Source organism: Pantherophis guttatus, chromosome 3 (assembly GCF_059756535.1).
Source record: "Pantherophis guttatus breed Tessera chromosome 3, ASM5975653v1, whole genome shotgun sequence".
Classification (NCBI taxonomy): domain Eukaryota; kingdom Metazoa; phylum Chordata; class Lepidosauria; order Squamata; family Colubridae; genus Pantherophis; species Pantherophis guttatus.
In genome coordinates this window covers 60,096,698-60,168,786 of record NC_142065.1, presented here as the reverse complement: position 1 = coordinate 60,168,786, position 72,089 = coordinate 60,096,698, and the positions used below count along the sequence as shown (strand labels likewise).

Genomic DNA, 72,089 nt, shown 5'->3' with positions numbered 1-72,089 from the left:
TTGGTGCAAATTTAGGACTGTACTTTGCACTGTAAATGTCTATTCAATTAACCTAAGGCTTTGGAACAATGGTATGGCCACAGGACCAATCAACTAAAGCAATATTGAGCTATTCCCACAACACTATCAAACAATTTAGTAAGGTTGTATTACTACTGGTATTATTCTTTTCTGTTTCCTATTATCTCCTTTACTACTATCCTATTATCTCCTATTATCTCCTTTACTGCTTATGACTATAACTTTGTTGCTTATATCTTTACAATTTATATTGTTTTATTTAGTTTCCTAGTGTGATGTATGCTGATTGCTTATTTAGTATCCTATGACTATCACTAAATGTTGTATCTTATGATTTATGATGAATGCATTTTTATGATGACTATGATCATGATTTATCACTTATAGCTTTATGTACATTGAGAGCTTATACACCAAAGACAAATTCCTTGGCCACATGGCCAATAAAGAATTCTATTCTATTCTAAAAAAAGACATACATACTATGAAATGTTAGTTCAGGAGAAGAGAAAAGGTAAAAGTAAAGGTTTCCCCTGTCCAGTCATGTCTAACTCTAGGGGGCGGTGCTGCTCTATGTTTCATAGCTGAGGGAGCAAGTATTGACGGAAGATGCTTCTGTGGTCATGTGGCCAGCATGGCTATACGCTGCGGTGCATGGAATGTTGTTATTTCTCACTGAAATGGTACCTATTTATCTACTCACATTTGCATGCTTTCAAACTGCTAGGATTTCAGGAGCTGGGAAAGTAATGGAAGCTCACTATCGCACAGTGCTCAGGTTTTGAACCCGGGGCTGACAGTTTTCTAGCTGACAAGCTCAGCATCTTTAAAGTAGAAGCTTTCTTCTGATTCTCCCATATCCTTCCTCAAAATAAGCCTGTGCATTCAGGAGCCATCAAATGCTCAAATGAAGGTTTGCAGCACAGATTCTTCTGTCCCTGCCAAGCAATACAGAATACACAGGAGTGCTGGAACATAAAAAGGGAAGAAGATGCAAAACATAGTTATAGGAAAGGATGTAGAACAATGAGAAATCTAAACCTGAACTGGCTGTCCATGGCAATAGTGGTGGTGGTTAGAAGGTCCCCCTCAGAAATGAAGCCAATGAGAAATGGAAGAAGCAAAGGCAACTAATAGCAATATAATATAAAATTATAATTTTAATATGAAAAGAATAATGCTGATGCTTTACGGGAAACATAATCTTTAAAATCCATTTATTTTATAATGCAAGAATCTCTTCTGCTTAGACCTCATATCTTAGAAGGGATGATGTGTGATGTTGTTCTTTTAGAATAAATACTGTGAAAAAGTTAACCATGAAATCCTTACAAAACCAGAGGGATTAGAGAAAACCTATTGTAGAGTAGATAGAATAATCACATAAGAAACTGACGAGCAAATGGAATAAAAATTGATTTTCTCAGTTCATTAAAAACCTATAGACTACATCCATGTCAGCTCAAGACTATGATGATAACACATTTCATCTTAAATACCAGATTAACGAAGAAAATATTATAGAACATTGAAGTACTGAATGCAACACAGAATAGCATCTCAGATAATTATACTTTCAATATTGGATTTGATTTCTTTTCCAGAAATTTCATTTCTTTTCAAAACTAAAAAAAAACACCAATGATAACATATGAGGATATATTTGAAATGGCAATCAATCATATAAAAAAGCAACCCTAAATTATATTTGATTTTATCATATCTGCAAAAATCTGTTTTCTTATATGGGCAGTTATACACAAGAGAGTCTAGGCTTGGATCATTTAAAAACTTTAAAATGCTATAGTTATGTGAAAAATATTTATTAGAAAAAAATACATGTTAAACTTCTGAAGAAATAGAGACCATCTCAATATTTTCTAAAAGCGTCTGTAACTCTATTCAATTGCCGTTCCAATGCTTCAAAGAATCACTATTGGTCTGTATTTATTTTTGGATCAATCCCTTACAGAACACTCTATATCATACTTTCATGCTGTCCATTCATGTCATTTCTTTTATATTTCAGTTATCATATAGTCAAGATAAGTGGTCAACATTTCTAAGATGTGCACAAATGATTCCAGAACGTAGCTACACTTTTCAGAACAGATTTTTATTCTAGTTATCTTAGACAGATGGAACTTCTATTAAATAACTAACAGTGATGGATCCTTGATTTGGTATGTTCTCCGGTGTACAATAATATCAAACTCACATAGTCCTAAAATGAAGCTAAATTTTTGCATAATTTTCCAGCGCTAATGTCAATTCAAGATACTAGTGTAATTTTGCTTCTGTTAATTATCTGTATTCTGATAAAAATGGAATTTATAATATGGAAGTCATAGGAACAGGTTGTTTCTTCATAAACATCACCCAAACATACTGGTTATTTGTTTTCCTACCAAAAGAATATATACCCAGCCTTTCTAACGGCAGTGTGCTACTGCACAGAATGTGTCTCGCAACCATTTAAAGCCACAAAGGAATACAATTAGTACTATAAAGACATCAAGGCAATAAATATACAGAGGGGAGCTAATAGATAAACAGCTTTTAAACTTGTTAGGCCAAAGCCTGCCAGAATAGAAATATCCTTACCAGTTTGTGAAAAATATTTGGAGGGGGACTATTCATTCTCCAGAGGACAGAGAATTCCACAGTGTTGGTGGAATCACCAAGGAAGGTCTTATTGGTTATCATCAACCATGTTTGCATCTCAAAGAAACCTTCCTAATAATAGAAAACAAGCAACTGGTATGGAAGAAAGCCATTTTTCTTGTAGATGGACCCCAAATTACTCTGGTCTTAAAAGGCAGACAAATTATGAAACTTGCAGGAGAGGTCTACCTTGATCCCACATGCTTGCTTAATCATTCTTGACCAATTCTGGTGAGTGATTCTAAACCAACCTGAACTTTGAAAAGTTATTCAGATAATCAACAAGAAACCACCTCTTGCCTTGACCAGTTAAGAAGAATCTGTGAGCGTATGAGGATAGTTTTACTTAAATGTTTATATATTTCTGTCCAAGCCCAGGCCATCTTTTGGCCTCGTTGAGGAGCTACTGGTACTGCTCGGTTTCCACTGGCACTAATATCTAGAGCTGCCATTTTAAATTTTTACCACTGTCCCCCATTTCATTAAGGAATATTTAGGGATGAAAATTTACTGCTTTTTCTTTTCTTTCAGAATCCAGTCAGGGTGATAAATGTTAAATTTAATTGACCATTTTTTCCTCTTTTTTGCACACTATTTTGTTTTCTTTTTTGTTGTTGTGAGGGTTGAATGTACGCTTTTGTTTTATTTTATTTTGCTTGTTTGTTTTACTGTTTGGTATTTTATTTTTTTATAATAAAATAATGAATAATAATTTTTTAAAATGGTCATTTAGGCTCATTTTTAACTGTTTTGAAGGGCTCAGAACAGTGCATTTTGGGGGCCCTTGAGAAAAAATTAAAAATGGTGGGTTATTATTACTGCCATGAGATATGCTTGCAGCTGAAGGCTCACTGATGTAGGAGGATACTTTGAGAAAGATATCAATTTCTGCAAGACAAAAATAAAATGTCTTTTTCATGGCTGACAAAACTCTCCTAACATCCAAATATCTTGTTTAACATGTAAGGTTTTAACATTTAAATTATTCTTACAGAGCAAAATAACAATGAAGCCCCTTTGTTTTCATATTTGTTTTCCATATGTATCAGATGATCTGATCCCAACTTATGGAACAAAATTTATTTAACCTTAACCCCAATTTTGTTACTAATAGATGCATGTGTGCTAGCTAGCTGGCATTCTGGCTGTTTTTCTGTAACTAACCTTGCGTTTCTGATTTTCTTTAGGCCCTCACACAAAAGTGGTCCGTCGAATATTCACAAACAGCCGTGAGAGATGGAGGCAGCAGAACGTCAATGGAGCTTTTGCTGAGCTTCGGAAGCTCATCCCAACTCACCCACCTGACAAAAAGCTCAGCAAGAATGAAATATTACGCCTAGCTATGAAATACATCAACTTCTTGGCCAAACTGCTCAATGACCAAGAAGAGGAAGGGAACCAGCGGGGTAAAGTACACAAAGAGACTGGCATAGTGCAAGAAGACCTTCTTCAGGACATGTTGTCCCCAAATTCAAGCTGTGAAAGTTCATTAGATGGAGCAGGAAGCCCAGACAGTTTCACGGAGGAGCATGAAACGTTAGATCCTAAGCATACAAGAGGCCTCCATCATTCCCTTCTTCCCATTGAGAACAATGCCCAGCGATGATGAACCAGCACAGAGCATCCCAGAATACCTGATGTCTGGATTGTATGCATGTCCTCCCTTTCTTCTTCCTTCTTCTTTATCTAAGACAGAGCGAATAAGGGGTACTTCTAAGTTTCTTTTCAACTTGAACAAATTGACGGAAATAAAGAATGAGTATCCAGGTGTACAGAACAATTTCCTGCTTATGTCACCAGTGAAACATAGGCCTTGCTAGTTGCGTTTTTGAAAAGTTTAACACAGAAGGGCTGAAATATGCAGGCAGCTCATTTTGTGTTTGTTTGAGGTTTACAAAAGGATTGAACTGAGACTTCATCCTTCTGCTGATTACCTATGCTCTTGTTTTGCCTTGTCTCTCAGCTGTTTGGACCCAAGCTTCTTCAGTTCTGTGTGGCTGTTGACATTGAAATTTTTTCATGTTGTATGGTGTTCTTTTCCAGGTATCTTTGAGGAAATGTACGCAACTCATTTACCTTCAGACCAGAGCTTTGGTGAAGTACTATTTGTGAGAACACATAATTTTCATTCTGGCCTTTTGTTTCCTTTCTTTCAAAAAACACCTCCATTCATTTCTCACAGGTTTGAATTGTTTGAGGTCTTGTATTTCTGATGTGGATTTAAAAGGAATGCTAATGTGCAGTATTTGCTGAAAAATAAAGGTACACCATTTAAGATTTATTTCTCAACTTTTGACACTTCATCAGAGGGATGTTTCCTTCAAGCATGGCTAAGCAACAGGGTCCTTGAAACCTTCAGTTTCCCTGGTTTTATCTTCTCTGACAAAAGTGTAATGAGAAATGTTGTTTGTGTGTATTTATATGTAAGGCTGGTACAAACAATGTTTCAGTAATGCACTTTGACTTGCTTAGATTTACATATATTAAGGTGATAAGGCACAATCCAATTGGAGCTTCTTCTTCACAAGATCCATGGAACTAAATGGGAAATCTCCATGGAAAATCCATAGAAAGTTGTGTGTTACATGGCTGTTTAGTAAATGTGGTACATGCTGATTGCTCCCAACTGTACTATGGTCCATATATAGGAGTTTTTGCAGAAGAAGCTCCTAGAGGACAATGCTCAAGTGGTACTTTTCTTTCCAAAATTTGCTTGGTTCCAGAATGAATTTGCATTCTGTTGGGTATTGTAATTCTGTGAACAGTGGTATATGCAGCAAACCACGATGATGCCAAAACAACAATATGAACATGAGTTTGCATTATGCAAATGTGTCATTATGTTCTATTGTCCCAATGTCTGATACAAGTATGTTAGCCACATTTGTGTGACAACAGTGTCACACAGTTTTGTCATTTCCCTTCCTTGCTTCTCTGCAGTTGCCTAAGTGACTGTTTTCTGTGCCATCTACTCTGTCTCTCCAGCCATTCCCTCACACTGGTGCAGCTAATCATCTGAAGTACCTGTTCCACCTTGTTTTCCCCTCTTTACCATTAAAACAATGGCAGTCTACATTATCAAGGGAGGACTGCTGAAGATTGTGAAATTAGTTTGAGATTGGTTTTGGTATAATATTTGTTAGTTACAGTCAACCTTTGTTTCTGTGGAGTTTGTGAAATCATGGTTATTCATTCTTGGATAGTTTTATGGAAACATTATATTTTCCAGATATGCACCTGAGATCTTAAATATATAAGCAAACAAGTGGAATGTGAATTTGTTAAACAAAGTGTCTGAAAATGCAAGTATGATTGAAGTACCTATGCTGGGAAATTACATTTGGTTGACCTTTCTAGATTTGACTTTGTGTTATAAAAAACAACAGCAATTTTAGTGATTCAAGGCACAATTCAGAACTTTATATGTTCATCCATTGTTGACTATGAAGGATGCAGTGTAGAAAATGTAAGGAATACTTGTTTTTCCTTCTCGGTTGTAGTGTTTGCCTTGTTAATAAAAAAATTATGGTTGCTTGGGCATTCAGACAGATGTATACAAGGTTTTTTCCCCTATCACAGATTGTTCATGAATTCTCTGATATGTGTATATGTGTGTTTGTTAAAGTATTTTTCTATTGAGCAAACAGTTTTGAAAAAAGAAATATTGTCTTTTGTTGTTCGTATGGGTGGGAGTGAAAGACACATTGCTTCATGAGCTGCATGTTGTTCCAAAAAGATTCAAAGGTATTGTGAATAATGTAAAAGTTATTACTGAGGAATAAATGGCTTATTAATCATTGCTTATTATTAAAGCCTCTCCCTTCAAAAATCTAGAAACAACAACAATAACAGGAAGGGATCTGTAGACCGGAAACAGAACTTGGAAGTCAAATTAAAGCAATTGGAAAGTATCTGATTGTGATTTTTAGGTTACAGACCAAATTTATTTACACTTTCTGAGAAGGGCATGTTTAACCAGTGGTGCTCACTGGGGTGTGTTATGCGTTAAAGAAGGTGGTAACTACAGCAGTATGACCAAACTGCGCTTTTCTATGTGACAAAAATACAAAGGGATGGGGCTTTGATTGTACTGCCATGGCTGCCATCTTATTTTTCTTTTTTTTTCATTGCTCCCATGAACACCATGTCAAGGACTACTCTGCTAACATGTTTCGTTCATGGTCTTTTATAGCCTAGCCATCATAGTTAGGGTGAGCCTAAGGTGGATGTTTTCACCTTATTTGTGCTTTCTTTATTTTTTATATAATTTTTCCATCTCTCAGAAGTGGAATCACCTACAGGTTCCAGACCCACCATATCCCTGATACCTACTACAATCTTGGCCAGCAATAGATTGTTTTTGGGCTCATTTTAGATGCTAATCAACGTTAAAAAGTAAATACATCTTCTTCTGGTCTTTTGGCTAAAGGAAATTGAACAATAAGTTGCTCATCCTAAACAAATAACAGGATTGGGTTTTTTTAAAACATGGTTAACGCTGTGAGAACAATTCCAGGAAAAAATATTTTTTTAATATAATTTTTGTATAACACTAAAGATTTGTTGTTCTTTACGTCCACCTTTTCTTCTTAATCTAGAAATCTAGAAAACACCTTAACCCTAGCCCTAGCTCTAGCCCTAGCCCTAGCCCTAGCCCTAGCCCTAACCCTAACCCTAACCCTAACCCTAACCCTAACCCTAACCCTAACCCTAACCCTAACCTAACACAACTGTATGCTTCACCAATTTGTAGAATATTTCTAGGGAACTTCAGATATATGGGTTACAATGCCAGTAGGCCAAGCAAAAAAATTAGAATGAAGATTATGGAGAACATGGTACTCGGGTCAGAAGTGGGGCAACTTAAGGCCCACACCTGCATAGAGGCAGGCCCCAAACCCTCAGAAATTAGGCCCTTGAAAATTGAAACGAACTACTAAGAATAGATGCACAATTTCCTGCTGATTTGTATGCTTCTTGAAAGAATAAGCAATTTTAATGCATCTAAACAATACTCCCAATCCCCGTCCCCTCAGTACCCCTCAGTATCCCCTCAAAAATGGAAATGCCTGGCTCTTCCACAAGTGTAACACTATTACGTTGTGGTTTTCAGTCAATCCCTCTTCCAAAATACATTAAATTAGAAGGGCAACAACTGCTCTACCAAAAGGTGCCTGCCTCTGTTTTAGATGCTATTGTCTGTGAAGTGAATGATGTTTTAACTTGTCAACCATGAGAATAAGGGTGGATACACTATGGACAGCTGGGATGGGAAAACTAATTTTGGCCTTCTAGGGTTCAGTAGATGCAAATCTTAGTCCTGAATGCACCTCTCCCTCCTCCCACCCAGTTCAGCTACTGAAATCTCTAGTTTTAAAATCCATATTGCAGATATAGGCTATAGTTTCATATGAAGATCCCTCACTGAATTTTTGTGTAGTCTGTGCAGTGCTGACTTGTCCTGAACTATCATTTTGCTTTTGCCACACTTAGGACAAACAAAATACATCTCCTAATTCTGAAGTCTGCCTGTGCCTAAAAACTAGATTATTGACTCAGATGGCCACTGTCACTGTAATGGTAATTAAAGGGCTATTTCCACATTCATTCATGAGAGGTTGTAATGTTCACATGTCACTTGTGGCTAGTGGAGAATTCTCTGTTCTTTTGCTATGATCTCAGTTTTCTTTTGTCAATTCAGTTATGAAGTGGCAGGACTTGAATCCTGAAACTATTTTTTAAGAAGCAGGGGCAGGAGCTTGCCTCCTACAAATTAGCCTAAAATAATTATTCTTACAAGAAAAAATTACATAATATCTCAGATCCATTCCTTCTTCCGAATGCACTTTTTAAAACGAATACAGTACAGTAACTGAAATGGCACTTGTGTCAAACAGATGCTTCATGTTAGGAAAATGATATGCATATTTAGATGACAGTAAAAATTGAATTGGCTCATATCTGTATAAATTATGCAAAGCTGATTATGATTGATTGATGGATAATGTTACATTTCTCCCAATTAATTATCAACCAACTGACAATAAAATATACTTATTTCAGGTTTTGTTTACTTATGTATTAATTTACTATCCCAGATGGATCAGCCTGCAATAAATCCCATATTCTATTTTTATTCCCATACTCACGGCAGTTAATGTCAACATTCCTCAGTTTGGTAGATTTCTCAAAATACAATAATTATATTATATTATAATATATAAAATATAATATAAAATAATTTAGCAAATGCGTGCATCTCACCCAAAGTGCTTTGCACAGTTTCAAAGCACTTTGGATGAGATGCACACATTTGCTTAATTATTTTTAAAATTTAATCTGGGAAACAAGCATTGTATTTTTAACTGACTGCTCTACCTGTGAGCTGATTAAGTTCTTGGGTTTTAACAGGGCAAATCCTATGCCTGTTTTCTCATAAGAAAGTTGTAATAAGCTCAGAGGAGGTTGGTCTGAACTACTTCTAAGCCTGCAACTTTAGTAGGCTTGACTGCATCTCACCATAGTTTCTGAACAGAAAAAAACATTCCAGAACTGAAATGTTTAGAAGTGAAAACCAAGGCATCCTTCTTTTTACTGTTAATATCTTTAAATCCTTGTGGAGCAGGATCTTGTATAAACAAGTATTTTTGCTAAAAAGTATTTTAGCTTTCAAAAGTTTTACTTAGTTTGGTTTCCCTTTTAGAAATGATTTCTCCTTATGCATGTTCTTGTATCTTGGGAAAAATTAGTCTAGATTTTATGAAGTGCATAAGACTCGTCCATCTCCTGTTTAGAGTAAAATGCACCAAGTGATAATTTTCCAGTCTTTCAAATGCCTTTCAGATGTTTTGAAACTCTAACCTCCCAAATTCATTAGCTGAAATTCTGTTTTAGTTTCCTAGGTAGGAAACACTGTATTATTTATTGACCAAATCCAGTGGCAATATTCTGACTTTGCAAAATAGGTTAATGATTTTGGGGGACTAAAGGGGGCTACTTTGGATGTGTCAGGAATTCTCTCAGAATCTCAAGCCGTTTCAAAACATTTTCAAATCAGCCTGTATTCCTATCTAACAGTGCTCTGCTCCAGGCTATTTATCTGTTTAGCAAGACAAAAAAGAAAAAAGAAAGAAAAGAAAAGCAAAATAGCATGGCAGACATGATACAAAGCAATCTTCTAGAAAAACGTGAAACTATTCTCCAGAACTATTTAAATAGTCTTCTGTTAAAAAGTTGTAGAGTGGAAGTCTATACTTGTACAGATTGTTTCTGTATTATTATAATACATCTTAATTGATTCAGCAAAGCTCTCTCTGGAACATGTTATAGAACTGCAACTGACGTGTTATAACAATTGAAATTTGTTCAAGAGGCTTATTGTAGAGGAAGTTTTTCAATAATTCGTATCATGTCTATGGGACATGTCATACATCCTCTTGATTCCAGTGGGAAGTAAAGGTAGCCAATGTAGCCTAGAATCAAACCCTATGTCTAATTTAAGCATTGATTTTTTTGAATTGCCTAGCATTAATGAAATTTGAAGAAAATATCAACATAGTCTGCAAGGAATTTAAAATTGAAGGGAGGGAAATAACAGTAAATATAAGTCCAACTTATACAGCTAATGAATACAAATGCATAGCAGGTACAAGAAGAACCATAATTACATCTCATTTGCAATATGAGAAATTCAAAATGTTCCAGAATTCCAACCTGGAATTATGCAACATAACTCTTATCCCCTTTGGCTTCTTTCCTTCCTCCTGTCCCCTCTTTACATTTCAGGAGATTTATGCATCCCAGTTCAGTATGAAGGATTTCTATGGATCAATTTAAGCTTCCCATATCTTTATGTGTTCTAGATATATTAGGACTATTGGCTGGTAGGTCTATGAGCTATCATTCCATCCTATTTGGAGGCCATCAAGTTGGTGAAGGCTAATGTTTTTAATATTTTGTTTCTAGGTGGAAGGCAAGAAGAATTAACTTTAAAAATGATTGCATACCATATATGTAGGTATTTTTCCATGGAATATTACATCCGTCTCTTGGTCACCCCCTTCACAGGAATGCTGGGGATCTGATGGTGTGTTTTAAATTGTGCTTTAATGGTACAGCTCTAGTACTTCATGTCTCTCCTCCCTTTCCTGCCCTGCCCTGTGTGTCTTGTGTTTATAATACTCTTTAACATTTTAGGTTCTGATTCTAAAGAAACAGCACTTTTGGTCAGTGATGTACTGTGTAATGGATTCCTTTTAGACCCATTTAGTTTTCTGGATTTTGCAGCAGAAATTAAATAACCAGAATTGGTACCTTTTATTCTTATTAACTTTGTACAGTCCACAAGGTGATGAGGTATTAAAAAACACATTGGTTGTAATGTGTATGTATATATATATAAATAAATACATGAATATATATATATATCAAATGACTATATTGAGGATATTTCTAAATAAAGGTTTGCAAATCAATGTTGTCTGTATCAATTTTTGGGTCTAAGGCAGGGGTCAGCAACCTTAAACACTCTAAAGAGCTGCAAAGGTCCTAACCAGAAGCCCCCCATTCAATTCTGGAGCTGACCAGAAGTCCAGTTCCCCCCACCATAGAGTCTCTTCCTATCGCAGGGTCCTTTTTCCTCTACCTGTCCTAACTGAAAGCCCTATCAATTGTGGAGCCAACTGGCAACAAGGAGCCACAGCAGAGAGATGAAAGAGCCACATGCGGCTCCAGAGCCACGGGTTGCTGACTCCTGGTCTAAGGTTACACTACTTCCCACACTATTTGGGTTAGTTTGGTGGGTCAATCTTTGATCTGCCAAGAAAAGTAATGCAACATAGCTTTTTTTCACTCATTTCAATAACTGTCCATTTATTACAGTACTAACAGTAATAAGGAGCAGAAATTATGGTCTCCATAAGTTCAAGCAGGAGTTTTTTTAGTCTCACTTGAATCAGTTAAAAACAACATGGGAATCAGATAAAAAGGCTCCCTTACCTTTGAATTTATCTGACAGGCAGAGAAAACCACTGAAATTGATTTCAATCAAAATTAGGGGAAATTCAAAGTACTTTCAGGTATGGTACTTAATACCAAGTAAACTCAGCATGATCAGTTCTAGTATACATCTCCTTCACTGGAGAAAATTTAAAGAAAAAGGTTCCCATTACCTTATGTAGTAGCCTTGAAAAAGTTCTTTTGGAGCTGATTTTTTTTAAAATTAAAAAGGGCAGATCACGGCTCAGGCCATTTTAATAAATCCTAAATTGGCCTTACTAGATTTTTGTTTGTTTGTTTTCTGAGCTACACTTTGAAATGTAGACAACTGATGGTTTTCTTATTTGCGCCTCCTCTTTTTAAACAACCATGGTACATATGAAGAAAGTTGCTCGTCCTTTACATCTGTTCTCATCTTAGAAATATGTGCTCAATACAGAGATGGAAAATCATGCTAGTAAGAGCGCAGCATGGGAAAGATATGATCTCTGGTTGGTACTGGACCAAGTGTGTTGGGTAAAAGATGGAGCTGAGTCTTAGCATCATGGTTAAGATTGCCATCTCCACTTTTTAAACCCTTTTTATGGGATTTATGATGGGGTCCTTCTTCCCACCCACCGTTTTTATGGCTACATTAAACTGTTGGGAAATGCCATCTAGGATTTTGAAGTGACATCCTCAAGTCATCCTTTGAATTATAATTTGAACCCAGATCGATTTCTCTTTGCCACCCAGACGAGATGCAGGCTGTACAATGTATTTTGATCCATGTTAGAAAACCAAATGAAATTCTTCCGTCACTATATTTTATTTTTTTCAAAAAACAATATACATGAGCTGTGGTGGTGCAGTGGTTAGAGTGCAGTACTGCAGGCTACTTCTGCTGATCACCGGCTACCAGCAGTTTGGCAGATCAAATCTCACCAGGCTCGAGGTTGACTCAGCCTTCCCACCTTCCAAGGTCAGTAAAATGTAGTGTTGGGGGCAATATGCTGACTCTGTAAACCGCTTAGAGAGGGCTGTAAAGCTCTGTAAAGCGGTATATAAGTCTAAGTGCTATTGCTATTGCTACATTGATGCCAAAGAGGTGGAGGAAAAGTAATTAGATCAGATGGTGTGACCTTCCTTTTATCTGTTTCATTGATGGAGCTGCTACAATCAATTAAGAATCTTGGCCCCAATCGCTCCCAGTCATAGTGATGAAAAATGCTTCATCCCATTAATATACAGAAACTGCAATGGGAACAAATTCTTACTGCTTTCCGAGTCTGCATAGTACTTATCTCATGCCGTATGCTAGACAGAGACCTGCCAGTCATGTGCTTGGCTTTACTTATTCTCATAGCAGGACAAAAGCCCCAGTGAATTACCAGTCCCTGGAAAGAACACAGATATTATTTCTTAGTTGAGTCTGGTAGAGATGAAGAAACCAGCATTTTATATTACTTCTTAATAAATGGGAATTGAATTTCGAGATAAGTAGGACATGATTTTCCAGATAATAGAAAAATCAACAAGATGGGAAGCACTAGCAACATTGTGGGAAAGATGATTTGTGCATGAGGACATATTTGGGTATTTTGCTTACCTGGAGCACACATAGAGGGCAGAAGGAATGTGTGATCCAGATGTCCAGTCTTGGCCATGGATGGTGGTGTCCAGTAGCCAAAAGGGAGAATCGGAAACAATGTCATCAGAATAAGTCTTCTAAGTACATCTAATGAGACAACAATATGGCATGGTTAGCAGAATGTGAAGATGAGCCTCAGAATTTAAGACTAATCTGAAGAGCTGAAAATAAAAGAGGCAGGATATCTATCTGTTGCACTTCTTTGAAGCTTCTTCTTTAAATAAAATAGATTTAAGCGGATCTATCTATGTGAAACCCATGAGTGGGCATTTTATGCCATTCACTCTATCTGCCTGGGGTTGAACCTGGCACTATCAGTCAAGGTGTTCTAGTACAGTCAAGTTGTTACAGGTGAATTTCTTAAGTAAACAGGATATTTGACTTAGGAGGGTCAGGCAATCCAAAAAGGGGTAATTTCTTACTCAAAGCATAGTAGTTGTGTGTGTATAACACACACACACACACACACACAATCTAAATATTCCCATATAGGCCAAGTAAAGCAGATGTGTCAAGTCGCTCTGAAGTAGGTAGTCCTGCAAATATCTAGGTTCCAAGTCAATGCACAACTTCAGGGTTTCACAGGTTGAGACCACCATTTTGAATTAGATGTAGAAACCTACAGGGAGCCAATGCAGTATTTGAAAAACCTGTGTTATATGGCATCGGTGGCTCTCACCACCAAGCAGGCAAGCTCCTTAAGGAGACTTCTTCTTCTTCTTCTTCTTCTTCTTCTTCTTCTTCTTCTTCTTCTTCTTCTTCTTCTTCTTCTTCTTCTTCTTCTTCTTCTTCTTCTTCTTCTTCTTCTTCTTCTTCTTCTTCTTCTTCTTCTTCTTCTTCTTCTTCTTCTTCTTCTTCTTTTTTTTTTTTTTTTACTAATGATATAATACAAGATCAAAGTGCAATAAATACAGCACAGTAAATGTTACAAGAGAATCAAGAGGTAAAATAAACTTTGGGTTAAAAGGTTCATAACTCTCAGGAAGAATTAAGAAGGTGATAAAATGACATCAATATTGGTACCAGGTGAGCTTCCCACCAAAAGGCCAACACTGTAATGACAATTACCTCCACATTCAAAGCCAGCACTTTACCATGCTTGGGGGAAATGAGTGAAAATAATATCAGAATAAGATAGCTTTGTGTGTAAGTAGAATACCAGTAGCCCTTTTAGTTATGTCCAATATCAGTTTACAGTGCAATTGTTCTGGAGACAACTTCTAAAGCTGCCACTTCCTGAAGCTGGCCAATCCCAAGCTCAGAGAACTGTTAAGACATGTGCATTAAAGAACAAGAAGATGGCCAACACCTGTCATTGGACTTCCTTCCTTCCTTCCTTCCTTCCTTATATAGACCCATCATGTTGACTCTGGGAGCAAACACAATTTCAACTGAATAGGACATTAATTCATTTTAAAGTTGTCAGTGATAGTTTAATAAGCAACATCTTATGGGAATCTAATCTAGAGGTTACCTGAGCATAGGTAAACTATCTTAGATTAGAAAGAGTTTCAATCAATTTACAAGTTACAGCAAGTGAAGGCATTTTGTCTGATATAAATAAAAATAACCCCGTGAAATTTCCTGATAGAACAATTAATCAGTGGACCAAATTTCCTCCAGAAGTTGTGAATGCTCCAAAACTAGAAGTTTTTGAGAAGAGATTGGACAACCATTTGTCTGAAATGATATAGGTATATGATACAAAATGGTATATATTACAAAATGCAATTTGCTCCTTCAGAACATAATTCAAGGATAATTGCTATCTTAACTAAAACATTCCTTTTTTAAAAAAACAGTTTTATTAAAATATTTTTCAAATGTAATGGAAAAAATACATTAATAATATATAGTAAATGTGAAAAAGAAAAAAGAAACAAAGATGAACAAAAAAGGAGATAGAAAAAAGAAAAGAGAAGAATATAAAGTACTTTTATATATATGAAAAAGTAGGTTCTGATCTTCCTCTTAACAGTTATATATATATAAATTCTAATCCAATCATTGATGAATGTAAATAATGACCTTTCTCTAATCAAATAAATCAGTTGGCCTTTTCAGCAACTTCTATCAATTTCATCAACCATTCCTCCATAATGAGTAATACTGAATCTTTCAATCTTTGTGTATTTAATAATCTCACCACAATAATTATATACTGAAATAATATTCCATGAGGTTGAATATCTATATACTACTAAAATTCTCTTTTGGCATGACCTTTAACTGGGCAAAATGGTGAATCATAGGACAATAATTTTTGAAGCAAAATACCTCAAATGATTTAACTTGGAGGAACCTGGATTTCCAGGGAAATTTTCTGCTCTTTTTTTAAAAAAAAAAACCTGTGTAAAGCAAGTGTGTTCTGTTTATTTTGATCTGTGTTTCATAGTAAAACCCAGTTGATCCCTAAAATGGTTATTGTAGTAAAACTGTTATGGCGGCAATCACACAACAGAAATTCATTTCTAAATTTTGTATGCAATGGGCCCCAACTGTAACCCATGAGAAAGAAGTCTGTCTGAGGCCTTGTCATACCATTATCAGTTAGAATATATCATTCTGGCTAGCTGGATAAAAGCCTTATCTAATTTAAGGCAACTTCCTATGTCTTCCTAGAAGACCTGAATATAAATCTCACCCCAAAGGAGATCATACAATTCTCCCACTCCTAACTAAAATAATTTCACCTTAATTTGTGCCCACCCCCTTTAGGCTATTAGCATACACATTGTATTTTGAACCTCTTGTTTCATTCATGAGCTTTCCAGTTGAATCAGTTCTTAAAATTTTACTCATCCATCCCCAAGACAACAATAGGACATGACTGCACATCATTTAAGCTAAAAAAGTCATGATGACTTTGAAAAGCAGCCTGTACTACCTTGTTTTGTTTTTGCAGGGCAGAGTATTATAAATGGATGCTGGGATCCTGGAAAGGCTGACATTTCCACAGATCCCCAGGGACTAGCTTGCCATTTGTCAAAGGGGTTTCAACTATCTGCTTGTTCAATGCAGCCTGAGAATCTCTGAATAGCAGCAGGCCTACTTGTTCTCAGTGGGAATACGAGCAGATTATGATTTTCCAATTAGGAGGTCTGAAAAACTGGTGTTCTCTTCACTCCCAGCCTCACTATTTCCCAGGCTTCACTGCCATGTAGAATCTGTTCTTTTTTCAATACACACCAAAATAAACAGTTGAAAGTACACAAGACACACAGGTAAACTATGCAGGAGTGGAAAACAGACAGACTGTATGGAGATTCCTGTTTCTCTGTGGGCTTACCTTCATGCCCCCCTAATTATAAGGTGACCAACTTTATTACAATGAGAAGGAGGACACAAATAAATTGAAGGAAAAAATATCATAAATAAAAGAAACATTTTATTCATTGCAACAATAATACAGATAGTAAAAAAAGCCACTTGCGCGCAGCACACGCTCTCAAAACAATTTTCCTGTGCGGAGCGGATGCGTCTCATAATCGCGTCTCGCCGCACTGTACTGAGCCTTGATGAATCATCATATCAAATTCAAATATGTCACATCACACGCAACGGATCGGATCAAATACGGAGATTTACAGATTAGTCTTCAAATATCGAAAAGGAGGACATGTAGGAGGACACTTTTCGAGAGAGGACAGAACTTACAAAAGAAGGACTGTCCTCCCTAAAGGAGGACGATTGGTCACCTTACTAATTATAGTATGAGCATTTTGCTCTGCCCTCATGATGTTGCTTTAATCTCACCCCCAGCTTTTTGATGAGGCAGCTTTAAACTGCCCTGAGGTATTAAAATACTTTAAAATACTATTTTCTCCAATGTCTGGGCACATTTTTTTTTTTTTTGCCTATTCATAATTCGTCATGCTTTACTCATAATCTGGTCTGATGGAGTCATGAGTTAGGATCTCCCCTATCCTCAATTCTGGTTGTTGGGAACTGCCCTTCTCAGCCATTTTGACTTGGTCTATTGGAGACACCAGTCTGCTGGCTTTGGCAAAATCTTCTGCTCATTTAATGCCCCGCTGTCCTCTTTCATAGCACTTGCCAGATCTTAAATAGCCACCTACACTGTACTAACCTGCTCCATCCTGTTTTAGGAAAATGGATTTGTGGTTGTGTTTTGCTGGTTGATGGCACTGGAAGGAGGGGAGATGAAGCTGAAATCCCCCAAGGCCTTTTTATAAACTTTTTTTTGGGGGGGGGACTTTTAAGTCAGTTTTTGATCCCTGATGATTGCCTGGATAAGTTCCCTCAGTTTTCTTGGCAAGATTTCAGAAGTGGTTTGCCATTGCCTGCTTCCTAGGGCTGAGAGAGAATGACTGGTCCATGGTCACACAGTTGGTTTTGTGCCTAAGGTGTCATTAGAACTCATGGTCACCTGGTTTCTAGTCCCAGTGCCTGATCCACTACACCAAACTGGCTCTATTTTTCAATCTTATCTCATATGAAATCAATACGGACAGTGCAATGTCCAGCTTCCTTTCTGTCATGTAGTGAGATGCTCTTGAATGAGATATGTGGCAGCTCAGCATAGAAAGTAGGAAGGGGTGAGGAAGAAATTCAAGTTTGTTGCATCTTGACTTTCTTTGGTATAAGATGGAAGGAAGGGCAAATACTGCCAAGCTTTTACTACTCTGTTATCACAAACCACATCAATATAGCATTTCTTATGTCTGCTTTCTGATCTGATCTATCTCAATGGGCTGACAGATAGAACAAAAGACCATAACAAGGGCAGGCCAATTTTTGTTGGTATGTTGGCATACTTTTCATCTGGCTCAAGGATTGGAGGAAAGCACTGTGACATTAATCCAATCTTAGTTGCCATCTATATATTTTTACTGCTGTTCTGTTACTAGATACTTGCATAAGGGAATGGGTGTTCTGATTTAGGCTTCTCAAGTCAGTAAAACACACGAGTAGTCCCAAAAACCTCTTTTCTTGCAACAGCTGTGAATTCTGTTCATTCACAGATGAGTCCCAAATAGTTGTAAAGAGTCCTTTGGGATAAGGCTGATAATCACCCACTTTTATCTCCTTTGACATGCTGCCAAAGACCTAATTGATAAACCCACATAGAGTCCAGAATCAAACAGAGCTTAAGACTTTAAACTGAACAGAATTAACAACGTTGCTTCCTGCAAAGCCCCACATGTTTTTGCTCCTCTTTTAAGTCTTATGGGAGGGGCCAATCATTTCCAAGCCCTATTCCCGAGTCATCCTTTTGTTTTAACTGTTCTTGCCTTCTGGCAGCTCTGCGCATGCGTGCACTGGGAACAAGCTCCCTCTGTTCCTCTGCCTCGCTGAGGTCCGACTCTGGAGGCAGCACGTACCTCCCAGATGGCCATTTCTCTGCCTCCGATGCAGAGCCCTCGTCCAAGCCTTCCCCATATTCTAGGACTGGCCCATGGTCCTCCCCAACCTCCCCACTGTCTGACTCTGCTGCCAGCTCCTCCGGCTACCAGCGGACCACAACAGTGGGTGTGTTCCCTCATAGCTGTGGTTAAGATTTTTCTTAAGTTTATTATAGAATCTTTCAATGTTCAATTTTCAATTTAAAATTCTTGGAGATCAGCAGAAACTTCTAGAACTTGACCTAAAAGAAATAAAAGTGTGCAATGTTATTTTGGAGCATTTCATGAATGTGCCCATCTACCATCCTACAATAAACACCCTTCTTTTATTCCAAAAGATTGTGGCCTTAAAGAACCAATTCATTGGTATAACTGTAAAACTCATCCTGGAAGTCTGGCTTCTTGTAAGCATTATGACCATTGGAGCACCAGGAGGCTTATCTTCAGTCCATACCTACAGCTGCTCACTTGATTGCCATCCAGAGCAGAGAGACTAAAGCATTTCTCTGAATATCTTGATTTCTTCCCTTCCTTCCCCTCTTCCTTGTTAATCTGATTTAAAATAAAATAAAATTCCACAATCTGACCGAATCAGCCACCGGTTGTTGTGGTTCTTGTGTCTGGGTATCCAAGGCAAAAATCTCCTCTCAGTGTTATGGTAATGCAAGAGGTCTATTGCCATTGCTAAGCAGATGCAGTCTGGTAAATAAAGAGCTTGTTTAACAGACAGCAAAGAGGAGACGGACGCTTTTGTTAAGGCACTTGCTGGGGTTTTAAGTGCACTTATAAGGAAACAACAGTGTGTAACTGGAGTTCATTGACTGCAAGTAGAAGTGATTAGATGCATTTCATTTGCTTCTGATGGGTGCTCCTCCTCCCCTTTCAGCTTAATTATGGAAGTGACTTGGAAGTAAGCTCCGACAATCAATCCCCTAGCCTTGGAGAAGATGCTTTTTGTTATGTCCTTATAAGGACATCCGCCCGGATTGGCTGCCAGCCATCGGGCGGGAAAGTTTGAATCGCTGTCAGGGGCGGTGCGACTGCCGGAGCGAATATAAAGAGAGCTCCGGCAGCGCACAGCCAGTCTTGCTACTGTTTCTTGTTCTCAATAAAGTTACTAATGTAACGAGCTGGTCGCGTCTTCCATTCCTGCGCCGATCTAACACTGGCGACGAAGGACTAGAGGAAAGAGACGAACCTCGTGGCACCAAGCCAACAAGACCAAGACGCCGGGACCTGAAACCACAGTAGGCATTCCCGAAGGCATGGCATCCGCTGAAGTCACTTTGCCAGCCCTTGCTCCATTCCGCCCAGGGAAGGACAAGTGGAAATCCTATGTGGTCAAATTCCGGCAATACCTGAGAGGCAACAACATCAGGGATGCCGATGATGACCGGAAAAAGGCATCTTCCTGGCCAACTGCGGCTCCGAAGTCCTGGATATGGCAATCGATCTCGTAGCACCACGAGACATCGAAGAAGTGCCATGGACGGACCTGCTGCAGACCCTGGAAGAATACTATGCCCCAACTGGAACACCAGTGGCGAACCGTTTCACCTTCCATCAGAGGGACCAAAAGGAAGGTGAGACCATCAAAGAATTCGTGGCTGCCCTGCGCCAGATCGCAGCCAGCTGCGAGTTCGACCACGTGGACAACGCCATCGCTGACCGTGTGGTTTTCGGCATGAGGGACAGAAGCCTGCAAAAGAAATTCCTGAGCAGGAAGAAACTCGTGCTCAAGGATGTGGTGGAGGAAGCCACCGCATCCGAAATCTCAGAGAAAGCAGCTGCCGCAGTAAGCAGAGCTAAGGGAATCCACAAGATTCGCTCATCACAGCAATCATCAACCGAGGATTCCACAGCTGGATCCGAGTCGGAGGTGGAGTCCACCGTACACAAGGTATCCAGACCCCCAAGGCGGGAAGCCGCCCAACGAAGCTACAAGGGGGAGCGCTGTGCCAGCTGCAGAGGGGACCATGCCAGGGCGACCTGCAAGTGGAGAGATGCGACCTGCCGACGCTGCAACAGAAGGGGTCACATCGCCGAAGCTTGCAGAGCCGAGGAACCAGCCACAGAGCCATCCAGCCACCGTCCCCGCGAGATTCGGAAGGATTACCAGAGATCATCCAAACGGTCCTCTGGCCCATCCAGACGCAGAGACGATGATTTTCCCCGGAGCGGAGCGGTCCACCAGACGACCATCGCACACACAGACTCACACAATGCCACCAAGTTCCACGTGACCATCCACGTGGAGGGAGCACCCTGCGAAATGGAGGTAGACTCGGGCTCGGTCTACTCCATCATAGACTGGCAACAACTGAAGCGCCTGCAACCCAGCATCACCAAACGTGACCTGAAGCCATTGCACTCCAAGCTCATCGACTTTGGGGGCAACCCCATTGGAGTGTTAGGAAGGAACCAGAAGACGGAGGAGCCCCGTCCGTCCAGGGCGGGGACGAGGAAGAAGTGAGACTGCGCAGGTCAACTAGGGCGCTGAGGCGTCCTACGTACCTGCGGGACTACGTGACGTTTATAAATGAACTTTGAAATTTTTTTCGGACTAAGGGGGGAGGAGTGTTATGTCCTTATAAGGACATCCGCCCGGATTGGCTGCCAGCCATCGGGCGGGAAAGTTTGAATCGCTGTCAGGGGCGGTGCGACTGCCGGAGCGAATATAAGGAGAGCTCCGGCAGCGCACAGCCAGTCTTGCTACTGTTTCTTGTTCTCAATAAAGTTACTAATGTAACGAGCTGGTCGCGTCTTCCATTCCTGCGCCGATCTAACACTTTTGAAGTGGTCTTGGCTTGGGTGGCTGCTCGGAAAGAACTCATCAGGGTTCTTCTCACTAGGGAACATAAGAAGGAGAAAGTCTTGCGACCTCATGGCTGCAAGCTGAGAGAGCAGATGGATTCAGCACAGTATCCATGCTCAGCTGCAGTGATCAAAAATATGACACCATGACCCAGGACTAAATCGTTTGCATTTGCATCTAGCAACAGACCCAAATAGATAAATCATAGCATGAATTATCTCACATTGCATGTCTCATCACTTAACTCTCTCTCTCTCTGTCTCTCGCCTGTCCAGTCGTCTATCTATCATCTATTCATCTATCATAAATTTTGTTCCCTGATGGAAAAATTGATGAGCTGTGTGGGTGTGTGAATGGATTGTGCATCTGTATGAGAGAGAAAAAAAAGGAAGGTTATAGCACTCTTAAATTGATGGCAAATTCAAGCTAATGACTGTTCACTGCCCTGAGTCACTGGTTTGAGATGGGCAGCTATAGACATTGAACAAATAAATTCACCCATTTTCTGGATTTGCACAATATGCTGGGAAATACAATTAGATGGACCGAAGACACCTGACACCATAACAGCAACTGCCCCCCCATATCACAATTAATTCTAACCAAGCTTAGTACCAAGCACAGTGCAAATGTGTCTGCTAGGTTGCTATTTGCTACTATTAAAACTGCTGTATATATAACATGTATGTATGAATGGGATATATATGTGAATGAGATGAGAATAAATGACAGTATGAATGGGTTTTGTATATAAAAATGTGAATGAGATTTATATATGAATGTGTATGTGCAATATAAATCCAAAAGTAAGAGTGATGTAAGGGTGAAGGTATTGGATTAGGACTGGGAAGATGCAGGTTCAAATCTACTGTCAACCACGGAATCTCATTAGGCACCTAGCAATAGCAGTTAGACTTATATACCACTTCATAGTGCTTTACAATCCTCTCTAAGTGGTTTACGGAGTCAGCATATTGTCTCCAACAATCTGGATCCTCATTTTACCAAGCTCAGAAGGATGGAAGGCTGAGTCAACCTTGAGCTAGTCAGGATCAAGCCACTGGCAGTCAACAGAGTTAGCCTGCAATACTGCATTCTAACCACTGCGACATTACAGCTCTTCAAACCACTTCTCGTCTACCTCACACATTTCTTGTGGGGGAAAAAATAGGAGGTTGAGGGAGGGTTATGTATGTGCCTCGAGCACTTTAAGGAAAGGCAGATGTACATCTATCTAACCAATACAGCATCTACTGTAAAAAATATTATCAGATGCTGTTGTCCTGATCTTCCATAAATAAACCTAGGGAATTGATACACTGACACCGGAGTTGATCTAAAAATCAATGAAAGGGTATATTAAATCATTACTGGAGACATTTCTTGAGAAAAGGATGATAAAATGTACTTCTTCAAAAGTCTGCCTGGCTACGCATGCAGACTAAAGAGGCCAAAAAAACCATTGTGATAATCCTAGCATGCCAAAGAACACCATATCCACTTTTTCAAAAATTACTCAAAATGGTGTTTTATAGGTTACAAGTTAACCCTGTTCAACTAATCTAGGGTATTGAGACTCAAGAGAAGCACAGAACTTGCTGCATTTCTACGTCCAGGAACTACAGCCCCACCCCCTGCCAATTTACATGCAAACACAAGATTTTTTTTAAAGTCAAATATTATACATTTGGAACCAATTGCCTCCAGAAGTTGTGGGTGCCCCAATACTGGAAGTTTTTAAGAAGAGATTAAACAGCCATTTATCTGAAATGGTATAAGGTTTCCTGTCCAAGCAGGGTTGGACTAGAAGATCTCCAAGGCCCCCTTCAACTCTGTTATTCTGTACTTTAAGTCCAATTTCCCCAAACTATATTATGCTTTGTTTTAATTCTATGATGAGTAGCACAAATAAAAAAATAATCTACAATCTTGAGGCTAAAGTGGAGATACAGGGTAATGACAGGGAAAGGGAGCATTAATTAAGTATTCTACCAGCTATTTTCTTTGCAGACTGATAAGAAATAAACTGTCTTTATGCATTTCTTAGCCACCGTATCTGCTTCTCCTTTATGTTTCTTTTCTATCACCAGGTGGCGCCACTGAGCAATTGAAATACTCTGGTTTCATTCTACATTAGAGATCTTTCAAGGGCGTTGCAGACGTATATGTGTGCATTGCTCTTTCAAACTGTAAATAGAAAATAATGGGTAATAGGGAAAAATCCACACCCAATTTTAAAATGTAGTGAAACAAGGAAGAGAAAAAAAAACATTTACCTATTTGTGGGGTCCTTCATGCTCTCTGAGCTTGGTAGTTTTCTTGAAGATGTTTAATTGCCAAACTAGATATCATCAGTGCTGGTATAGAGAATGGGGTTTGTTCTGATTTTATATATTAATATATATTATAAAATATATATTATACCATTATAACACTATATATCATATTAGTATAGCAATGCTATAATATAATATTTTATATACCAGTACTAGTATATAAAATGTATATATAATGAGAGAAAACCCCACTTCATACTACTACTGATGATATATATATTTTCCTATAGGCTAACTAGGCTTCAGCCTAGGGCCTCAAGATCAAGAGGGGCCTACATTCAAATTGTTAGCAAAATTAAAATTACACTTTCACTATAGGTGAAAGGGCCTCATAAGTGGAATAGCCTAGGGCCTCTTTTCATCTAAATCCGGCCCTGATAGGGGGGCATATGGGAGCTCACCCGTGCATGCACAGGGCACCTGCAGGGGTGCACGCACATGCGCCCTGCCCATATGTGCATTGCATTTTGGGGGTTGGGGAGCTTTGGGCACTCGGTCCGAAAAAGATTAGCCATCACTGGTATAGGATCTCCTGCTTGAGCAGAGGGCTGGACTAAAAGACCTCCAAGGTCCCTTCCAGCTCTATTCTGATTCTGATTCATGATCTCAATTAAAAGTTACTCGAAGGCCAAAAGTTATTTCTTGTGAGTCATACTCAGTCATAACAAATAGATTCATGAAGCTTCTTTCCTCTTTGATTGCAGTTCTCCCATTCCTGGAAACCAATGAACACATTGGCAGAAAAAGGGATAAGCAGTGAATCAGTCTCCCACCTCATTTTCAGCCCAGTCATGTTACAGTAATTTTTTTTTGAGAAGGTAGTGATCTTTTTTCTTCCCAGTTTTGTGCTGTGGTCCACTGTGGGATTAAATGCAGCAATGTAATCTACAAACACATTAGAATGTGCGAAAACAGTAATCCTGCAAAGGAACACATTATCTGGTCTTGTTACTTCATGAAGTAATTTGAATTAATTTTTCCCTAGAGTGGTTAGGGAACCACCACTGCCTATCCTTGTCTTTTCTCTTTGGCTAATGAAGCTTCACCACTGGCTCTTCGTGAATTTCTATTAAGATCTCATTATGGAGGTTATTATGGGACAAAACAATTCCAGCTCCTGGGAAAGATGCCTATGAATTTGTAATCGTAAGTCCGTGTCTTTTAGGGATTAGCATTTGAAAGGAATGGAATTCACATATGAACCTAGTTGGGTTAGCAAAAGGTAATTTCAGTTAGCAAAAAAAAAAAAAAAGCTATGTAATATTTGATTACCGTTTATACATTGAATTTTCCCTTGCTTTCCTAGATAATTGTTTTCCACAAAAATGTGGTTTCTCTTCCTTCTCTAAGGCCAGAAAATTAAGCAAGAATTAAATTACAGATCTTTTATCACTAGATTACATTCCGCTCACAACATTGGGTCTGAATGTTTGAAAATCTCTGACTCTGTCTCTCTGTCTCTGTCTCTCTGTCTCTGTCTGTCTCTCTGTCTGTCTCTGTCTGTCTCTCTGTCTCTGTCTCTCTGTCTCTCTGTCTGTCTCTGTCTCTGTCTCTCTGTCTCTGTCTCTGTCTCTCTCTCTCTCTCTCTCTGTGTGTGTCTGTCTCTCTGTCTCTGTCTCTCAGAAGGAGGATGGGCAGAATTAAGATTTTTATTTTGTATCTAATTCAATGTTACAAAAAGGAGACATCAGTAAAATGATGTTTTGATGAGTGTAAATTAAATATTCTGGATAGGAAATAAAGATACTTTAAAAAATCATACATTATTTCATAGCTACCTAAATCTGCACTCCCTTTTCCAATTCAGGGGGGTACATAGTTGCAATTTTATAGCCCAGCTATATTAGCAGAACAGCTTGTTTGATTGTAGCAACAAACAAAAACAGTTATTCTTCCCATGATTTGCTTGAAGTATCAATTATGTACAATGGAATATGGCTCCTGATATCCTAAACAAGGCCGTGAGTTCATTCAGTTGGTTGGATTAGGGTGCCAATGACTCTGTAGAGGACTGGATTTTCCAGTCTTACCTGCAGATGCTCAGCATAGAAATAAACTGTCTGATTTAGGTTTGGTGGCCTAGGAAACTAACCAATCATTAAATGCTGTATATAAAATATAAACACTGAGCTATCATCCATCCTATACAAAGTAAATTCAATGCAGTCAATAGCAATAGTTCTTAGATTTATATACCGCTTCATAGTGCTTTACAGCCTTCTATAAGCAGTTTACATAGTCAACATATTGTGCACAACGACCTGCGTCCTCATTTTACCAACCTCGGAAGGATGGAATGCTGAGTCAGACAGGATCGAACTGCTGGCAGTCAGCAGAATTAACCTGCAATACTGCATTCTAACCACTGCACCACCATGGCGCTCTCTGCAATAGGTTGCAATCAACAGAGAACTTTAATATGCAGCATAAGAAAATTATCCTGGACTATAACAGGTAATTCCATGGATAGCAATATAGCCTACAAGAATGAATTGCAGCACATATGCTTAAACAATGAAATAAATAAATAAATAAATAACAAATAAATACAGAAGCAGTAAAATCATGATACTTATTCAAGTCACATTTTAAAGTCACATTTTATAAGAATAAATAAATTACTCGGTTAACTCTTGTCATAGAAGTAAGGTGCTTGGAGCAAAGCACCAGTCTGCAGTTCTCTATAGAAATGTTAGTTTTTTCATTTGGCTGCTAGAAGTTATGACAAATATATTCCTCATGCTATAGAGATTTTTTTGTGGGGGGTGGGGGGTGGGGAATCTATGTGTTTGCTAAGAGTTGATACTGACTTGATGGCACATAATCAACCAGTCAGTCAGTCACAGAGATGCTAGAATCACTGCATAGCAAGTCATATTCATTCATTTGAGTGAGTATGTGTGCCCAGACGATTTATCTGAAAGACATCCCCAATTTGGAATTTGGAGGGTGGAAAAGGCTAATTGCAGGTGGCCACCTCTGGTACCCAGTGGACATCAAACAGAATGAATAATGGAGTATTTCATTGTCCCTAATCTTCACCCCGCTTCAAATTGACGGCAAGATGGGCGCATATTTCTGAGTGCAAGCTGCATTTGCTGATAAGTTGCAAGGCTGATAGCCTGGGAAGTCACATGAAAGTGATAATCTGTCACAGGAGCTAGCCACGGGAGCATTTTCTGCCCTTGTTCCACTATCTAGGGTAACCTCAGATGGAATGGGTGATCTCCTTCTAATTGCAACTATATGCTTGGAAGGCCCCTCCACCCTTAGTGGCATTTCTGCTCACCCTTGCCGTTTGTAGATTTGTCAAGAAATGGCTAAAGCGTATCTCACAGAGAAAACAGTTTAACCACAGGCTACCTTTAGGGGCAACTATAATTTGATTCTTATTGAGTTGTCTGAGCCTGAAAGATTTTGAAAGCAAACGTATGAATTCCTGAATTCTCAAGCTGCTTCAGAGAGGTTTCAGTAGGATTAGCCATTGACATCCTACTCTGGTTCACAACAGAGTAGTGAGGATCTTATTATACAAATGTTTATTTTTAGGGAATCACATTTCTAAAACTGAAGTACAGGTGGGTCTCAACTTACAACAGTTCGTTTAGCGACTGTTCAAAGTTACAATGGCCATGAAAAAAAATGACTTACGACTGTTTTTCACAGTTGCGATTTTTGCATGGTCATGTTGTTGCAGAAAATCTTGTTAACGATTTCAGAAGACAAGACCACGAAGAGTTGGAGAACACAGGTTTCTAACCTCGCCTGAGGTGTTACGCTTATCTGGCTTTAACACAGCAAAACATAAAAAGGAGAAGTTTACATTATTGGTTATCTTAATATATATTGCCATATAAGGATATTTTCTTACACCATCTGCTACATTTGGTAGTCACTTCTTGTAATATTTTCTGTTACAGGAATTAACTAGTACCTAGGTCATTAAGCTCATCCTGACATTTAGCAAGTTCCTTATATTCTTGTTTAAAGCTTGCAACACATAACTTCTGCAAAATCTCTTAATACTTTTTGAAGCCGTATAATATGTTTATTAAAGTTTTATGATATATTTTCCATCCTGCCTCAATGTGATCAAAATTCAGATGCTTGGCAATTGGTTCATACATATGATCTTTGCTGTGTCCCAGGGTCATGAGATCATATTTTGTTACCTTCTGACAAACGAAGTCAATAGGGAAGCCAGATTTACTTAATAACCGTGTTACTAATTTATCAACTGCAGTGATTCACTTAACAACTGAGGCAAGCAAGGACGTAAAATGGGACAAAACTCACTTAACAAATGTCTCACTTAACAACAGAAATTTTGGGCTCAATTGTGGTTGTAAGTCCAGGACTACCTGTATCACTTTATAGTGTATAGTGAAATATTAATGCAGTAAGAGGGGTTTTCAATTCAATTGTATAGAATGTGAAGGATGTGTGTTTTTGTTTTATGTTTGTTTGTTTATTTATTTATTTATTTATTTATTTATTTATTTATTTATTTATTTATTTATTTATTTATTTATTTATTTATTTATTTATTTATTTATTTATTTATTTATTTATTTATTTATTGGTTCGATTTCTATGCCGCCCTTCTCCGGAGACTCAGGGCGGCTTACAATGTGTTAAGCAATAGCCTTCATACTTTTGTATATACCTGCTTAGTAGGGCTTTCAGCCCCCCCAAGTGGTGTTCTTTTTTATACAAAGTCAGCTTATTGCCCCCACAATCCGGGTCCTCATTTTATCTACCTCAGAAGGATGGAAAGCTGAGTCAACTTTGAGCCTGGTGAGATTTGAACTCGCAGTAATTGCAGGCAGCTGGCAGATAAGTGCTACTTAACAGCACTTTAGTCCGCTGCACCACAAAGGCTCATAGTTTATAGTTTTCTTATGTATGATGTACACTGAAGATGGCATTTAATTTCGTTGTACGAGGTGCAATGACAATAAAGTAAACTAAACTAAACACTTTATAGGTATAAAGTCAAAGAGTTCTGAGATTGGGATGAAACTTGGAAAAGATGTAGTGCTGAAGTAGGTAATTCCCTTTTTAATATGAGGCCTGTTTCTTACCTTACAAAGTTGTCATTAAAATAGAGGTAAGTGGGAATCTAAATGCAGACAAGGAAGGGTAATAGATTAATATTGTATTACCCACTCAAAACTGAACTTTATTGTAACTGCTTTAATGCTGTGTGTATCTGTGTGAGTGTTTGAGGATGGGAGAGAGATATATGACTATGGATCTACCAAATGTGTGTGGTTTTGCTATCAGCATAAAACAGTTAATTTCAAGCAGAAAGGCCTTTAAACAAATATTTCACAAATCTCAGTTATAATTTAACTGGTTTAAAGTGTGATGGTCTTTCTATTCTACAGCAGTTTTAAATTTAAATTTGAGTGTAAGTACATGAATAGGCTGTTTAGTCCAGGTAAATTAAAGATGATTAAGCCCCACTAAAAGTAATGTTGCTGAAATGTGTCATGATTAATTTATGGTGTTGGATACAGAATGGAATTCTAAATATCAAATTAAAAGTCAATTATATTTCAGTTAAGTGTGTTTAGAATTTCAGCCATAACTAATGCCAACTTTAAGCACACTGATTTCCTTCATTGGGTTTAAATCATATTTATATATTTAGGAAATTTAGTTTTTATTGGCAATATTCAGATTGTTGAAATCCAATCAAAATAAATATCTGTAAATGCTGATCAAGAAGCTGTCTCCTCCCTCCCTCCCTCCCTTCATTTCTTTTTGAAATGTACATGATCCCCTTCAAAATGAAGTTTTCCTGCTATATAATATTGTAATTATCCTTTTTATTTCAACATCAGATAGGCACACTTCAGCTGAAAGTATGCTACCTTGTCTATTTATCAGTGTTTCTCAAACCTGGCAACTTTTAAGATGTGTGGACTTCAACTTCCAGAATTCCTAGTGGAACGGATAAGTTCATCTGTATCAAACCAGGCCTTGCTTGTTGCAGGTAACATAAACTAAAGCATAATTCTGTCACGTGGAATAATACAACTCAGAACTGGCCATGCATAGCTCCATTTGCCTGATTGACCCATTAGTTGGAGGAAAAATTAAATTTTCTTCTGTTGTTACAGCTGTCTTCCCAATCTCACATTCTCCAATCATGGTAAACCTTGGTTCTTTTATCTTCCTGCCCAACAGCAGGAACGCTGACTAGAATGAATGGTATTTATAGTCCATTTTGGAGACATCTGCCTTAAAGAAAATTGATTCTAGAGGGCTAACTACCAAGTTAATGGTCCCAATTTTTTGAGATTGAGTGACCAAAAACTTAATTGTATTATTAGAGGATATCTTTCAATGGTCTGAATGACAAAAAACTTCTATTCAACCATGGAGTTCTGTCTAATTTTTCCACATTGTTTTATGGACATAAAATGAGATGACATGTATGCCAATTATTTGAATGAACAAACATTCTGGAAAGGTATAATAGTGTTCATTTGTTTCTCTTTGCTAATATTTTTTAAAAAAAAAACCTTAACAATCCATGTTTGAGTAATGTTAGAGGTCTGTGTATGGGGGCAGGATTGTATGTTTCAATGTATGTTTATGTCCATTCTTCTGAATTTTTTACAGTACCTTCCCAATTTATATCATTGGTATTTAATGCCACATCCACCAATGCCAACATAATTAAGACACATTGAACAAACTTTCTCTTAGGCAGATCCTTTTCTTGTTCTCTGAACAAAATGGTGTCCTGCATCTATTTCCCAAAACTGAAAGAAAATTCTTGTCCATTTTCCTTCCTCGAAACAGATGAAAAAAGTTGAATGCCTGTCTGTGTATTCCGCTCTCTAGCTTTAGTGATAAATCAAAAAATATCTTGGACAGTTGCTGAAGTTCTTGTTTGTGGCAGATAATTCTTATTCCTCTTTAAAGATTTATTTTCATTGGTTCTCTGAGCTGTCCTATATATCAAAGCCATTGTAACAGCATGGAATTTTGGTTTCTCAGCCCTTCTTTGCCAAATATTTAAACATACTTCCGCCTTTTTTTCCCCCTCTGGACTCTCTCCAAGCCATGAATGAGCTGCCAAAAACTCAACCCACAAATCTCTCAGTTGTGCAGGAAGCAAGGAGGAGTGGTAAAAATCACTCTGTTTTCTCCTTAGGTAGCTAAAGTGTTCTGGAATGTTTGTGAGGGACAACCTCCAAATGATGGTGATAATTAAGCAGCCTAATCTAGGCGTGGCCTGCATAGAAACACCTTCAATCACCTGATTGCCCAAGGTGGCTTTCTTCCCTTTTTCAGGGAAGGAGTAACTTTACTTCTGTCACTACCAACGAATGTAAGTTATTGATCTGGCAAGTGGAGTCTGTATGCCACCAGCATGAAAACTTTTCTGTTTGTTACCTTTTGCCTTTTTGCTGCTTGGGATCCTGTGAACTGCCAAGAAGGTAATATATTCCATTTTAGATTTTTGCTTTGAGTTGGATAGGTTGCTTGCGTATGGCAGCTGATGTTTCCTTCTATAGGTTTCTTTTACATGCTCATTTTCTTCACACAGTTTCTTCTCTTCACCTCAGTTCCCTCTTGGTTTGTCTGTTGCCTTTCTGTTTTTAGCTGTAAGAAATTAGCACTTTGTGGAGTTAATATTACCAGGAATTCGTATACTGCTTGAAAGGATTATTTGAGCTTGAGTAAACAAATTACAGCACATTATAATGCCTGCTTTATTTCTTTCTCCATTGTTGATATGTTTTATCTGGCTTTTAAATCCAAGATTACTAGAATTGCTTTTCATGTTTTGAAAAAACAAAAGAGGAAACAGATCCTAAAAAATACGTGGATGTATAACATTGACAGATGCTAACTTGTACGTAGAGATACAAATTTTGAAATAATTTCTGTAGACATTCAATATATAGCAGCCATAACTTCTGGGTAGGCAGAGTTTAGGTGCATCTGTCTTGCAACTTGGAATAATAAAGGTTTCCATAATATAAAAGGAAATAATCTTACAACAGACAGAAAATATAAAGATATGCTTCAGGGAATGAGTTAAGTACATGTGAGATGACTTGTTGAAGCTAAACAAACCTATTTCCTGGCCCTGAGTCAACTCTGAGCCAAAGAAGGCTGGCACAGTAAACTCACATATGTAAATGAAGAGCGGGCATAAGCTAAAAATGTCATAAACTGGGAAAGTCCAGAGCAATCCTATGTGATGACTATCTGAAAATGATTGATTTGCATGCAATAATGACAGGATTTCCAAATGACACCGAGGCTTCTGGTGAAAGAAATCCTGTAACTAAAAGGAATTGCTTAAAGAAGGATGAGTTCAGACACTGATTTCTCATCCTACTAGGTGATGTAATTTAGCAGTAAAATTTACATGAATATTACATGCAATAAAAATGACAAGATTTCCCAGATTTTAGTTTCATAACTCTTTAACAATCTCTATCCGGACAGAACAAGATAGATAGGTCTTAGTAGTAGAAAACTTTGCAGCCAGGACTGAGATTATACCAGGTGGAAAGTGGCCATTACTCTTCTTCCCACTAATGTTACCCTGTTAGTTCCACTTATTGAAAAAAGCAAAGGGGATTTCTTCTTTTCAATATGACATGCAGCAGAAAAATAAAAAAGGGAAAGGGAAAAAGAGGGGGAAGGATGGAAAGAAGGAAGGAAGGAATGGAGGGAAGGAAAGAAAACATCTTTTGCTGTCTCAAAATCTTTTGTTGTCTCATGGTGACCAGAACTGGACACAAATGTAGTCTTACCAAAGCAATATATAGCAGTACTAATACTTTACTTGATCTTGATACTATTCTTCTGTTGATGCAGCCTAGGACTGCATTGGCTTTTTTGGCAGCTGCAGCACATTGCTGGTTCATACTCAAGTGGATGTCCATTAGAACTCCTAGAATTGTCTCACCGTTACTGTTGTTGAGCCACATACCACCTATTCCACACCTGTGCATTTGGTTTTTCTTCTCTAAGTGTAAAACCTTACTTTTCTCACCACTGAACTGGACTTTGTTGAATAGGGTCCAGCATTCAAGTCTATAAAGATCTTTTTGTATTTTGAGGCTATTTTTTAAAGTGTTGGCTATTCTTCCCAGCTTGGTGTTGTCTGCAAATTTGATAAGTTTCCCTTCTATTCCCTCATCTAAATAGTAAATGAAGATGTTGAAGAGTTCTGGACCTAAGACAGAACCCTGGGGTACCCTCCATGCTTCTCTCCATGTAGATATAGTTCCACTGAAGAACTACATGCTGAGTGCAGTTGACCAGTCAGTTATGAATCCATCTGGTGTTGATGTTGTCTATCCCACATTTTTCTGTCTTACAAAGTAGGCTGTGGACTACTTTGTTAAATGCCTTAGTGAAATCCAAGGATACTATGTCCACAGCAGTTTGCTGGTCCACTAATTTAGTTACTTTATCAAAGAATGCAATAAATTTCACAAGGCATAATCTGTTTTTGACAAACCCACATTGGCTTCTACTAATAGTTTTGCTTGTTTCTACGTATTCACAGATCTGTTGCTTCATTATCTTTTCTAGGATCTTCCCAGGTATCAATGTCAGGCTGATTGGTGGTCTGTAGTATCGTTTTTTAAAAAAAGGATTTGGAACCATATCTTTTTCAGTCCTCTATAATTCCCTGGGAATTCAGGATCTTTGAAAGATATGGCTCAATGGTTCTGAGATCACATCTGCCAGGTTCTTCACAATCTTGGGAGGTAATCTGTCTGGTCCTGGTGATTTCAATTTGTCTAGAGTGGATAGGTGTTATCTTACCATTTTCTTGCTTGTTTTGATTTGTATTCTTAATCTGTCTTTTATGGTGCTGCTTTTGGTAGGATGGACTATTTTCTACCCTTTTATGTAAAGACGGATGCAAGAAATGAATTAAGCAGTTCCATTTTCTTCCTGCTGCCTGTCACCTCCTTGTCATCTTCTTGACTTGTTTTCCCCATTAAGATTTCCATCCACAGAATCCTTCCCAAACTCTCTCTAAATTTGTTGAAATCAGCTCTCTTAAAGCCTAGATACTGATTTGACTTTGTTCTATTGCTCATGCCTGTGTTTTGTTGAATTCCAGTATGACATGGCCACTTCCCCCTCAAATTCCTGCAAGTTCAATCCCCTTCACATTTCATCTCTATTAGTAAGAATTAAGTCCAGTATAGCTGACACTCTAGTTCTCTCCTCTACCTTTTGGGTGAGAAAGTTGTCTGCTAGGGTAGTTAGGAACCTGTTCGATCTTCCATTTGATGCAGAGTTTGTCTCCCAGTTGATGTTAGTTAAAACTCTCCATTATTATTGTACTGAGCTTCCTGCACACCTTAGCTAACTGATTAACAAATCAGTTCACTACTTCCTCTGTTTGGTTGGGTGGTTTATAGTATACACTTATAGTATACACCTTTTATATTAATCCAAATTTTCCAAGATTTTCATCCTTGTTTTCTGTAGAGGTGTAATTATTTCTTATATATGTAATGCAATACTGCCTTCTCTTTTATTAGATCTGTTTCTTTTGAACAATTTAAATCACTCTAGCGGTATGTTTCAGTCATAGTTTTCATCTCACCAAGTTTCAGTATTGGCAATGATGTCATATCTGCCCTCATGTAATAGGACTTCAAATCCACCCTGTTTGTTCCTTATACTTTGAATGTTAGTGTATAGGCATCTGAGTCCTGTGTTTGCTTCCTATGTCTCCTATTTTATATTTAAGTTTCTCTTCTTTTTTACCACTTGGTTGATTGCCATGAGGTTTATGCTTTGGATTAGATCTTAAAATTTGGTTTCCCTCCCCTTCCAGTTTTAGTTTAAAGCACTCTGGATAAGCTGAGCCACTTGATTTTCAAAAACGTTCTTCCCTATTTTTGTAAAGTGTAGCCAATCCCCTGCCAGAAGTCCTTCGTGTAGGTATTGTAGACTGCGGTCTAGGAATCCAAAGTTCTCTAGATGCCACTTCAAAGTTCTCTGGAGTGCAAGGTGTTTATTAAGTTCACACAAATGAATGAGATTTCAAGATTGCTTAATCAAACAAGAATCTTTTTAAAAAGTTATCTAGAAAGTATTCTAAATAATAATTTCTCAGATAAACCCCAATCTGTCTATTTCCTATCCAAATATTTGTATAAGTCTTTTTAATGATACTTGAAAAACCAGAAGTTCTAATGACATTTTTTATGGTTCTTGACTTGTTCTGTAGAGTAGACTGGGAACTTACAAAACATAATAGAAGAAAGCAATATCTAAACCATTTTTGCTCTGTTGCCAAGAAACCTGTATGTTTTTATCCATAAAAACAGTTACCTGCAGTTCTTCTTGATTCAAAGGTGATCTTTATTTTCTTTTATACTTTAAATATATAATGGCCAGATGCAAAACAAGAAGGATTCCTGTATCTTTAATGGTGGAGTAAAAATTTCACTTCGTGGACTGAAGTCTGTCTTCTTTGGCATTTGACCACTAATGTAAAGTTTGATATGTCTTCTATAAAATCCTGCATATTGTACATGAATGGGTGTATTCCATCAACCTCTTGTTTATTGAATGGCTATAACAGGCAGCTTATGGGTCCTAAAATTGTCAGCATTAGACATTTTAATACTTCTCTTTTTGAAAAGTTTCTAAAGTTAACGATAGTTATTCACATTCATGAAAGTGAATGTAAGACCATATCTGAAGTCCCATTGCATATTAAGTCAGGAACCAAAGTTACAAACTATATATCAATATCACATTACACCTTAGCTCAGTGAATAAACAAGGTCATATATATTCGCATTTCAATGATTTTTTTTTTAGAATTATACTGCTGGGTTCTCATTGATTTAAACACAAAATATCTTCATTAACACACACACACACACACACACACACACACACACACACACACACACACAAAATAGCTGATAATTAATGGAAATTTGTACTAGTCCCTGAAAGTGAAAAATCCAATTTTAGACTTATTGGAGAAAAAAGAGAGCAATGTGATTCATAAAAAATGATCTTATGCATATTTACTCAAAAATAAGATTAATAGGACTTATTTTCTAATGAGTATTCTTAGGGCTCTGATCTGGCCATTGTATATGCAAATGAACTCTAAATAGGTTCATTTAGATTTATTAGGGTTTCATCTCAGGAAACTAGGTACAACATTACAGCCAAATTCATCATGTCGTAGTGTGTTCTGTGCATATTAATTCATAAGAAACAATAAATTCTGTGAGACTTACTGGAAAATGAGATGACAGCTGCAAAGTGGTGTCAACTGTGATCATGCTTTTAATTTTGTTTATTGATCATTGCTTAGCTGGTTTATGCTCTGTGCCAGAGGTGGGTTTCAGCAGGTTCTGACCAGTTCTGGAGAACCGGTAGCGGAAATTTTGAGTAGTTCGGAGAATTGGTAGTAAAAATTCTGACTGGCCCCGCCCCATCTATTATCTGCCTGCCAAGTTCCAGCTGATCAGGTTGAAATGGGGATTTTGCAGTAACCTTCCCCTGGAGTGGGGTGGGAATGGAGATTTTACAGTATTCTTCCCCTGCCATGCCACGCCCACCAAGCCACACCCACAGAACCGGTAGTAAAAAATTTTGAAACCCACCACTGCTCTGTGCATATCATAGCTTGTCCCAAAACGTATAGTATGATGCAGTGGTGAAATCTAAAATTTGTTACTACCGGTTCTGTGGGTGTGGCTTGGGGGGGGGCGTAATGGCCAATTTTTTTTAACTTTTAAAACCATTTTTTCTACAACCTCTTCGGTGAAGAGGTTGTAAAAAAATGCTTTCAAAAGGCTCTGACGATCCCAGCTGAGTTGCCTGATCGGCAGAGACTTTTTAAAAAAGCCTCTGGTTTTAAATGCCTCTGACGATCCAAGCTGAGTTTTTTAAAAAGCCTCTGCTGATCAGGCAACTGATGCAAAATGTACAATTTCATATAAATATGATTTGCATCAAAATTCTAGGAGTTCAGTTTCCACAATTCCATTTCTTAAGTTTATCATCAACAGATTGCTTAGAATATTTTCTTAACCCTCATTATTGGTGGGTTCCTTTTTGAACCTATATGGTAATGTGTAACTCTTAACCAGGAGTTAAAGTGTTATACATTTAAAATGGTAGAGTTTCACATGTAAAAAAGTAACTCAGCATTGTGGAAAAAACTAAGTAGACTGGCTTTGTGAGCCCATGGGAATGTTTCAGAATGGTTTTGCAATCCTATTCATGTTTATTTGGAAGTAAATCTCAGTAGGGTCAGTGAAATTTCTGAATTAGTGAATACACTAATTCTAATTATTAAGCACTCTTAATAATTAGATAGCCCTGTATTCAGAATCTTATGAAACTTGATGTTCATTAGTATATATGAGTTTTTCTTTTCTTTTTTACTATCTGTGTTCTGGTATTTTATGTATGGTATATTAGCTCAAAGGAATATAACAGGCAAATTTTATTGAGATTGTTCTTATTCTTATTGTTATTCTTTGTTGAATTTATATTGCTGCCTATTCACCCAGGGTGACTCAGGGCTAGAAACAACTGCAGGATAGGATAGGATAGGATACCTGGAAGTCTTCTAGTCCAACCTCCTGTTCAGGCAGGAAACCCTATACCAGTGATGGCTAACCGTTTTGCCATCGCGTGCCAGGAAAGGGGGGGCGGCAGAGGTTCGCGTGCATGTGTGCCCACACCCATAATTCTATGCACCCTGCCCCGCGCATGCGACCCCCCTCCCCCCCGCTCCTAGGACACGATGGCCGGGTAGGCCCGTTTTTCTTTCTCACCTGGCTGCAGATCCTCTCTATGCATCTGGGGAGTGCGAAAACAGCCTTCCCCACCCCCTCGGAGGCCGAAATGGCCCGTTTCCCAACTTCTGGTTGGACAGAAAGTGACTTTTTTGCTGTCCCCAGCCTCCAGAGACTCCAACACATGCGCACCGGAGCTGAGCTGGCGTGCCAGGCGACATGACTCCACGTGCCACCTGTGGCACGCGTGCCATAGGTTCGCCATCATGGCCCTATACCATTTCAGACAAATGGTTGTCCAATTTCTTCTTAAAACTTCCATTCACAACTTCTGGAGGTGATTTGTTCCATTGATTAATTGTTCTCACTGTCAGGAAATTTCCCCTTAGTTCTAGGTTGCTTCTCTCCTTGATTAGTTTCCATCCATTGTTTCTTGTCCTGCCCTCAGGTGCTTTGGAGAATAGCTTGACTCCCTCTTCTTTGTGGCAACCCCTGAGATATTGGAATGCTGCTATCATGTCACCCTTAGTCCTTTTTTTCATTAAACTAGACATACCCAATTCCAGCAACTGTACTTTATAGATTTTAGCTTCTAGTCCCGTAATCATATTTGTTGCTCTTCTCTGCACTTTTTCTAGAGTCTCAACATCAATCAATCAATCAATCAATCAATCAATCAATCAATCAGGTAGATGAAACTTTACTATTGGAACAGTATGCCAAGCAAAGTTTCATTCTTGTGCCACACTTGAAGACATGAGAGTAGCTTTATCAAGAGTTGGCAGAACTTGCTTCCTTTCAGGTGTAGTTTATTAAAGCAAACATTTTTGTTCTCCAGATACCTCTGATTTGGTACATCTTTTCTCTATTTGTTCTTTGGTTGTTTTACATTACCTAGATGTTACTGAACAATCTCCTAGAATTGTCTGAGACTGGATGCAGAATGATTGATGGAGAATAAAATAGATGACTTTTCAATTTGTTTAAAGTTTATAATTCTACAAATGAAGACTACATTTAAGGACTCTGAGCTCTTTTTCCTTTCACAGTTGTGCACAAGGATGACTTTTCAAAGCCATGAAGGGAAGAAAAAAACACGATTTTATCTGAAAATCCATTTATCTGCTTAATTACTAATGGTACATTACGTTCTGAGCTTTTTAGTATCTGGCTGTTCCAGGGCTTTCATGTCTAGTCTTACCTCTTCTGAATCGGATCTCACCAAATTGAACTAAAGTCTAATCCCCTATTTTTAACAATGTAAAAAAAAAAAGTAAAATACAATTCTATTTTTAAAAATAAAGGCAAGATCCAAAATAAAGAGGGAACTTTGGACTGTTTTCCATTGGTTATTCAAGTCTAGCATTAACTATGACAGAACAATCTGCTTCTGTATTAACTGAGGTAGAGCTTTTATTTGCTTTTAGAATTCCTCCAAAGTTTCAGGATTACTGAGGATTACCCAGAATGACACTACTGATAATAGGAAAGAATTACTAGTTTGCACTTTTCTTCTTCATCTTCCGACAATTCTCTCAATTTTCTTAAAACTGCACGCAGGGGAAGCTGATTCTGCTTTAGCTCCTCAGAGATTTGACCGTAGTTCTGAAGAGAGCCTGTGTGAATTGCTCAGTATACATAGTTTAGAAAATTGGAGTGCTTAACCAAGTAAATATATTCAAAAGCTATAAAAAGCACATCTACAGCTAGAATGTTTAGGGGTGTCCAACCTTGGGATTTTAAGACTTAGGAACTTCAATTCCCACAATTCCATGGCTGCCTGTGGAATTCTGGGAGTTGAAGTTCACAAGTCTTAAAGTTGCCAGGGTTGGACATCCCTAGTTTAGATTTAAAAAATCTTAGTTAGGGCTTTATACAAAATTGAAATCCAGGCACAAAGGATTTTAAATTCAAAAGGAGCAGGGAGTGAATGGATATCCTTATTTCACCAACACTCGGCAATAATGAAAAAGCTACAGATGCCAACAGAACATCGAATTTTTTTTTTTTTTTGAAAAAAGATGCATACATTTTTGTCTTAGAGAAGACAAAAATTAAGACTGAGAGTACTAGAGTCCCTTTTGGCAAATCAGGTCTGCTTTCCAAATTATCATAATCACTTTTGAAACTGCCTAATTATTTTGAGATCATCCCTGACTGCTCTTTAGAAGGCCAAATCCTGAAGATGAAACTCAAATACTTTGGCCACTTAATGAGAAAGAAGGACTCACTGGAGAAGAGTCTAATGCTGGGAACCATTGAGGGCAGAAGAAGAAGGGGACAACAGAGAATGAGGTGGCTGGATGGAGTCACTGAAGCAGTAGGCGTGAGCTTAAATGGACACCGGGGGATGGTAGAGGACAGGAAGGCCTGGAGGAACTTTGTCCATGGGGTCATGATGGGTCGGACACGACTTTTTGACTAGCAACAACAAAAATGACAATTATTTTGAGAGATTGCAGTATTGGGGAAGACAGATTTAGTTTATTTTCAAGGTGCGGCAAACGTTGGGTGTTTTTCCAAGATAGATTGGCAGCAAAACACAACTGGGCTGGGTCAATTAATCACAATATTGCAAAACAATCCAATCATTTTCTTCAGAAAGATTTGTCAAAAATTTGCTCGATAGGTTTCAACCTGCCATCTACAATAAAAACATTGTTTTTGACAGGCAAGTCAAGAAAAGAGATTACTTTCCTGACTTCCATTTATTCATTGGTTTAGCTAGGGCTTTGCCCAAAGGGCACAAGAAAAATGGCAGACAAGCTACTGGCAAGGCAAGCTACTGTATATAAATAGGAAGCAAACCCCACACTCACTAGCACTGATGTTGTTACCTGGTTGGGTAATGAAACAACTGCAAGCAAACAACCAAGCTCAGACACACTACAAAATACGTGTTACCATAATCTTGAATTAATTCCTTTTCTTCACAGTTAACAGGCCGCTTGAGCCATGGCTACAAGGTGTAATTGCTGTTTCAGGGTTTTTGGTTTTGGCAATGTTTTGCTTTATCATCAACAAATTATGTTGCAAGGATGAAAAGTAAGTGCTGATTTTTCTTTCCCTTGTTACATATGGCATTTCATTTGGTTATATCTGTGATTGGACTCCTCATTTTCCTAAAGTAAATTGGCTGTAGAAGGCCATTAAACTGAAGTCAAGGTACAAAGTCCCAATGGTGCTTTTTCCAAAAGGCAACTGGACTTTCTTGGTTTTTTTTTTTCCTTTGAAAATGTTTTGCTTCTCATCTAAGAAGCTTCTTCATCTTCTTGTTGGATGAGAAGTGAAATGTTTTCAAAGGGAAAAAATTGAAAAAGTCCAGTTGCTTTTTGGAAAAACCACCTTTGGAACAACCATGGCCTTGATGATTGAGAATCTCTTATAACATGAATAAAAGATCAAAGATCTTCTTTAGAGTTTTCTCAAAGTGGTTCATCCTCAACCTTGTATTTATATTACTCTGCTGGAAATGAAAAAAAAAAAAGCAGATTTCTCAATATTTTATCCTGTGTGATTGAAATTAGAAAAACAATTTCCCAATTATTTAAGAGTAGTAAGAGTAAACTGGTTCCATGGCCTGGGATGGATTCCTTTCTCCTCTTCTCATCATTTCCTCCTAATAGAAAGGGAGATCTCCCAGTGCCACACCTGATTTAGCTATGGATGTAAGATCTGAGTACCAAAAATCCAAATGGATTTGTTATCACATGCTAGTAAAGACTTAGATTCAATATATAGTTATAATAGTTGTTTAGAATTTTGCAGTCTAAATCTGGTATAGTTCGAATGTTGTCCTCACGGTATTGGGTTATGCAACTGAGCCCTTTCTTCTAGCAATCAGATAAATACAAATTGCGTACCAAATCTTGTGGAGACATGATGGCTTCACGTACAAAATCTATATGCAGATTAACAAATTAATTAACACAGACGATCTGAAGTGCACACTGCCTTAGCAAATGTTGGCTCTTTGAATTTTAACCCACGGTGTCCCATTTTTATTAGATAGAATGGTGGGCTACCTAACAGCAAACTTTTCAGCATACCTGAAGAGTTTGCATAACAGAAAATTTCTCTGTTGATTCAGACAGTTAAAGCCATCATGAAACAATGTGTGTACGATATTATATACTTCATGAAATAAATGCTTTCTTGGGCCTGCTTTTAGGAAATACTGTCCACATTTCTTTCCCTGCCAGGAAGTCCCTTAATCCAGGTTGAGGAACTAAAGCAGAGGTCTTCAAATTTGGCAGCTTTAAGACTTGTGGACTTCAACTCCCAGAATTCAGCTATGCTGGCTGGAGAATTCTGGGAGTTGAAGTCCACAAGTCTTAAAGCTGCCAAGTTTGAAGACCTCTGAACTAAAGAGACAATTTAGAGTGTTGACTCCAATCCACTGCCCATTTTTAAACCATTCAGACTGAATTTGCTTTCCTGCATCTAAAATACATTATTCCACATCCTGTACTTTGGAATGACAAAAAATAGTTTTTGACCTTCTCTATGGCGTTCTTTCAAGTATTTGCTATAATATCCCTTCCCATACATTCTGTTCCTTCTATTTTTCTTCATAGTATCCCTATCGCCCTCACTGCCCTTCTCTAATTTAGGTTTCAGATTCTCTGAACTCTTCTGAAAGTGTGATGCCCAGAAATGGCATTTCTGGGCATCAAGTTGTCAAAATTGGCTCTATCCAAAGCAGTATCTGAGCTAATTCTCCTGTTGCTGCTATTCTTGGTGATTAAGTCGTAGCGACTGAATAAATGAACTTTTCAGAAGTGATTTGCCAGGCTATCCCTCTGTTGCAGTAAAATAAAGCATTAACATCAAACCACAACTTTTTGCTTTTCCATAATAATATAAAGTATCCATTTCTATAAACCCATATCTATCTAATCGATAAAACCCAAAATCAAAGTTTCATTTTTTTCCGCACCCCAAGCACAAAGTTCAGAAGCTGTCTCCGTGTGGCAACAAAGCAAACTTATATTCTTTTCTTTAATCAAAACTGTCAATTTAGCCATTTCTGCCAACTCCATCAGCTTCTGTAGCCCTTCGTCCATGGTGGGAATCGAAATGTCTTTCCATTTTTCGTGTGTATACTAGTCTTGCTGCTGTTAACATATATAAGATCAAAGTTCCATTTTTTTTCCTCCCAAATCTTTTCCCATCCTTTTTGTCTCATTATGCTCCTTCTAATTGCTTCTGCAGGAAATCCAAAGGAGATAAACAAGTGTCCTTCATGCATAGAAATACAGACGACTCCATCTTTCCTAATGGAATGGAAGGAACATATTCAGTACCTGCAGCAGACTTCAGGTTGTTTTCTAAACTATTAAAAAGTATAACTGACAGCACCTTTCCAGAAATACCTGCAGAAGTAAATCTCATTGTGTTCAATGGGGCTTATTCTAAAGAAAGTGAATGCCAGATAGTCAGCCTACTTCTGAAAACAAAGTTCCTTTCTGATTTGGTTGTGACGACTTAGCCTTCATTTATCATTTTCTCTCTGTTTTACTGCCAGTTAACTATATATATCATAACAGGGTCTGACAATGTTTGTTTATTTATTTTATTTTATTTATTTAGTTTGTCAAGCATGTATGAGAAAACAAGTCTAAGTATGATCATAACATATAAACATATAAGTATAAACAGATATAAATCTATTACATAAATTACATAAGAAATGAGTACGAATAAATGGGAACAGTAGGACAGGGATGGTAGGCACGCTAGTGCACTTATGCATGCCCCTTATGTGATCAATAATGTGATCAGTAATGACCGATAAATGAAAACTCTCACATTTTTTTACTTAATTGTTTCTTTTAGCTGTTAATTTGACTATGTGTATAACCAGCAATCCTGAAAGGCTTCACTTCTGACATCTATAGGAAAAAGAAATTGATTTATGGATATTTTAACCATCTTGGGACATTTGGGAACATCAAAATACCATTCAGACAACCTTTTGTCTAAAATGGTATAGGTAGGGGTTGAGCAGGGGATTGGACTAGAAGATCTCTAAGGTCCCTTCCAATTTTGTTATTTTGTTATTTAGAACACGGAGTTGGTCTTTTTCCAAGGCAACAATTCTACTAGGTTAACCATGTACAGGTATTAACCCTGTGAGGAAGTCCATATAAGAAGTACAACCAGGAATACTAATCCTCATTGCAACATTGCATTAAACAGACTCTTGCAAGACTGAAAGTGTTTCTCCTTACCTTTTATGCTCCAGAAAATTAGAGACAGTCCCTTGTGAATCCTTTCCCACGCCCTCCTTCCAGGGGTAGGCTTCAAAAATTTTAGCAAGAGGTTCTCTTCCCAGTTGCTGGGTGGGCGTGGCCATGGTAGGTATGGCCTAGCCAACCTCCAGCACCATGGTGATGGGGGGGGGCGTTTTTGCCCTTCCTGGGCTCTGGTGGCTTTCCTTGAGCCTCCAGGAGGGCAAAAATGGCCTTCCCACACTCCGGAGACCCTCCCGAACTTCCGGTAGGCCTGTTTTTCACCCTGCCCAAGCCTCTGCGCTTACCTGCATCCAAAACGGGCTGCATGGGGACTCCTGGGAGGGGAGGGGTGGGTGGGGCCAGCCAGGAGTGGGATTTGGGGGTTCTCCGAACTGCACAAAATCTTCGCTAGAGGTTCTCCTGAACCTCTGCGAAACCCCAGCAGCCCACCCCTGCCTCCTTCCATCTATGGGCTGAGTCCAGTCTCTGGCTCTCTCTCCTGTCCCCCAAGGTCATTCCCACATATCATTACACCAGAAGCAACAAGTGGTTATATCAGTGACTAAAAATAAAGTATGACTTTTACCAGATAATGGATTAAGGGCATTTGTCACCCATTCCCAAGACTGCAAATACCAATCCTGTCCATCTTTTACTTCCACCCAATCACTGCTCTTTCAAGGAAGGGAGAGATCATGATCAGGACCCTACCATGAATATCAATGCAGCGATCTCTAAAATTGGGAGAAGAAATTGGAGGGAGATCTATGCCTGGTATCCTTGAAATTAGGAGGAGTGCCAATATAATACATAAATAATACATATTCTTTTTCTAATATTTCAGCTGTGAAGAAGCCCCTCATGTCTATGAAAACAAAGTTGAGTTTGAATGTGACACCAGTACTGGACATCATACTGAACATCATGTAAATGTTGACTTTCCGTGTAACACCGTGACTGAATGTCACACCGAAAGTCATGCAGACGTTACCACATGTATGTAACATCATTTTGTTATTTATTCTTAGATTTTAAAACCTCCCTGTAATATAGATTCCTTACAAGATAAGCCCACATCATTTATTATGTATGATTTTAATCAATTTATTCAAAGACCAACTATGTAGGGGAGGCATATTAACATTTTTGCAGTGGATTTATTTGTCTAAGTTCTGCACATTTCTGACAGGTAGAATTAATTGGCACATAGTATTCCTTAATATATTTTCTTCCACAAAGGGAACTCACTAACCTATTTTATTCTATTTTACTTTTCTTGTTGAATCTTTATAAGCTTAGTGCTACAGATGGTCCACAGCTCCCTTTCAGGACCTCTGCAACTCAGTGTTAAGTTCCTGTTCGTTATCAAGGAATTTCTTGGTTGGAAATTATTTTTCTTCATGGTAAAAGATTGTTTATATTTTTTTCAAACACCCTGTAGGAGCACATGGATAGTGTTGTTAATAAAACTGAAGGAATGGTGGTAGTCTTCCACCAATTGCTTCAATTTTTTTTTTATTCTTATAGAGTCACCATAAAAACATATGTTTTTGGATGAGGCAGGAATGATTTCTGTATAAAATTTTCACGCATGAATTTTCAGTTTTCCTTTTCTTACCTGCATTAAACAAATGGAAAAACTCATTATCTATGAGCATATATAATTGGTTGTTACTTTTCTAATAAAATTTGTGAATAAAAAAAGGTGCTACCAGACTCCTGATTTTTTCCCCCCGCTACCATAGACTAACATGGTTCTTCTCCTACAAAATTAACTTTTCAGAATTCTTGGAGAATCTCAAATGTGTGGGTATGATTATCGGTTGCCTATTCGATGGTAGACTGAAACTAGAGAATGTTTTTGATTACCACTTCCACAGTCCCTTGCCATGGGTCATATGGGTTGAAATGGTTAGAATGCAATATTGCAAGCTAACACTGCTCACATCCTGGAGTTTGAACCTGATGGGCTCAAGGTTGACTCATCCTTCCATTCTTCTGAGCTCAGTAAAATGAGGGTCCATCTTGTTGGGAGTAATATGTTGACATTATAAACTGCCCAGAAAGTGCTGAAAAGCATTAGGGGGTCATATATAAGTCTAAGTACTAATGCTAGTGATACAATTTGAAGCTCAATGATATCTGGACAGTATTCAGGTTATCAATCCCTGACTATGCTATAATTGGATCTTTCAAAGGCCTTTGATAAGACAGCCTCCCTGAAGGTTCTTAGTAAACCTAGGGTTTATGAGATAAAGACAATCTCTTTGCCAATCAGCAATATTATGCTCTTAAAGGATGTAAATGGACACTTCCCATAATGATATAAACAGTGTAGTTCCCCAAGAAAGTAAAAATATGTAGCTTATTTCTATATGATTTAGAGTTGGGAGCTCAGTTGTCTTGTCATATCTTATAAATGAGTCTAATATGAAGTCTAATTTGGTTGGATTTAATTTTGAAAGATTAGAGAGTCATTGTGTGTGAGTTAGACAGCTATAGAAATTTATTTAATAAGTTTATTTTTCACATTTTTGAACTGCCCATCTCACCGCCCCCCAGAGAGGGACTCTGAATCATGTACAAAGTTAAAAAATTTAGAGTGAGACAAGGATGATAAAAACAATGCTAAATTAATCAAAAGAAGAGGGGAGGGCTCTCAGGATATGATGGTCATAAATGTGAGGATTGGCAACAAAGTTTCCCCCCCACACACCATTGTATCTTCAAATGGTCTCTAAACAAGACAGTCAGTAAGCAAGGACTGTATAAGGCAGGGGTCTCCAACCTTGGCATCTTTAAGCCTTGTGGACTTCAACTCCCAGAACTCTGGGAGTTGAAGTCCACTCTGATGCATAGGGTTGCCAGGTGTCCACTATTTGAGCGGACAGTCCACTTTTTTCACATTATGTTCACTATTTTTTTTCACAAAATAGTGGACATTTTTTTCATTCAAAACTTTGTATATTTTTAAATATTTCTCAACGTTGTACTGAAATTAAAGAATTATTCCTTAAACACAAAGAATTGATCAAAGCTGTGCAGTCAAATAAAAAATACACACGACAGCAAAGTAAAATGTAATTTAATATTTTACATATTATTATAATATATTTGATGTTTTGAATTTTAAGTAAAGTTTTGAAGTGATTATTTTAATACATGTTAAAATGTTTGTAAGAAAATATATAATTTAATTGTAATTTTTAAATTTTTTTTACTACTTAAGCCCCCCCCCCCCCCCCGCTTGTCCGCTATTTTTTGGAAGCAGACCTGGCAACCCTAAGTCCACAAGTCTTAAAGTTGCCAAGGTTGGAGATTCCTAGGATAAGGAACATATGAGCAGTGGTAGCGCAGTGGTTAGAATGCAGTACTGCAGGCTACTTCTGCTGACTGCTGGCTGCAGTTTGGCAATTTGATTCTCACCAGCTCAAGATTGACTCCACCTTACATCCTTCCAAGGTCACTAAAATGAAGACCCAGATTGTTGAGGACAATATGCTGACTCTGTAAACCGCTTAGAGAGGGCTGTAAAGCACTGTGAAATGGTATATAAGTCTAAGTGCTACTGCTATAAGACTATCTTCTCTGCAACCATATAGCATTCAGCATGTTTAAAAGATTGGATGTGCTTCCCCCTAGAGGGCAGCAATGAGTATGAAATCACAATAGCTTAAAAGAAGAAATAGTTTATAAAGGCATTAGTTTGAAATCCAGACCATGTCAATTACCATTTGTATGCAAAGAAGTCAGTGAGAGCCTAGTTTGTTTTTCAAATGTGAGTGTTTTTTTAAAAAATCAAATACATATTTCTACAGCTTAATTTGCTTGTTCATGTCTTTCTGTCAATAACACTGTTCCTCTTCTCTTATGTTGGAAAAGATATTTTAGCTATATCTTATAGTGCTCAGAGAAAACTATGAATTTAGGCCCTTCAAGTAATCAAAGTATTACTTTCATACCTCAGGATCAATCAAAATTTGGAGTTGGGGTATATCTTCCTTCACTGCAAGAAACTGTGCACTTTGTGTCAGGGTAGTGGTGCTTGTGTAATGGAATTTTTTCTCTTGGAAAAAAAAAGCTACTTATCTATAGGTAGGTTTATTTGTTACTATCTAGAAAACAGCCTATCCACCTGTACAATGACTGTGGCAAATCTAATAGCTAGAAACAGGATATCAACCTAAATATTGTTCAAAGATTTTCAGTGTTAGGAAGGAATATTGTATTAGGAATGTGTGCTACTTGAGTTTCTTATAAAGTAATAAAGGCAGGATAAAAATAAAAAAATAGAGATAGATGATAGATAGATAGATAGATAGATAGATAGATAGATAGATAGATAGATAGATAGATAGATAGATACATGCATACATACATACATACATACATACATAGACAGACAGAGAGACAGAGAGACAGAGAGACAGATATATACATGACAGATGATAGATATATCCGCTGGCCAATGCATTATAAAAAAGCAAACTAAGGGATTTTAAATATGCAGTCACTTTAAAATGCAGGATGCAGTCAGGAAGAAACATAAAAGGCAATCTTGTGTACAAATCTTCATGTAAGAGTTGTGTTCATTGTTAACATAAACAAGATCATGCTTTGTTGTGCTTTTGCAAATGCCTCTTGATGTGCGATGTTTTTTTTTTATTTGAGGTGGTTAAAAAGGAGGAAAGAATTTAGATGTTATATCATCAGAAAGACTAATTTTTATTAAGACGCATGGATTATCTTCATTTTCCAACTCACTTCCTTCAGGTCATCAGATGCCTTTAAAACTATTTATAAACTTATTTCTGGAGGTAGTATTGATAAATCATACAAACCCAAAGCTTAATTCCTTGGAAAATTGAGGCATGAAACATGACTCGAACCAAGAAGCAATTAAATCACTGTAGTTTTTTTCTTTTAGCATATAACAAATGATACATATTTTCCTGTATATTAAAATATAGATTCTTTCTCAATTTTTAACTAAAAGATGGAAGTACAAAATGAGCTTTGTCCCTCAGTTTTCAAGTTACACACTAAGAAAGTTCAAACTGCCCAAGGAGCTGCTGATACAGTTCTACAGAGGAATTATTGAGTCTGTCATCTGCACCTCTGTAATTGTCTGGTTTGGTTCTGCAACCCAACAAGATAGACACAGACTTCAGAGGATAATTAGAGCTGCAGAAAAAACAATTGCTACCAACCTGCCTTCCATTGAGGACCTGTATACTGCACGAATCAAAAAGAGGGCTGTGAAAATATTTACAGACCACTCACATCCTGGACATAAACCGTTTCAACTCCTACCCTCAAAAGGACGCTACAAAGCACTTCACACCAGAACAACTAGACACAAGAACAGTTTTTTCCTGAATGCCATCACTCTGCTAAACAAATAATTCCCTCAACACTGTCAAACTAGTTACTAAGTCTGCACTACTATTAATCTTCTCATCGTTCCCATCACCCATCTCCTTCCACCTATGACTGTATGACTGTAATTTTGTTGCTTGTATCCTTACTATTTATATTGCTATTGTTTCCTGATTGCTTATTTGTACCCTATGACTATCATTAAGTGTTGTACCTTATGATTCTTGATGAACATATCTTTTCTTTTATGTACACTGAGAGCATATGCATCAAGACAAATTCCTTGTGTGTCCAATCACACTTGGCCAATAAAAAAATCTATTCTATTCTATTCTATTCTATTCTATTCTATTCTATTCTATTCTATTCTATTCTATTCTATTCTATTCTATTCTATTCTATTCTATTCTATTCTGTTCTGTAATTATAGATTCAAATATTTGACCATATAATTTCAGTTGTACAATACTAGAGAGGGAGTTAAGAAATTTTCAAAATTCAAGGACTGTGAACTTAAATCCAAATTCATTCCCAATTTACATAAATGTGTACTGATAAGCTTTAATACTTCCAGATTCAGCATGCCTTCACTTAGAAAGTCTGTTTTAGGAAGTAATAGATCATTTTTAGTGTTGTTGGTTTGGCAAATACCAGCCCTGAAATTTAATTCCCTGAATATATCTGGAGGGAATGAAAGAGCAATTCAGATGGTCGCTTAGAATAAGTAGGATATTCACACTCATCTTTGGGGGCCTGGAGCCAATGAGGCAGATCAGTGTATGATTTTTTTAATCTTCAGATTCTTTTTTCAAAGCAAAACAGCTTTCAAATGCACATTTGATTTCCATTTTGTTTAGAAATCTCAATGCAATAGCTGTATGAAATGTTCTCCCCACCCCTTGTTGGAAGTCTCTCCATGTGGGCAAAAATCTGAGTAGCGGCAACAGTGGTGTGTGCAAGTGAACATACAACTGCACATGTGTGTGGGCAATACAAGATAGCACAAAAGTTTGCCTAGTCTTTGTTCCCACGAATGAAAGAAATAAAAATGCCATCCTTTGTGGTCTGTACACCCAGAAGCACTCAAACAAACACCCCCTGAGCCTTCCCTTATCACTTTATTACACCTGCTAGAATGAATAGATTAAAAGGCAACGGGAGGGAGGGAAGGCAGAAGAATCTCGCAGAAAGAGTGGGTCAGGGATTGTTAATTATTCTCTGGGGTCTCTAATCTTTAACTGGCAAACAGCATCACTAACTGTCTTAAACCTCCTTCTGGAAGACACTGATAATAAACCATCTGCATGAAGGAACCCAATTATCTAACCCTCAGTAGCCGCCTCTGACATGGCTGTAGCAGGAGATAATAGATGCACAGTATGTAATAATGACACGTCATTTATGATTATCTCCCCGATACATGACCTTTTTAGCACTTCTAAAAAGAGAGAGAGAGAGAGAGAGAGAATGAGCATCCTGGGTGCTTAGCATCTCTACACAAACACACACACACACACACACACACACACACACACACACGCCTTCTTCAGCCCTGTGATGTAACCTTGTTGCAAGTGCAAGTGGAACCTACCGAGCTGTTTAATTGGATTTATGGCCCATCCCATCAGACCTCTTTAATAAATGGCTGTTTGAGGTGCAGCCATCGTTACCATGGCGACTGGAGAGAGAGCGAGAGATGGCTGAAAAAGTACAGAAATAGCATGGTGATAAGAGCAGCCCTTTGGGCTGAGCACTCAGGTGATTAGATATCTATTGCCAGAGCCAGCTACCTCAATCTCCCACTCCATCTGATTCCATAATGAGCAGATTCAATGGATCCTTCAAGAGAGAAGTCAGCAATGCAGTTATGGGTGTTTCTCTTGCCCTAACTCATGACACCAAAAATGATGTGTTTCAGTGGTGGGTTTCAAAATTTTTTACTACCGGTTCTGTGGGTGTGGCTTGGTGGGCGTGGCATGGCTTGGTGGGCGTGGCATGGCTTGGTGGGCGTGGCTTGGTGGGCGTGGCAGGGGAAGGATACTGCAAAATCCCCATTCCCTCCCGATCAGCGGGAGGCAGAGAATAGATAGGGGTGGGGCCAGTCAGAATTTTTACTATCGGTTCCCCGAACTACTCAAAATTTCTGCTACCAGTTCTCCAGAACTGGTCAGAACCTGCTGAAACCCACCTCTAATGTGTTTGTATACATGTTGACCTACTAACCAACAACCTCATTTCAGCCATAGATGTGAAACTATCCTCAGCGGTTGGAGTATGATTTAGCATATCACGAAAACGTCAGATAACACAATCACTGTTTCTAACTGAAAGCTCATCTTCTGGACTTCATCTCAAAACTCTCATCAATTTTGATTTTTGATCAAAATTATGATCAAAATAATAATAAAAAATAATCAAAAAATCAGTTATGATTTTTTTTCTGCTTGGAAGTCTATAGGAGGTATATTCTGAATCTTCCTTATTTGTGTCAGAAGCACCTACAAATTAAAAACACATAACACTCAACACCAAGCAAATAAAATAGGTATAAAATAGGTCATAAAAATACAACATGTTAAAAAGAATGTAATATAAATAGGATTAAGACTAAATGACATTCTTCCAGTATCTGGCCACATCAACAGCATGTTCTCTTGCCAACATGAGGTCTTCTTCTGTACATGTTGAAGGACATCATAGGCACAAGAGCAGGGGTGGGTTCTACTTACCTTTACTACCAGTTTGCTTGAGTTCTGCACATGCACAAAAGCTTCTGCACATGTGCAGATCGTCAATTATGAAGTCTGGGTGGGTGGGCGGAGCCTCATGCCGCTTTTACTACCGGTTCTAAACAACTGGACAGAACTGGGAGTAACCCACCACTGCACCAAAGCATATGTGAGATGGATTGAGATATATTCTGAATCTCCATCTATGATGCCATGTTCATCCAATAGTTATTCCTCTCCAAGTTAATAAACTTACTCAACGAGCAAAGTGAATGAGGTACCATTAAGGACAGACGTAAGTCTAATGATTAGTTTTTACTCAGGTCTTTCTCAATTGATAAGGAAATTTATTGTCTGGGATTAATGTATTGCCATAGAAATGACAGAATCACAAATTACATTAAAGATGAATACATTCATTACATCAGCTATCAAACACTATGGGGTTTTTTCCCTGAAACTAGTCATCAGCAACAAAATGTGGAAACTGATTATAATGCCTTATATACACCATAGAAGAATTATTACATAGCAGTGGTTCTTAAACTGGATGCAATTACCCCCAAGGGAGTAATTTCATCATATCCTGAGGATAATAGAGCAATTTGTAACTGTTTGTTTATGAGCCAAGGATCAAATCTGGGATTGCCACTTGTGAAACACTTTCATAGAACAACATAGTCTGTATTTTTGATGGTGGTGCTGACATCATTCAGCTTGATTCATCAATTTTAGCCACCAGATGTTTTTCCTTTAAATGTATTTGAAATACATAAAATATATGTTACATTTATTTTTTTTATAAATTTACAAATAAATATAAATATTTAAAAAATAGAATCAGTTACAGATACTGCAAAACAAATCCAAAAGAGAAAACTCTGGGCAGTCACAAAGCTTCCTGACACATATTTTTACATAGTCTGGGATATTAAAATAAGGTAAATAAGGGGAAACGTTGGCTCAAATCTCAGCTGTTTTAATTTCTAGGAAGCCTAAGATACAGAGTAACAGGTTCCTTAGCTGAAGATTTCACAAGTTCAGTTCCATACATCAATTTTCTGAACTGGATACTCAGGGTGAATTTTGAAGTGCTACAGATGAACTACAGTTCATATTCCTGCATTGCTAGAGATGATGAGCATTATAATTAATCAGTTGGAGTGTCACAGGTTGCCTACTAAGGTGCCAGAGACCCAATATCGGAAATCTGCTAGAAGTAACAACTGAGAAAGAGACACACAGTTCAGCAGACCTGATATTTCAAGCCAATCTATGGAGTACTTTTTACTCCATGTCCAGCAATGGTACAATAAACCAAGGACACGTGTCTGTGCTTTCTAAATCCTTTTGCTGCCATCTAGTGGTTTGATTCAGTATAACATTAATCCCCTCCCATCTTTTCCTTTGATTCACCCCTCTCACTAAAAATTAGCAGAATCGTCACTGGGAAATGCTTTATGACATAAAGTCAATGAATCTGAGACTGAGACAAAAACATTGTTTTCTGAGTGATCTGAATAGAAATCGTGTTTGCCAAGAAAAGAAGTAGGAAAAAGAAAATCTGATGATGTATCAAGCATCTGTAATTGCGGAACTGTGGAAAAAACAATTGCTACCAACCTGCCTTGCACAAGTCAAAAAGAGGGCTGTGAAAATATTTACAGACCCATCACAACCTGAACATAAACTGTTTCAACTCCTACCCTCAAAAGGACGCTACAAAGCACTTCACACCAGAACAACTAGACACAAGAACAGTTTTTCCCCGAACACCCTCACTCTGCTAAACAAATAATTCCCTCAACACTGTCAAACTAGTTACTAAGTCTGCACTACTATTAATCTTCTCATCGTTCCCATCACCCATCTCCTTCCACCTATGACTGTAACTTTGTTGCTTGTATCCTTACGATTTATATTGACTGTTTCCTAATATGATTTGATTGCTTATTTGTACCCTATGACTATCATTAAGTGTTGTATCTTATGATTCTTGATGAACATATCTTTTCTTTTATGTACACTGAGAGCATATGCACCAAGACAAATTCCTTGTGTGTCCAATCACACTTGGCCAATAAAAAAATTCTATTCTATCTATTCTAATTTATAGTCCTTTGTTGAGCTTCTTTATGTAGCCAGAGGCAAATTGGATCTCCTACAGCTCAACTCACACATTTTTCTTTTTTTTATTGCCAAGAATTCCATATGCTTACTTATCATACTAAAGTTCACTAAAACTATCTGTGATATAAATTATCCTTCAAAACTAGAAGATTCACTTGCTCTTTAATACACAAGAGTAAACTGTAATTGGTAAAATCAGTAGAAGCATTTAGAGCAGGGGTGTCAAACTTGTGTCATCACGGCGGTATCACCGGATGTATTGAGACTTTTTTCCCCTTCACTAAACCGGGCGTGGGCATGGCCAACGCGTGATGCTTCCCGCCCATGGGCCATACAATAAGTTTGACACCCCTGATTTAGAGCATTGTTACAAGAACTTCCATATCTGAGATGCCAAATGGAGGTGGCTGTTAGAGAGCAGTGAAGACTTATTTCTTGTGTCTTTTTGTTGCCATCTAGTGGTCAACTGGAGTTTTGCAGCCTAGATATGGTAGTTTATACTTTCTATCACTATGACTTAGCACTCAAGATTGGGTGTTTGCACATGTATCTATCTATCTCTCTATCTATCTCTTAAGCACATGTTAGCCTGCCTGCTCATAAAAAACACAGAACTGAGAGAATCAAATTTTCACACAAGGGGAAAGAGCAACTGCCCTGCCATGATTAACATAGTCATGGTGTACAGCAGGGGCGGGTTTCAAAATCCATCGCTACCAGTTCACTCGTGGGTGCGTTTGCTGTCTCTTGCACACGCGACACTTCTGTGCATGCGCAGAAGCGTTCGAGTGGGAAGGCAGAGCCTCCCGCTGCCTCTACCACTACCTGTTTGCCCGATCCGGAACCCACCACTGGTGTACAGATAGTCCTTGACTATCCATAATTGAGTCTAAAATTTCTGTTGCCAAACAAAACAGTTGTTAAGTGAGCCCCATTTTATGACCTTTCTTGTTACAGTTGTTGTGAATCACTGCACTTGTTAAGTTAGTAACACAGTTATTAAGTGAATCGGGCTTCCCCATAGACTTTGCTTGTCAGAAGGTAGCAGAAGGTGGATCACATGACCCCAGGATACTGCAACCGTCACAAATACAAGTCAGCTGCAAAGCATCTGCATTTTGATCAGGGGATGCTGCAACAGTCATAAGTATGAAAAGCAGTCATAAATCTCTTTTTTCTGTGCTGTTGTAACTTCAAATGGTCACTGAATGAAGGATTATATATCAAGGACTACCTGTATTCAGTTAACCTCGTTTTCTGGTTTTGCATAATAACTTGACCCAAAAACTGATCACAGGGAGCAGTTCTCACAATTTCTTAGGCAATCCTTTGGCTGGCTGATTGTTGGTCCAGTGCATTCCTGCTCAGGAATTCTCAGTGCATTCCACTCAGAGCAAATATTTAAACTGTACGCCACCCAGAATCTCCCTGTGAGAGAGATGAGCAGCTTCTAAATTTGATGTACAAATAAATATGTATAAATAAATTCCACAAGCATAGACATTAGGAGCTTCAGAAGTAACTTCCCCCTGTGTTCAGTAGTGTATGCATCTACCGAAGCAAAGCTTAAATTGTTTACTCTTTATTTTGCTCAGTTTTAAATTCAAATCTAGAATTGGGGGGAAGGTGCTTAAACTATTAGAGCACAACGCCCATTTGTACATATTCAAACTCATGTTCTTAAGTGCATAGTACATTATTTTCTTAAGGGATGTGCAATTGCCACATGTTTTCTTTGGCCCTTTTATGCCTGGTATATTCAGGTATTCCTTTCCAGGTTTTAATACGTAAAATAGCATCAAAATAATCTCCTTTTCTTAAATAGATTTAAAGGTTCCTGGCTGGGGAATTCTGGAAGTTGAAGTCTATTCATCTTAAAGTTGCCCATTTGAAAAAATGTCTGAAGTCCTTGTATAAAAAGGTTATTGATGCCAAAACTATTTTTAAAATGCTGGTGTGACATCAGCCCCATAGTCAAGGACATGGTCATGAAAAGGACAAGATTTGGGACCAGGGGTGGGCTTCAAAAATTTTAGCAAGGGGTTCTCTGCCTGGTTGCTGGGTGGGCATGGCCATGGTGGGTGTGGCCTAGTCAGCCTCCTGCAATGTGGTGGGGGGTGTTTTTGCCCTCCCCAGGCTCTAGAGGCCCTTCCTGAACATCCGGTAGGCCCGTTTTACACCCTCCATGTGCCTCCACATGTACCCTGCACTTACCTGCATCCAAAACAGGCCACGTTGGGACTCCTGGGAGGGGGGAGGAGGGCAGCCAGGAGTGGGATTTGGGGGTTCTCCAAACTGCACAGAATTTTAGCTAGAGGTTCCCCCCAAGCCCATGCGAACCGCCAGCAGCCCACCCCTGTTTGGGACAAGTACAAATATTCCAAAGAACACCGACAATATCCTGTGCAGCAGAAAAAAAGAAGCAGAGATTACAAATAACCACCTATAGCTCAATATTCCTGACAATCTACAGGCCTCATTTGCTTTGACTAAAGCCAAGACTCCATCATCAGAAAAGCGCTGGATTAAAAAGGGAGTCTACTTTGAAATAGCAGTGTAGAAGCCATTGAACCTTGATGTTCATCTCAAGTTTGCAAAGGAAACAAAATAATTGAACGGCTCTCCAGACTTCTGAAAGAACATTCTATGGGTAGATCAGTCAAAAGTGGATCTTTGGGATCTACATGGACATTAGAAAACTAGCAAAAACCAATCCCTACTTTTATGCTCCAAGTGTAAGATATATTCCGTATTCACTCTATCCCTTTCTAATCTTTGTTTGATGGTCCTATACATGATAATGACTATAAACATTCAATTCACAGACACTTAAATCCTAAAACCTTCCGGTTCTTAGGCAAAAGTGGTTACAATTTCATCCAAAGAGAATTCCCTTCAAGGATCTGATAGCCAAGGAATCCTCTACTAGTAGATAGAATCACCAGGAATCAGTAACCTGTTAGAATGGCTATAAATTCAGCCTTTTTATTTTTATAATTTTTGTCTTACCTTTTCCTTGCCTTACTATTCCTTACCTCGCCATTGCCATTACTGTCTAGACCAGTGTTTTTCAACCTTGGTAGCTTGAAGATGGGTGGACTTCAACTCCCAGAATCTCTTGCCATTGCCATTACTGTCTAGAGCAGTGTTTCTCAACCTTGGAAACTTGAAGATGGGTGGACTTCAACTCCCAGTATCCCCCAGCCAGCGCTGCTGGCTGGGGGATTCTGGGAGTTGAAGTCCACCCATCTTCAAGCTTCCAAGGTTGAGAAACACTGCTCTAGACCATTTCATTATTTCTCATCTTTTTCAGCAGCCATCATCTGTTTCGAACCAAAAGAGTCTTCATTTTCATTTCTACTGTATGTGAACCAATTCCTGTAAGCATGTATCAACGTGTCTGTCTCTCGTGATCTTCTAGATGTCTAGATTTCTCATACATGTGTTATTTTTACTGACAGTTTCCATTCCTTTAGGCATTATTCATTCATTAATTGGATTTTTTTAATGAGCATTTATGTTTCCAAACCAGTTCTGTGAACCTTTTCCCTAGTTGCTTAAAGACACTAATTCCTCACAAAGCATAAACAGCGGCTTATAACCAGTAGTTTCCCCGCATTCATGTACTATCTTTTGTTCTTTCAACTTCTCATCTATGTCTTTTTGGGGTTTCATTGGCTACATCCCATTACACCTTTCTCACTTTTCCCTTTTCTTTTGACCCATTTGCTATTCCTTCATACGCTTGCTTCATAGCGTGTTTCTCCGAAAATAAGACCCTGTCTTATATTTTTTTAAACCCTGAAATAAGCTCTTGGCCTTATTGCCATGCACTCAAAAGCCAGATTGGGCTTATTATCAGGGGATGTCTTATTTTGGGGGAAACAGGGTAGTTTGATATTATCCATGTATCTATATGCTGAAGCATCATAATATACTTTCTTTGTATTGCTCATTTACTTTTGAATTAAATCCATATTTATGCAGGATCCATTCCATTTTTTTAAACCCTGTTGCTTCTTCTTGTTTTACTATACCCACTATTTAAGTATCATGTTCCCATTGTATTCCTCAATTCAGGAGTACTATACTTACTAACTTTCACTTTGATATTGTTTACACATAGCCATTTTTGGATTACTCTATGAACATGTACTCTTCACAACAGGCCACATAACATCCACTGTCTTTTTATCAGCATTTGCCCATCTTAAAAATTCTCTATCTGTTTTCCTGTCTTTAGTAAATGTTCCACTAAGATACACAAAATTATTGACTTGCTTTACTTTTTCAATATTATGTATAACCACTTACTATTCGTTCAATTTTCCCTGTTAAATATAACTACTTTTGTCTTCAGTAAATTACTTTTAGATGCATAATGACTCATATAACATAATAACATTCATTGCAAATAATTACACAATGTTCTATATTGCTTTATTCATATGGTTAGTCCATTAAACTAGCAAGGAAATTTCCCAAATGCTCTCTGCTCAATGTTGAGCTATTAGCAAAGCATTTCATTTATACTGATTCATGCCCTATTTCTATTACATGTCTCTTTCATCACCTTTTTCTTAATTTCATTGAATCAGTTAATATAACTTCATCATTTCTCCTCTTACATTCTAAATTGTAATCTTTCATTGCCAAGGTTGCCACCAAATGGTCCTACAGATATTGACTTCTGCTGTGCATTATGACTTTAATTAATCAAGGTTTTCATGATGCTTGTCAGTAAGAGAAAGTGTAAACTAGATCACCAATCTTAGTTGTACCTGTGGTAAACATCCTCTGCTAACAGTAAAAGCAATAACAATCAGTTTAGGCACATTTTGGCTGGTGTGTCAAAAGCCCAATCAGAACCAATGTTGTGCTCATACTTTTCTAGGCAAGCTAGGATCTCTAAACAGCCTTGTAAGCCAACATACTGCTGTTCACATCCCACTAATCTGAATAGTACATACAATGTACTGACACATACTTCCATGCACTAATAGAAACATTTTAAAAAAAGAAAGAAAATAAATCTAAGGCAAAAGGATTGTGTATTTAGAAAAATATTATTAAAAAGTAAAATGAATGTAGAGTTCTTTATCGTAATGGCACAATGGCAGACAGTGGAGATTGCAATTCTCATCTGATTTTTTTTTAAATTTGATTTATATGCCGCCCTTCTCCGGAGACCCAGGGCGGCTTACAATGCATTAAGCAATGGTCTTCATTGAATAGGATAATGAAATCTTGATTAAACTGACCAGCTGGGTGAAGAGGCAGTGTCCATTATACCTAGCTATCCAATGGCAAATGAGGTTATTTATGTATTTTTGCATCATCTGTATAATGATATCATTATGCAAATGACTATTGGCCTAATTTGCATCCGAGGACATAATTCATTGCTAATTATCATACTTTAAGGTGCCTTGTCTGGATTACTTAAGATGCAGAAGAATTTCCCTTTATTTTGGGGAGGATGCCAAAGAGAAATTTTCTGCATTGTATCTGAGGACTGTTAATTGGTGATCTGTTAAATAGAGATCTCACTCAATTCCTATTATTAATTTTGCTGTATCAAGAATGGGTGTTGGTGTAGGACAGGGGTCCCCAACCTCTGGGCTGCAGCCCACTACCTGGCCGTGGCCTATTTGGAACCAGGCCACATGAGAGATGGGACAGTGCATACATGCAACTCCACTTGCGCCCCAAAGGCTTCTCTTCTGTCACGTGAGTGGAGTTATGCATGGAGTGGTGGGAGCAGAGGCTGAATGGGACAAGTGAGCCCTTCTCAGCTTCACTGACTCAACGAGGCTGCTTGCGCAGTATACCAGATCCACCTTTGGAATGTCGGGCAGCCTCGGTGAGTCTGAAGGAACACAAGAGTGTGCCTCCAAAGCAGGGGTGAAATGCTCCCGGTTTGGGCCGGATCGCCTGATCTGGTAGCGATGGCGACGGGTGGTTCGGAGAACTGGTTGCAAAAATCCCTGCCCCCCCCCCCGCATGCCCAGCTGAGCCGCCCCATCATCAGAGGCTTTTTTAAAAAAAATTTAAAAGCATTTTTTCTACAACCTCTTCGGCCGAAAAAATGCTTTTAAAAGTTTTTTTAAAAAAGCCTCTGATGATCGCGCAGCTCAGCTGGGATCGTCAGAAGCTTTTAAAAGCATTTTTTTTATAACCTCTTCGGCCGAAGAGGTTGTAGAAAGAATGCTTTTAAAAGTTAAAAAAAAAAAAAAGTTGGCCATGCCCACTCAGTCACATTATCCCCACCAAGCCACGTCCACAAAACAGGTAGTAGCAAATTTTACATTTCACCACTGCCCCAAAGGCTTTTCTTCTCCATGCCAAAAGCTTTCGCAAAGGGATGAAAGGCTTCAGAGGATCAATCTGGCACTGCTTCAGGTTTTCCATCCCTTTGCAAAAGCTTTTGGCATGGAGAAGCCTGAAGGAGCACAAAACCGCACCCCAAAACCTTCTCTTCTCTCTTGCATGAGTGGAGCTGCAAGCACTTGTTCAGGTACGCCAGCTCATCCTTGGCATGGACCTGTTCCTCTCCTCTCCCCCGGGGCCGCCGGGCCACCAAGCCACAAAGATTGTTTTCCATGGTTCGGCGCGGGTGCTGTTTTTAGTGTAGGACGGTCCCATTCATGTTGATTTGGGACCGAGGGTCTTGTAGTGGTGGCCATGTTTTTTCGATAGTCTCTGGCATTGTCCCTTTGCGTGGCTGTTGTTGTTCCGGACATTTTCAGGGTGTCCGTGTTTAGACTAGGGAACTTTATTTTTGGGCCGAAGGCTGCGGTCACAGTTTGTATGTCCCAGTCTAAGTTTTGTTCGTTGGGCAGCTCTTTTAGTTCGTTGTTGTGTTCCTCCTCATAGTTTTCTCCATCTTCCATCCCCTCTACTCACGGGTAGGCCTTGTTTCCCGCCCTAGTGTTTAAAAATTGAATCCTCGTTGGTGATTGGTCAGCCATTTCTTGTGATGTCATAGTCCAAGATGGCCACCGTGAAAAAGGCGCGAATTCTGTTTCGGCCTGCTCGATGTGTGTGGGGTAATCTGGTGAGTTTCTTACCGGATCGTAGCTTTCTTGTCTCTGTTCAGGTTCGTTTTCTCCAGTCGCTGCTCCACAGTCTTTGATTAGGCTTCGGAGTTTCGCGACGAGGTCCTGGTTGGTTGGGGTCATTTCTATTATATTCAATAGATTCCTTCTGAGATCATCATCCTCATTTGAGGTGATCTCTATGCAGGTTTCTTCTTTGTTCTCTTTCATCCCTGTTTCTCCTGTGGAGTTTGTTTCAAGGCTGTATTCGTTTTTAGTCGGAGTTTCCTTTAGAGTGTTGTTCATGGGCGATAGTTGGGCTGCCATCTTCTTTGCAAAAGCTCGGGTGATAGATCTTCCTTTGGTTCCTTGTGTTTTGGTGTATTCAGACATACCTAAGATTATCTGGGCTATCAACCATCCTCTGCTACCATATTGTTAATGTATGAGGATTTAGCCCAAGAAGTACTCTTAGTCTTTGGTATGTCTAAATCATACTTTATTAATTCTATCCTATTTTCCCTTAGGATGCTGCATCCAACTGGAACAATATCTGACATGGAATCACTTATATATCAAGGAGGAGTGGCTAAAGGTAAGGAGGAGTGGTTATAATGGGAGGAGAGAGAGAGAGTTAGTTAACCCTTTTAATGCCAAGTAGGAGGAGGCATATAAGTAAGGCATTTATATGTGACAAATGATAGCTTTGTTATAAGAATTGCAGTGAGGATAATACAAAACAAGCTGACCCTGCAAGTTGGACAACATAGGAAGTAAAACAACAGAGTATAAAATAACAGAATAACAGAGTTGAAAGGGAGGCCCCTGCTCAAGTGGGAAACCGTGTACCATTTCAGACAAATGGTTGTCCAATCTCTTCTTAAAAAAATCCCCAGTGTTAGAGAACCCACAACTTCTAGAAGCAAGTTATCCCACTGATTAATTGTTCTAATTGTCAGGAAAAATTTCTTTAGTTCTAGGTTGGTTCTTTCCTTGATTTAATTTCCATCCATTGTCTTCAGGTGCTTCGGAGAATGGGTTGACCTCCTATTCTTTGTGACAGTCCCTTAGGTATTGGAACACTGCCATCATGTCATCCCTAGTTCTTCTTTTCATTAAACTAGACATAGCAATTCCTGCAACCATTCATCATACATTTTAGCCTCCAGTCCCCTAATCATTTTTGATGTTCTTCTCTGCACTCTTTCGAGAGTCTCAACATCTTTTTTATATTATGGCAACCAAAACTGGATACAGTATTCCAAGTGTGGCCTTACCAAGGCATTATAAAGTGGTATTGACACTTCATGTGATCTTGATTCTACCCTTCTGTTAATGCAGCCTAGGAGTGTGTTGACTTTTTGGCAGCTGCAGCACACTGCTGCCTCATATTTATATATACAGAGGGAAGAAGGGATAATTTAAAAAATCACTTTCCTTTTTAATTAGCATGAAGCGCTATGGATGAAAGCCAACTTGGGTAATTTTAAAATCAACCATCTGTATTCCTATGCAATTTTCCATGGAGTAAGTATTCTTAATACAATCTGCTGCATAGAAATAAAAGGCTCATACTGCATGGGTCTAGTGTCTTTATGAATTGTCTTGGATAAAAGCGGTTTCTTCAATTCAAAAGCTTCAATATCTGATATCTAACATCCAAAGAATAGATGAAAAGCTACAGGGAGATGAAAAGGTAAATTTTTACCTATCTTTCAGATGAATAAGCGAAAGAGAGATAAAGAAATCATATTCCTGTCAGGAATTCTAAGACAACTTGAAATGATATGCAATGGTCCTTGAGCTCTGTGCTTGAAATATGAGCATCATTGTGTCAAACGAATATCAAACAATTCTGGTCGGTGCAGGCCCATTTTTAAAACCCTGCTGTCATTTCTGATGAGATTTGTTTTATGGGATTTTGAAAGATGGGCCTGGACACTGCAGGTACATTGACTCTGTCTTAATGCCTTCAAACGTCTCAAGCGTGAGATAAACTGCCTATCTAATTCTGAGTGCAAACAATCTCTTAGCTCGGTCAGAGCAGATGGAATAATATCATCATCATCACCATCACCGCCACTACCACTTAATTCAATGTAATTTGTCTTTTTTTTTTTTTGTACCTCCAGGAAAAGGATTGCTTGTTTTAGGTGGCACAAAATGGCGTCCACATAGATGGTTGTTAACACCAGCTTTTCACTATAATATTTTGAAGCCCTATGTGGCATTAGTTGCAGATTCCACCAAAGTTATGCTGGTAAGGAAAGTTTTTTTTTACAGGTTATACAAGCAGATGCAAAAGGGACCATTGTAAACTGAGAAGGGCATTCCTAGCTAGCTCTTGGATAGGCAACCATCAGAATTTCTAGGACTGTAAAATACAGGGAGTCCTCGACTTACAACAGCTCATTTAGAGACCGTTCAAAGTTACAATGGCACTGAAAAAAGGGACTTACGACAGTTTTTCACACTTATGGCCACTGCAGCATCCCCACAGTGATGTGATCAGAATCAAGATGCTTGGCAACTGACTCATATTTATGTTGGTTGCAGTGTCCTGGGGTCGTGTGATCATCTTTTGTGACCTTATGCCAAGCAAAATCAATGGGGAAGCCAGATTCACTTACTAGTCATGTTACTAACAACTGTGGCAAGAAAGATCTTAAAATGGGGCAAAACTCATGTAACCACTGTCTCACTTAGCAACATAAATTTTGGGCTCAATTATAGTTGTAAGTCAAGGACTACCTATAAACTAGCCAAGAACAATTCTAGAAAATGAGAATGGGAATTCTCTTCCATGTTGTTGCTAAGTAAGTAATATGGACATATCTATGTAGTTATCTGAAGCTGAGCTGAACTCAATGGTACATTGTACAGCAGTTCACCAAAATGGCGTATGGCATGGGAACCCTATAAACAGCTAATGCTGTTCCATCTCTATTTTCCCCACTAAGATAAATGGGAGAAACTGATTGCAAAGGAGCCCATGAAATCGTTGGAGATGTTTGACCATGTCAGCTTAATGACTCTTGACAGCATCATGAAATGTGCATTCAGTCACAAGAGCAATTGCCAAACTGAGAGGTTAAAACTTTTATAATAATACATTCTAATAACATGAGTATTGGGTAACGTTGATCATATTTATGTAGCACATATATATACATTTTGTTAAAAATGTTTTTTCCCCCTTCCATCAGAGACCTGGATTATTATGTCCAAGCTGTGTCTGACTTAACTTTCCTGTTTTTCAGAGAATTACCTCTACTATACTTCAGAGTGATATCCTATATTCATGTACCCCATCAGGACGGCATTTTAAACAGGCTTGTAAATTGGCACGCCAGCATACAGGTAACTCTCGTGTTGTTTGGTTAAATTAAATTAAATTAAAATTACTATGAGAGTGTCTTGGGTTCCCAGCAGGAATGAAATCCAGCAGGTTCTGACAGGTTCTGGAAAACTGGTAAGCGGAAATTTTGAGCAGTTTAGAGAACCGGTAATAGGAGGAGTGGCCGTAGCCTGAGGTCATCTTTGATGGACTGTTTCACTAACTGAAAGCAAACATGTTGAAACCACTTGGAGTGAAACTGTTTCCTCTAATGCCATTATATAAGAGCTATTATATGACAAATAGAAAGGTTTTCAAAACATTGTTTTATTTGGCAGCAAAGTAGTTCAATCTTCATTCAAAAGTTAATGACCTATATAGATTACTGTACTATGCTTAAAACAGCATATTTTAATTTTTCACTTATTTCATAGCCTTATCCTTCATATGTCGTCTTAGAAGCAAGTCCCATAGACTTCAATGAGGCTTATTATAATATAAGCAATGTTTTCTGATTCTCCTAATTATGGAGATAAGCCTCATTACGGCCTTGAGATATGTCAGTGAAATCCTTGACCTGCCAACACACAATGACTTTTATTCATCACTACTAAAAATTGACTAGCATCAGAAAGACACTGTTGAATTTACTTGGAGCCTAATAAGGGATTTTGGTGTATACTGATTTGATTCTGAATAGTTCTTAACTTGCATATTGCAAATTTTATTTATAATAAAAGGAACCAAATTAATCTCTCAGAGCCCTTTTTTTTCCGAAGTCAAGGGATAAAATGATAAAATGAGGCAAACACTATGAATTTCTCGTTCCTGGCATTAACTCATCTTGTATTACTTCACAGAAAAAGTAATTGAAGAGAGAAAGAAAACACTACATAATGAAAGAGAGCTTGAAAAGATCCAAAAGAAGCGACATTTGGATTTTTTGGACATTCTTCTTTGTGCCAAAGTAAGAAACTATATGGAGTTTTTTTAACAGCTTCTTGTCTCACACTGTTATGAAAGTTATTACAACACAAAATGAAATATTGTTTTGTTACAATGGTAAGTAGGACAGCTTGGACATAAAATTGATGTGCTAATGAAAAACTGGTAAATCAGAATAGGTATTATAATAAACCGGGGACAATTAATTTGAATCTTTGTCACTGGCTTATTTGCAATGTCTGTAAAAAAAAAGATGAGAAAGTCAACAGTACCAGAGAAAAATATAGTTAAAGCAACCTATATTTTTAAAAGCTTGCAATTTTTATACTGCAGATAGGAATTTTCTATATCAAATGGTTGCTGACTCAAAGCATTTGTGCAAATAAATTGTGAAACAAATGGGGCTGCCAGGTCAGGGAGTTGATGTTCTCCTTAAACATTGCAGAGTAAGGCGAATGGTTATGGACTGATTCTCATGAACTGCACATCATGTCAGGAAATCATCTTATCATTTTTAAAGGACATGCCTCTGTCTCATTCCCAGCCAATTGCAGAGAAAAAGGTTTTCCTTCTACCAACAATTTTGCTGAGAATGCAATCTATTTTATAGCATTTTATTGGCCAGGGTGGGATAAAGAGTCTCTGAGGCAGTGGTGAAATCCTACCGGTTCGCACCAGTTTGGGCAAACCTGTAGTGATAAAAGCTACCGGTTCAGTGAAGCTACCAGTTGGTCCAAATCGGTATTTCCGACGATCAGCTGTGCCGTGTGATTTATATTCACTAGAAAGCAGGAAATCCTGCTTTCTATCGACTCTAAATCACGCGACACAGCTGTTCCTCCCCTCACTGTTCTACTTACCTTGTTGTGTCCTTTTTCCATGCAAAGTGTGCCTTTGGTGCGCATTGCACATGCGTGTGCATGCAGCATGCATTTGGTGCTCACTGCACATATACATGCGCATGCGTTTGGTGTGCACTGTGCATGCATATGCAGCATGCATTTGGCATGCACTGTGCATGCGCGGGCCGCGAACTGGTGGCAAACCATGGAGGATTTCACCACTGCTCTGAGGTATGCTAATATCATTTACAATTGCAGAAAGGAAGATAGATGGTAGGGTGGTGAATCTCACAATTCCTTGCAAAAGTAGCACTAAATGAATCAGATGTATTTTTGGTATTATTTGGATAGGACAGGGAGAAAGAAAGTAAAATAAAGATAGCCGTTTATGTCAGGATGCTTTTCGACAACTCAAAGACTAAAACAATATACATTAATCCGACCAAAAGGAAGAGCCCTATGTGTCTTTGTTCAAACCATGGAATAATAAATCCCAATAGTATCAGTGTATCTGAATCCAAAAATATCATAAATTAAAAACTCATTTTTGACACTTTTGTCTTTGGTCTGATTTTATGATGACCTCATTTTATTTTATTTTTCTTTAAATGAATGCTCATTGAAGGTGGCCCTTGCTGATTCTTCTTCTCTATTTATCAGTATGAAGACGGAACCGGACTATCTGATGAAGACCTCCGTGCTGAAGTGGACACTTTCATGTTTGCAGGCCATGACACAACATCCTCTGGCCTCTCTTGGCTACTATATATAATGGCTAAGCACCCAGAACATCAGCAGAAATGCAGAGAAGGAATCAAGGAAATCTTGGGGGATCGGGAAGACATCCAGTGGTGAATACAGTATTGTTTGCTTTAGATTTCTTTAATTGGTGACTTGATTTAAGCATCACACTACACGATACCCATTTAGAAAGTAATTTTAAGCAAACAAAGAACACTTGGAGGCTATCAGATGGATGAATTGGTTAGATTGGATGTTTAATCCTTTTGCTGATATCACCTTATTTTGTCTTTTTTGAATCAAGAGGAAGCAGAGGGAAGGACAACCATCAACATGATTCTTTATGTTATGTTTAGATCCATAGGATTGCCTATAGGGTCTCCTGCTTGAGCAAGGGGTTGGACTAGAAGACCTCGAAGGTCCCTTCCAGCTCTATTCTGATTGGTTAATACCCTTTGCCTATTTAAACCTCACCAGAATAGTCCAAAATTGCACCAAGAGTTCCAAAACTATATAAATTAAACATTGCATTATGTCTATAAAACTATACTGATAGCACATCTATTTAAAGAGTTACTCTAGTTAGAATAAGCAATTGCCATTATAACAGAATTATTAAAAACACCAATTTCCACCGTCTGAATTAATTGAAGTTCTTTGATATCTTTGTTCCAAGAACTTAAAGTCAATTTTTCAGGCATTAGAATAATTACTAATTGGAAGCTTGCGAAGCAAACTGCCAAGGCATAGCAACTTTGCCTGATTTCTAGAAAAACTACGCAAAGTAAAATCTTGGATGAGAGTTCTTGGATGAGAGATTATTAGGAAATTTGGGGCTGTAGTTTAACTTGACTAAACATCCTAGAACAAAACTGTGGCAAGCTACATCTATATTGTTACCAAGTAACTGTATGAATGTACTAGGAGTTGACTTTGATTCTTCACCATTATGTAAAGATCTGGTTCTGATTATGCAACAGTATCCCGGGTTCTTTTCTACAGAATACTTAGATTCTGCTTAATGGTAACATCATAATTATACCAAAGGTGAAGATAATGTATTGGCCAGTTGCAGCTGGAATGAAATTGGATATATTTAAAGGTAATTTGGATACTTAACTGGGATGAAGATTACCGCTCTTCCTGTTGTCAAATATGTAATTCTTTTTCATCTTCAAATTACAGTAGTGGCCAAAATTGTGGAAACCTTTTGGGAAAAGTGTATTTTCTAAAACTAGCTAATACTTTTTTTTTTTTGGAGTAGTACCATAAAATTATATATCAATGGAAAGATAATTTAATCAAGAATGTAATGCAATACATTTTATTAAAGATTTGCTATTAGAATAGCAGTTACAGTATAAAAAAGAAAAGTGAAACACAGAAAAAAGGAGAGATTCAAAAATTATCACCATAGAAAAAAATGAGATATATAAAAATTATCACGTCAGTTAATACTTAGTTGGGTAACCTTTAGCATGAATTATGGCCTTACAACGTCTTCCCATGGAGTGAACCAAATCTTTTAGTTCTGCAGCTGTTATAATGTGCAACCAAGATTGAATGATTGCTTCTATTAACTGGGTTTTATTGCTGGGTTGCTTCTGACTAACAAGTTTCTTTAATTGGTTTCATAGATTTTCAATTGGATTAAGGTCTAGGCTATTCCCTGGCCATTCCAGCAGTGGAATATGATTATCTTGAAACTCCGGAAAAAAAAGTGGTGTTATTAGCCATCAAACTTCAAAAATACATTTTTCCCAAAAGGTTTCCACAATTTTGGCCACTACTGTAGTTATTGAATATATAGGTGTTTATACTTTTATATGTAGGATTACTTATTTATCATAACACAAGAGAAATCCACTGAACAGATAATAAATTAATATCTGTTAATTTATTTGTTTGCTTAACAATGCCTATGAACATTTTCCTTGAAAATGCCAAACTTCTCTGGTTGCATAGAACAAGCTGCAGAATTCTTTTCTTCATGTCTTTTGATCTTGTTTCAACCACTGACAATGTTTTAATTACTGTCTTCTCTGGTTCTTTGTTTTACAAATATTATAGTTGCAGTTGACATTTATTCTCTTCATAAAAACCCCAGCACTTGGCCAGATCCTTTTGTAAGTAGTTTTTTTCCCCATCAAATGATGACAGTGATAAAGGGGACTAACTGTTGTAAATAAAATTTGTCACACTTAATCTGGACTTTTATAAATACACAGATTCTCTATAGTAGAGATAATCCCCATTTATCACTTTTATTGACTCACTATATTTTCAGAGCAAAGCGTAAAGTGATTCTGAGATGCTTCAATAGCTTTATAATAGCACAAGTGCTGTAATGAGAAAAAGGATTGTAAACGTAGTAGATTCACTTTTTTATTTTTTTTCCTCCAATTTTCATTATTTTTTTATTCCAGGAGTTTGATCCTATGAGGTTTTCACCAGAGAATGCCTCCAAAAGACATTCTCATGCATTTATTCCTTTTGCAGCTGGATCAAGGTGAGTCTATTTTTTAGACCATTGGTTTCAAAATGAACATCTCTGTCACTGTTTCTCCTCCTTAGCAACTTATTTGGACAACTGGATGCAAATTCTGAGAGTTGAAGTTCACACTGAGAGTTGAAGTCCACACAAGTTGCGAAGGGTGAGAAATGCTGTTCTATGCCTATCAGTGGTGGGTTGCTACCGGTTCTACTCGGATCGGTGAACTGGTAGCGGCGGCGGTGGGAGGCTCCACCCACCTGTGCTGGATGCTTCTGCACATGCACAGACGTTTCTACATTGCACAAGTGCGAGTGTGCACGAGCGAACCGGTAGTGACAGGTTTTGCAACCCACTACTGATGCCTATCCCAAGCATTGTTATTTGCTGTCTTTCTAGAGTCTTATGAAATGTTCTTACAGCTAAGAATGACAGGCAGATATGTTAAAGGAGCAAAATAATCATCCCCCAAAACTGTGCAATTGACGTGGCTGGTTTTTTTTAAATTAAATGTGAAAATGTTTTCCTAATTAGAAGGACAGATCCTGTACCTGCAGTTGTGTATTTAGCACTGTATTTAAAAGCCTTTTCCAGATAGAAAATTCCAGTCAAAGATTGAAAACTGGGCATAATTCAATGATACTCAGTCCCTGATTATAATTTCCTACGGTGCTTTCCTGCTTAGTTACTTCAGTTAAATGCAGCCCCTGTAGACTAAATGCTTCCACTGAAGGGAAACACTTCATGCATTCACACATTAATTTAATTGATCCAATACATTGTCCTCACCTGTTCGGTTTTTAAGATACCTATAAATGTTTGCACTTCTCATTACACTCCATATTTAATTTGCATGCTTACTAACTGGTATGTAACTGAGTAGGAAAAAACAAAACCCACCCTACCTTGTTCTTAATGTCAACCAGCCTCCTTTTATATTGAGTATAACACAAAGGGGTTTTTTCTCTTCCTTTTTTTGTTAGGAATTGCATCGGACAGCAATTTGCCATGAATGAACTAAAAATAGCACTTGCTCTGACGCTGCTTCGCTTCGAACTAATACCTGACCCAGAAAAAACTCCGATTCCAATCCTCCAGGTTGTCCTCAGGTCTGAAAATGGAATACACATCATTTTAAAGAAACTCGACTGATCCTGAAAAATTATTCCAGGAGTTGATGCCAAGAAGACTGTAAGACAAAGATGGGGCGTTAACAGACTATGCAAAACTACCAGAAGCATGATGCATACTACAGCTTTTTTAATCGTAATAAATCTCTCCACTTTGCCCAGAACTATTCTCATTTTTAACTTTAATTCCTTGTAAATGCTTAAAAACTCAGCCTTCACTATTTGTCAGAGGAATGCATCACAACATATCTGGAGTCATGTGTTCCCCTATCTCAGATTGTAAAATGTTGCCTGAAAACTCTGTAATAACTTACACCTTAATATTTTATACAATAATTGTCTAGCAGCAGCTTAATTGTAGAACCCAAGCCTTTAATCTCAAATTGTTCCATGCCTGTGATTCCTCCATGGATTCAGATGACTGCACTTCTTTCGTCCTTTCCATCTCTGCGGAAAGTATAGTAGTTGAACATAAAAGAGCAATACAACAATGAAAGTAAGCATCTACTATACAGCAAGACAGCAACAGGGAAAACAAACTGAATATACCGTACCTAGTATAGGGCAGCTGCCAAATGTATAAAATCTCTTATGCTTCACTGCCCATTAAACTGGATGCCAAGCTAGATAACAAGTACATAGTGAATGGGATCAGAGAGGCTCTTACTGAGTTGTAGGCTGATGTAAACCTCCCTCCCTCCACTCCCCAAGTCTCTTGTCTACTACTGCTCTCTAAAGAGCCAGAGGTGGAATTGTAATAACATCTGCTTGTGGTAGCTTGAAATGGCATATCAGAGAAGTGGTGTGATCCTGTAATGATGTGAGCAACACCCATCCTGCTCAGTGCTTGGAGGAAATGGAGGCCAGTGTTGGTTACCAGTGGGAGAAAAAGGAAGGTGTTACTTGTGGAGCCAACTTCCATTGCAATTCCAATCTTTCTCTTTGTTGTGGACGTTAATAAATCAATGAACCGTGAACCTTTATCTCTATGAACTTCTACTTAAACAAATGAGCATCTGAAGCAGTTAACAGTAAATGTTTTTATTTATATAATAAAAACATAACAATATCTATTCAATTAATAAACAGCACTTAGTTACTATGATAAATTATACTGTCAGCTATCTATCTATATATACTGCTCAAAAAAATAAAGGGAACACAAGCAGAAGACATCCGAGATCTGAATGAATGAAAGTATTAAATACTTTGTTCTTTAAATACAGTAGTTTATACACTGCTCAAACAACTTAAGGGAACACAAAACTACTGTATGTAACGAACCAAGTATTTAATAAGGCTATTTCATTCATTCAGATCTCGGATGTCTTCTGTTTGTGTTCCCTTTATTTTTTTGAGCAGTGTATATATCTATTCTCTCTAAGCTATGTTATCTATGACTATTCTTCCTCAGAAGAAATATTATTATATATCACAGAACTGCTCTTCTAATGGACTTCCAAACTGCTCACAGTTATC

At 38.1% G+C, this 72,089-nt stretch overlaps 3 protein-coding genes across 3 annotated transcripts in view; all 3 read left to right on the top strand.

Annotated features, from left to right (window-relative positions):
• Nucleotides 1-6,484, top strand: part of TAL1 (TAL bHLH transcription factor 1, erythroid differentiation factor) — a 22,781-nt gene extending 16,297 nt beyond the window's left edge. Inside the window, exon 4 of the mRNA XM_034415032.3 lies at nucleotides 3,873-6,484. Coding sequence (XP_034270923.2) covers nucleotides 3,873-4,291 — 419 coding nt within the window. The 3' untranslated portion in view covers nucleotides 4,292-6,484. The remainder of the gene's footprint in view (nucleotides 1-3,872) is intronic.
• A 24,498-nt stretch (nucleotides 6,485-30,982) lies between these two features.
• On the top strand, nucleotides 30,983-48,139 carry PDZK1IP1 (PDZK1 interacting protein 1). The gene is made up of 4 exons (XM_034415030.3): nucleotides 30,983-31,286; nucleotides 40,550-40,658; nucleotides 42,828-42,935; nucleotides 44,694-48,139. The coding sequence occupies exons 1-4, from the start codon at nucleotides 31,220-31,222 to the stop codon at nucleotides 44,851-44,853; spliced, it is 444 nt and encodes a 147-aa protein (XP_034270921.2). The 5' UTR covers nucleotides 30,983-31,219; the 3' UTR covers nucleotides 44,854-48,139.
• Nucleotides 48,140-61,556: 13,417 nt separating this feature from the next.
• LOC117664339 (cytochrome P450 4A11-like) lies at nucleotides 61,557-71,774 on the top strand. The gene is given in 10 exon segments (XM_087890672.1): nucleotides 61,557-61,719; nucleotides 63,257-63,383; nucleotides 64,083-64,214; nucleotides 64,331-64,374; nucleotides 64,377-64,484; nucleotides 65,322-65,428; nucleotides 66,909-67,099; nucleotides 69,055-69,115; nucleotides 69,416-69,498; nucleotides 70,464-71,774. Coding segments are annotated over 10 exon segments (1,176 nt in total). The 5' UTR covers nucleotides 61,557-61,565; the 3' UTR covers nucleotides 70,633-71,774.
• The last annotated feature ends 315 nt before the right edge of the window (nucleotides 71,775-72,089 follow it).

Coding starts and splice junctions, on each gene's coding strand:
- PDZK1IP1 (XM_034415030.3), top strand. CDS start 31,220: ATGAAAACTTTTCTGTTTGTTACCTTTTGCCTTTTTGCTGCTTGGGAT. Junction 31,287..40,549: donor TCCTGTGAACTGCCAAGAAG/GTAATATATTCC, acceptor TTTTCTTCACAG/TTAACAGGCCGCTTGAGCCA. Junction 40,659..42,827: donor TTATGTTGCAAGGATGAAAA/GTAAGTGCTGAT, acceptor TTGCTTCTGCAG/GAAATCCAAAGGAGATAAAC.